Raw genomic sequence first — 72,089 nt, 5'->3', positions numbered from 1 at the left:
AGAAGAAAAAGAAAGATTCAGATGAAGAAGATTTAGAAAGTTTTTTAAATGATGTTCCTTCCCAACCAAGTGGTGATTATGATGAATTGTGATGAATGGTTACACGGTTTTTAAGTGTAGTAAAATTAATTATGTCAATTAAATGAAAGAAGCTTGTTTTGTATATGCTCAAAAGAGAGAATGCTACTACTAGAATAATTTGTGAAGAATATACTATGTATTAACAATCAATTTGGCGGCTACATAAAATTATACATCACATGAGATCTCAATTTTTGAATTCCTTCATTTGTATGCAGATTTTCCTGAAATATCAATTATTAATGTCATGTTTTTGTCATAAATGACGTAAAATAATACATCTAATGAGATCTCATACTTTACATTTTTAAATTCCTTTATTTGAACTTTTAGATTCTTTGGTAACCATGTACTTGCCTATGTTAATGGCTTATCTTATGATAAATCCTGCTTGCCTACTTATTTTAAGATTATTTTAATTTTTTCCTGAGTTTGGTTGTTATTTGAAATTTTTATAATAAGACTTCCATTATATATATATATTACATTTGTACTAGTTAAAATAGTTGTAATAAAAATAGCAATTAGAATTGGGATAAACCACTACACTGCAATAGCTATATTCTAACTATTTTATTACTTTGCTTCTGAATGTTTACCAGAGGGTTTGAGTTAATGGAAAAAAAAAAAAACATGAATGTTTGTTTTTTATGTATACAATTTATTGAGGTCAATCTATAACATGATCATCGCCAATAGACTGGATCAAGACTTAAACCCTTACCATGTTGTTGTTATACTATATTTTATTATACTACGGTGGGTACATTTCACCTACCTTTGTCAATATACATGTATATATTTAGCATATAAATATGTGTATATATATAAAACAGTATCCTTTTTTTTGCCCATACAATAAACAATAATAGTATTGTACTTTTATATGTTCATGACCATGTGACTTATGCACCAAAATGGTTGTTAGATTTCGACTTACCAATAAATGTAATATTGGTTTACTTAATTCCTATGCACTTTAAGTGATATTTTGAATGGAACAAATTGAAATGTTCAAATCTAACCTGCAACCTTGCAATGCTTGGCAAAATCTTCAGACCTGACGTGTCTATCAAAGTCACTTTTAAATTTGTTTTAAAACTACTATTTTATACTTGCTGAAAAGTAACCTGGTAACCTGAGGGTAATTTTGCATGAGATGTTGTGAGATCAAAGAGGTTCTTTTCTGGAGCCCCAAATTTTTATGCAGGATTTCCTGTAATTGCATTTATTATTATTGCCTTATTGTCCAGTGGTCATTATCTCTTTGCATTCTTAAAAGTTAAAAAATGACAGGATGTTAGTGTGAAAACAACAACCGCTCCACCAAAAGTTACAGAATCATACACTTTACACCAACGACAATAAAATTATACTGTTAGAATTACAATTTGTGTGTACAGTTAATTGGTATTATGCAATGTATAATGAAAGAGAGGAATACTTTGTTCTAGTCAGTCCTTATATGCTTAGAATTGGTGGTCAAGGTATCAAAATGTAATGTTTTTCATTAGAAAGAAATTTTTATTTTCATGCTTTAAAATTGAATATCTGTTATATCAAGTTACTGAACAAGACTTGATATTTAGTATATGTGTTAGATATTATGAAATTGATTTTGTTTGTTACCGGTAAATAGTTTTAAATGTTTTAATTTAATGTGATATTGAAATTGTTTGGTATGGTTGTATTTGTTAAGTTTGTTAGAAATGAGTTCACATTTGCAACACATCATTGCAAAAGCAAAAATGTATATTATTTTAATTTTCCTTTGATCATGCCAAAAAATATATTCTCTTATGATTTATGTCAAAAACTTATTTGAAAAAGTATACAACTGTATCCATATCATTGCAAATTTAAAATAAATTTGAAAGATCATGTTTTGTTATACAATGTATAGACTTAATATTCATTAAAGATGGCATGGGTTATCACCTTGTATAAAGAGAGTCCCCCTTAAGTTCTTCATATCCATTAATTGTGGTATTGTATTCACTGCATTATGGATGGTTCTCTACCAAGCACACACCATTTAATAGTTGGAAGAGTAAGGAGTAATCCTCTCTGATTCAGAAAAATGTGCCTGAGTAGATTGATGTCTTTGTGATCTGGCATGTAAAAAATGTGACTCATGCTAAGGGTATGTTGATACTTTATTTACATAGTATAGAGAATACAGTGGCAAGCAGCACGCTTTATAACAGGCGACTACAGAACAAGAGAAGATGGTTGCTAATCATACAACCCCATATAAACATTATCATAAATATAAATAGTTTGCAACCTCGTGCAATTTGACTTTTATAGGTCTGTTAGATTTCATGTTATAGGTTAAACAGATAAGTTAATTAACGTTTTACCTTTCTAAGAATGATTTTTTGAGGATCGGTTCAGTCCACCTTCGTTTCACTTTCAATCATGTTTGACATTCTTTTCCTTTAATGGCTGAACACGAATTATGCATGCATAACTAACCTATAGCTAATGAGTTAAATTAACGGTCACATGAATACGGATTTAATGAGGTCGAATTATGCACTTTAATACAAGGGAATGATCTTCTACGATATTTCTTCTTATTTTGACAAAATTGAACGAAATTGGCTGCTGAAAACGAATTAGTATTTCTTTATTTTCACTTTATTTTAAATGATTGAACCAAACAAAATCACATTCTATTTGTTTTAATATCTCGTAGTTTAAAAAAGTATAAAAGGGTCTAGATGGGGTTAACAGGTCCAAAATGTGTATAATAAAGAGCGAAACGAAATAGAGTGTAGAGAAAAATAAGCAAAAGGAATAGAGAAAAAGATAATAATGGGATGTTAAAATACAAAGAAAAGAGAATAATTGGCAAAATGAATTAGGCAATATAAATAAGGCAATATAAAGAAAATTAAGAAGAAAGAATAAAGGACTCCCACCCATACCATATGTGCTCGGGGACAGTATCATGTTATGACTAACTACGGATATTTCCAAATGGCATTGCCCATTATCTCGTCCTCTTGACATCCAATCATTATGCTATACGCTGTTCAGACGTCATGGTCTTAGTGTCTACTTTTGAGTTTAAAAGACGTTTTTTCCATTTGTCTATCCATCCGACTGATAGATAATAAACTATGTAAGCATGTTTCCGTTTTCTAACTTTTCAGCGAACGACATATGTCTTCCTTTGCCAACCTCTTAGAGAGGAGGTTTGGTCCATCCTTTTATCTTGATTTACTACGTACGGTCTACATAGTGTTCAACCTATTATGTCTAGATCACACACCTGTGCAGCCAGTGGTGGCACCAACACATCGTATTGTCAGGACTGAGGTTTTGCACCAAAGTATAAGTAAACGTTGATAGAAAAATGTGGAAGTTCAAGATTATTGATTCGAAGATATTATCTTTTTGAAATAAGATGTACCGTACTTAATAAAAAAAAAGTTACTGCATGTTAAAACGTACTATACATGTTTAATGTTAATTATTTCAAAGTTTACTCTTTAGTATATATATTCAATGTATGAAAACATCTTCTTGTTCTTCTACTTAAACATACCAGATTTTTATACGACCGCAAACATTTTTTTGGATCGTTTAATGGTATGCGTTGTCGTCCGAAGACACATTTGGTTTTTGGACAATAACTTTAGTTTAAGTGAATGGATCTCTATGAAATTTTTTGTGAAGTTTAAATGCCACAAAATGAAGGTTGGCATTGATTTTGGGGATGATGGTCGCAACTGACCGTTTAGGAATAAGGTCCCAAAACAAGCATTTTTTCTAGTTTCAGGTATAAGTATTATCATTGCTCTGAAATTGTACAACAATGTTTAATACTACAAGTTGAAGGTGGGGATTAATTTTGAGGGTTATGGTGCCAACAGTTTAGAAATTAAGGGTCAAGAAAGGGCCAAAAACAGCCAATAACTTAAGTGAATGAATCTCTCTGAAATCGTACTACAAGGTTCCATACTATAAAGAAAAGCTGGGATTGAGTTTGGGGGTAATTGCTCCAAGGAGAGATTCAAAAAGTTTGGGTCCGATTTTGAAGGGGTACTTTTTTTGCCAAAATTTTTCAAATTTTCAAATTTTTGAAAGTTCCAAGAAGATAGAAGGAACCTTCAGTTGCACAGTATTGCGCAATAGAATTGTAAGATCTTCGACTACATTTATTTTGTGCCAGAAACCTATATTATGTAATTTTTTTTTATCACAGTCCAAAGTCAGACAGTATCAAGCTTGAATATTGTATTCGAATTTCCCCCACCTGTTCAGGGTTCGGCCTCTTCGATCGTATCAGGCTTCGCTCAGCGAAGCATTTTACTTTAAAAAAAAATATTGGATGTATGCTGTTAGATACTATAGTCTGGATGATCATGTTTCATTTAGGCAGTGGCTATTTTGCCGGCTCTGATTAAATATCTTAGTTCAAGCCGGCAAAATAGCCTATTCCTATAGAAATGGCTATTTGACCGGCAGTAGCATTATAGTGAATTTGTTGCTGGTGCTGGAAAAAATAGAAAATATGTTATTTTGCTGGCATTAGGTAAAAAACACATTTATTGATTATCAAAGGAGTGATGATTAGAACTCAAGTACAGAGGTTGGGGAGTGACGAAGGTTAACTTACTAGCTAAAAGAGGGACGAAAGATACTAGAGGGACAGTCAAACTCATAAATCGAAAATAAACTGACAACGCCATGGCTAAAAATGAAAAAAGACAAACAATAGTACACATGACACAACATAGAAAACTAAAGAATAAACAACACGAACCCCAACAAAAACTAGGGATGGTCGCATGTGCTCCGGAAGGGTAAGCAGACCCTGCTCCACATGTGGCACCCGTCGTGTTGCTTAGGTAGCACTCCACAGTTAGGTGTGTAGTTTCGCATTTTGGCCCTTGGATTTTTCAAATATGAGAGCTAGTGTGCAATAAAATTCATTTTTGGATAGCTGAGTATTAAAATAGCCTTTGTATTGTGTTTATATGAACATCAAGATTATGTTATGTATGAGGGGGGATAGGACCTTTATCGGGACTCCGGGATCAGGTGTTTTTAAGCTCGGGATTTCGGGATTGACCCTTTCGGGATTCGGGAATTCTTTTTTTTGGATTTCGGGACGTCGGGATTTACTTTATTTAAATTCGGGACCTCGGGATTTCGTGTTTTTAAGCCCGGGATTTCGGGATCAGGACCCCTCATGTATGTAATATAGGCTGTTTTCTGTATGACAGTCCGTATTTGCATGTCCCTACCATACATTGGTCCGGCAATTATTGTAATGTTTTTTCCAACTTTTTATCGCACGAACTTTGTGATTGGATTTTACGAAAAAATGAGGCGAAAGACACCCATTTTTTATTTGATCATTAGGAAGATTTATGAAAACAGTTTCTAAAAAGGTATCACTCAAAGGCATTGAAATTTAAGTTTGATCCAAATTTTGGGGGGATATGTGACATGTCAACCCCCCTTTTTTGCAATATTTTATGGTAAATAAATGCAGAATGTTGCCATGGATACACATAAAAGAAATAATTTTCACTCTTTTAACTTTTGAAAATCAAATCTATGGAATATACTGATTACATACATATGCACATGTACAACACAAACAGTTAGGTTTATAATGTATTAGAAATCGAGGAATAGGAGATGATAAAACATTTTGTGGCTCATTTTTGATTTTATTTTCTAACTGTGGAGTGCTACCTTATGTAATTACAAATCCGGTAAACAGTCTAATTCGGTAGGTCACATTCATGAAAGGGAAGGGCATTGTAGTTACGACGTAAGGAACATATCCGATATCATTTGTGAAACGGTTATTTCATAACGGTCTTGGAAAAGTGATCTTGTTCATACATCCTATACATGTACATCTGTATTGAGGATTTTTAAATGACAGATAAAACAAACACTCGATTCATATTCTAATTTTTATTAATATATAATTTACCGGGAATCGCTCTAAATAAAAATATTTCTTGTTTAAACTTAAGAAAGGAACAACATTCTAACAGGAAATCGATTAGTCGAGTATCATTTTGTTAACTGGTTAATCGGTACTCGGTATATTACCGATTGATACTAGAGTACTCGTTGACATCCCTACTTGTTACATATACATTCTAAATAGTTATATTTTACTGATAAATGTTTTTAAACGATTATACATGTTATACATGTCTCAACTTGATGTGGCTTAATTTACTTATTTAACTGTCGGTACATCAGTAATTGTTTGATTCTTTTATGTTGACAGTGCACATTTTCATAGTACTTTTCATAAGAAAATATTAAAATTCACTCTTTACATAGAACCTACAAATCAACAAATTCACTATATTGCTGGTGCCGTCAAAATAGCCATTTCTCTGGAAATATGGTATTTTGTCGGTTTGAATAAGGATATTTTAGTCGGAGCCGGCAAAAGTTGAACTATCTTTAAGTAATTGCAAGTAAACTCGCTTGTAAATTGTTTTTTTTTTGTTTTGTTTTTTGTGTGTGTGTGTTTGTTGTGCTTCGTAGAAATCTATTGACATAAACCATTTGCAAGTTAGTGCTGGAAACAACAAACATCTTCCAAAACACATCCTATAAAACGTATCTGCCCAGCTCATCGAATTTCTCATAAATTTTGCAACGAACAAGTAATAACTGTCAAAATGTTTTCAAATCATTAATGTCAGCTTCATTTCCCATTCACGAGTTCGGAAAAACGGTTTTTGGTTGATTGATTGATTGATTGCTTAACGTTCCGTGGCAAATATGTCATGTCGACCCCCGAACAACCACCCCCCCCCCCCCCACCCCACCCCTTTGATCCGCCAATGATGTTCATGGTTATTTTGTTTTTTTAATACAGTTCTTGTGCATTATTGAACTCAAAGCTCAACATTGAAATGATTTGTTATTTTTTTTTTCAAGGATATTTTTAAGAGAAAAAAATCAAGCGACGACGATTTAAGCTGAGCTCCATATCTTAAAAAAGATTTTTGTATTCAAACCGAAAACAATCCGGCGGAATTATAATGAAATACACCTTGTTGGTTCATAACTGTCATCAGTTTTGTTTTTCATTTGTTTTCTTTAAATAGGCATTAATGTATAGCTGATCTATACATCATTGTTTTGGCATGGTTGAAGGTGGCACGGAGGCATACATTTTTGATAATAAAAAAAACATAATAAACTACGATCCCGAAGATCAAGGAAGATCCTACATTTCGAGTCCAACTTAATGCATTACTGAAAATGAGAAAGGAAACTGTCAAACACTGATTGGAATGGCCGTGATTCATAGAGTTTAATGGTATGTAGTCATTCAATACAAAAAATTAAAATGTTTTTATTTAAAATGATTCAAATGTTTGCTTGAATGCTTGATCTGCGATAGTATAACTTTTCCACAATTTTTAGCTGCATCCTACTTTCCGAAATCATATCACCAGTGACGATTTGTATGTTATGATTGTTTTGTTTACTTCCTTGTTGGTTTTTCCCATAAGTCCATTAGTGTTTCAAGTAATACGACAACTTATGTCATCGGAAATAGTAGGTTACTAAGTTGTCCACTATGTTGTGTGGTTTCATAGATCATCTAACGTAAAATGAATCTCTACCTACAGCATGGTAAGAAATTATCTATAATATCTGGCATTCATCTGAAGAATTTCAACACACCAGCAGTCGAGCAAATCGAAATTGACCACACTGTTGAACCAGCCATTTGGTTCAAAACATTGATAATTAACTCCGTTTTAATTGAGTGTGATGTTAGAAACGTATACTGGCGAGAAAAATGTAAACATGGTGAACCCGAAACGGCATTTGACACTGAATCTACTCGGGTTGTTCCCCGTATGACCCGGGCAGTTTATGATGAGGGGGATTGTGAAGACTTTGAACTGTTTGACTCAGTTGTTAAACTTCTGAATAAAATAGAAAGTAAATCGCTTAGTGAAGGACAGCGAGCACAAGAAATCTTGAGAATTTTACACCTATACGTCCTGCCAGAAATTGTATTGAAACTCCAAGATGTAACTCTTCTACAAGATGCTTTAGAAAATGTTGAACATAGTATAGGAATTATTTCTGAAGATATACAAAGAAAAGACCGTGGAATTTGTTTGACGGAAAATTCGCTTCGAACACAACGTGATAAGTTATTTAGTTTAGATAATTTCGAAAGTGAAAAGTATTTAATTACTTGCAATGATAACTTCCTGCGTGAAGTTTTGGTTGATGTTGAAAAAGATATCGAATCCATGAATTATGAACTGGAGTCTCGACAGGCTGAAGTCGAAAGAATTCGGGATGCTGTTACAGATGAAGGAAAGGAAAACCTTAAAAAAATTCGGAATGTGAGAGATGACATTTTCCTTTCTATTCAGAAATATCAAAGTGTCCGAGAGACGATAAAGAACGTGACAGTGCGAGAAAATCGCTCAAAAGACGCAGTAAGGTTAAACCTAATGTCTTTCATGAAATATACTTAGAACTCAAAGGTAGACTTCTGAAAGAAAAAAAGATTGTTAAAAACTGCTGCGATCAAAAGTTGAAGATTGCGTCAGTCCGAGAGGCAATAGCACAGGTCCGTGACGAACTGTTACAAAGAGGTGAAAGCTATGGTTTTGAAACATCACGGGACGGTCCAGGAACTTCAACTGATGTCCTTGAAAGTAGCGACGAAAAGCCATCAAAATGGCAAACAGTTGAAGACAAAGTAAAAGGCATTCTTTTTGATGGATCTTCGGGTCCTGCATTGGCATTCAAAGCTTTCTGTGATTCTGTTACAACTAAAATCACAGCTTTCAGGAAGGAAAACGAATTCTTTCTAAATTCCCGCGATCCCGATGAGACTAGCATTAAGAGTAATGGCGAAGACAATGATGAATTTGTAAACATTTCATACTTAGACAGTATTGCCATCCAACACAGTCAGACTTTAGACAACAGAATCTCGAGCGGATACCGACCATTCACAAATGCTATCAAAGAAGATATACTGAAACATATCGAGGAACAGAGTCAATGGTTGATGACAACGATAGACATAGACTCATACATGGAGAAAGGGAAAATACTCAATGTAGAGCTTCCGCATAAAGTTTGGATTTGTTATGAAGTGCAACTTTACGGTCAAATAATGAATCCTTTGGCAAAGCTTTATTATGACTCTTACAGTGATGTCGCAAATAAACTTTATGAATTCCTGTTGAAAAAGAGTTTACTAGAACTGGGTATAGACGAGTCGTGGTTAAACGAGGAGTGTATTGGAAGCCAAACGGGACAATTTGAATCAATAAGTGAAACATGCAGCAGCGCAGTTGCAAAAAAGGGTGCTTCACTAAAGTCCGGATTAAGCATTACACTTGGACGTATGACTCTTGATGAGTTGTATCAGTCCGCGAAAAATGACTGTCAGGACATTCCTTCGTTTATAGATTGTCCCCTTGATGATGAAAGCAATAGCGATGTGTTTTATGATCAAGAGGAGAGTAAAAGCAACCGATCAAGTTTATCTGAAAATGGACTAGAAAAAAGCTCGGACATTAACGAGAACAATAGGGCAAGTTTGTACGCGAAAGTTTCCGGTGAAGAACCAACTATCAACGAGGTGCTACAGCCAGCAGGTAAAGAGCTTGACCACTGCGTCGAGACAGCTGCAGTCGTGGAAAAACTAAAATGCATGACCAGGGCTTATAGACTGGTCAACAGAAAAGTCACTAAATTGAAGTCTAGAAATCGTCGTTCTTCTATAGAAGGTATGGTTTGCTGTGACGAGATCTTATCAGCTTCCATAGTTTTACTCACATTATTGAGAAAGGAGAACTTTGTCCAGCTCTATTCACACTTAAATCTAATGATAGACTTAATGCCGTCTTTCTTGACCGGAAGTGTTCATGACTGTTCCCTAACAAACTTTTACAGTTCTTTCCAGTACTTAACCGATAAGATGGTGTCTATAAATCGGGTCAGTAGATAAGTGACCGGTATTTATTACGGGAAATTACATACATTCAGTGATTTTAAAGCGTTTTGTTTGATTTTAAGACAATAATAGTTATACGCACGTGTACAATAGAAATCACATTCATGGTTGTAACTATCATGGTTTTAAGTTTTATTTAAAATAAGAAATCGGGTACAAACATTAGCCTGAACCTGAAAAACCAATTGTACGTACATGTACTTGTATATTTAATCTGTGTCTTTTATTTTATTCCTATGTTAATTTTAGTATTACTTGCTTAATAAGATGCTTTTAAATTCCAATCTGATGATGGAAGGATTGTCTGAAATTTTGAGTCTTCATTTTATTCCTAAGTTAATTTTAGTAGTACTTGCTTAAAGATACTTTAAACCTTCCAACCTGCTGTTGGAAGGGTTGTCTGAATTATTGCCGGAGTCTTTCGTTTTATTATTGTTTATTTTAGTATTCAGGGGCGGATCCAGCCATTTTAAAAAGGGCAGGACAAAGGTGGGGTTCCAATTACATGTCCCCATTCGAATGCATTGATCGTCCAAAAAAAAGGGGGGTTCCAAACCCCGGAACCCCCCCCCCCCCCCCCCCCCCCCCCCCCCCCTCTGGATCCGCGCCTTAGTATTGCTTGCATAAAGATACTTTTAACCTTTGAATCTGATGATACTGAGAAGGAAAGTCTGAATTAGTGAGTCTTTCGTTTAATTCCTATGTTAATTTTAGTATTGCTTGCTTTATACTATTCTTTTAACATTCCAATCTGCTGTTGGACAGTGTTGGACGGATTGTCTGAATTACAATTGTTTTTATATATATAGAAAATATATTTATTTTTATAGTATAATTCTTATTTATTCTGTTCAATCGTACACGACACAATTGAACAAAAAGCACACAAAGGGTACAATGTACGTGGGATAAGTATCCCTCTTCCGGTTTGCAACTTCTTGATGGGCAGTCATACTACAAGAAAATTGTATTTGTCGTCGATTTCGTGATTTTATCAGAACATATCCTCATCCTTTTATTAAAAAGTTTTAATGTTTTGCCATTAATTTTTGTGTAGTTAAACAATATAAGGATGCAAATAAACAGTTTAAAAAAAGTCCAATGTGACATTTAGTGGCCCCATACATAGATGGTAAGTTTTAGAATACGGTAACAACGAAGATGTTAAAACCTGAGCTTGCTTAATCTAGGTGTTCATTAAAACACATGCAGATACATACAATTAAATTGCATATCTTTATAAGTAGATGTAATCTATATATTTAACTTCCTTGACTTTATGATACGATTAGTACATTATGTATATTCTTATTTTAAAATAACTCTGATCGCATGTCTGAACCCAGGCCCTGTGGTGCGTGCATTGGTCTACTAAATTTTTTATATTTAAATATCTTGAAACGAAGCTTTCGTGTATACTTCTCGGTTATTTTCTCACGTAGGAAGTACACAGAATATTTTGCCTATACATGTAGCACTTCTAATAATAAATTTAATATTTTGTTGGGTTAGAAACGAAAGATCTTGAAATATTCGTTTACAAAGGACAGAGACATATAATACATGTATTGTATTATATGTCTCTGCAAAGGAGAAGGTCCGGTAAGGGTTAATTTTGACCTAGAATTATCGTATATCGGATGAAAGAGTTTTGACAATTTATAAATACTCTAAGTGTCTACTTAAATCAATTCAATTATTGTATCAATATTTGAAATGAAAATCAATTAAGCTTAGATATAAAACTAGAGGCTCTCAAGAGCCTGTGTCGCTCACCTGGCTCTACTTGGGTTTTTGAAATTATATAAAAAAGATAAAAATCATAACATATACTTGAAACTGATTTAGACCAAATTTTGATTAATATTGCATTTGCATGCATTCTGTGGTTCTCAAAAATAACACATTTGTATGTATTTCTCATTAGGTCATTATTTTAAACTAAATCCCCACTGACAGCCATCTTTGATGATGGATCGGCTACAAAGTAACAACACTTGGTCAGCACCCCATAAGGAACATTCATGCTATGTTTGGTTTCATTCCATTTAGTGATTCTCTATAAGAAGACATCTGTATGCATTTCCATAAGTTCCACGCTGGTGGCCACCTTGGATGATGGATCAGCTACAAATTGAAGGTAACAACACTTGGTCAGCACCTCATAAGGAACATTTATGCTATGTTTTATATCATTTTGATATCATTCCATTCAGTGGTTCTCCATGAGAAGACATTTGTACGCATTTCCCATAGGGTCCTATGGTAAACAAATCCCCCGCTGGTGGCTATCTTGGATGATAGATCGGCTACAAAGTAACAACACTTGTTTAGCACCTCATAAGAAACATTCCTGCTATATTTTGTTTTATTCCATTCAGTGGTTCTCTAAAAGAAGACATTTGTATGTTTTTCCCATAGCGGGTCTTATGGTAAACTAAGTCAACCTGCTGACGGCCATCTTGGACGATCGATCGGCTACAAAGTAACAACACTTGGTCAGCACATCATAAGGAACATTCATGCCATGTTTGGTTCCATTTGATACAGTGGCTCTCTAGGAGAAGTTCAAACTGTAAAAAGTTAACGACGAAAGACGATGGACGCCAAGTAATGAGATGAGAAAAGCTCACTCGGTTCTTCGGCCCAGGTGAACTAAAAATGTATGAAATATGCCATATAACGTCACTTTTAATGTGGTTGTTGTCTAATATGTAAGTGGCCGCATTTGTGTTCCATCACAAACCTTATATATCTCATGTACTATCATTAAAATTAACTTTTACTTAAACATTTGTTAAATAAGACCTGACACAAGTCCCTTCCATTATAGACATAAACCGTTTAAAAATGAGCGAAAATGATAAAATTGTGAAGATTTCAGTATTTTTGCATAGTATCTGATGCTGCATTGTATTGTAAAGAAAACAACCCCTATTTATGTAGGAAAATTATTCTATTTTCAAGTTAATTTAATAGATAACTAATGTTAACATTTTCACAAATTGTATTGCCAAAAGGGGTCTTACCTGGCTTACTCATTTACCATTCTTTTACTTTGCACCTTCGTTTTGTGCAGCTGTATACGTGATAAGTGGCAAAACAAAAACAATGGCGTATTAATGAAGTTATAATAACACTTGCGTAGGAGCTGGATGAGGAGAGTAATTGCCCCCTTTTTGGGTGGCAATTTTTTTAAATGAAAATTAAATCGAGCCGCAGAGGACACGACTAACTCGACGAACACAAGAAAGGTTAGTTGTTTTTTTTTTGCTTTATACTATCAGAAGTGTGTCCCCTTCTCAAAAACACTTCTTATTCCACTCCTACGTACGCAACTGATTAAAAAATATATATATGAATATAAGGAGATTTATTGGTAAACGTCAATATGAGAGTAACCCAACGACACATACAACCAAACTTAGACAAATAGTTTTGGTTTTCCCGTTTGAATGGTTTTACACTATATTAATTATGGGGCCCGGTGCCAGGGGCGTAGCTAGAACGAAACGATGTGGAAGCAAAAAATTTTGGGACCCTATTATGCAGAATTTTTTTTTTTTTTTCGGTTTTCGGTCATAGGACGGTTAAAAGAGGAGCTATATGTAGATAAAAATTTATGAATGTAAAACTATTAATAAATCTTCTGAATATAGTAATACATAAACAACACATATTTGTGATACTGAATTTACTCAAAATTGTCCAAAATCTGCTCTTCGGGTCTGGGCAGAAACAAACTTCTATATTACTTTGTCAACATTCACACTGAAATCCCGATGAATATGCATTAATGCTATGTAACTTTCGTTGTTCATTGTTGATCGTACATTTGTTTTCAATTACATACGTAGTACCGTGGCTGATATATCTCAGGGCCATCATGGCATGGTAGCACTCGCGAGATGTTATAAACCAGCGTACGTGTTCGGCATCGAGCGACCTCCCAATTAAATTCGTCAAAATTACATGCTAGGTCAGTTTCGTATGTTTCAGACAATATTGAGATTTGTTCGTTTGTGATATTTCCTACAACACGATGAAGCAGATACAGCACAAAGAAGCGATTTTCTGATAACTTGACGCGACTCCACTCTCCAGTTGCCTTATCATATGGTCTATGAACGCAAAAAATAATGAGACTTTCCAATACTGTTTTGGCGTGGTTGCAGGGTGATTGGCTCCGGTAGTCTGTCAACCACATCGCCTCGACATATTTTCTGCGATATCGAAGTGATCTGATAATTCTAATGCCGATTGGTACATCTCATTCCAAACTGATGAACTGTACACTGTAAAATGTGCTCCAAAACTACATATCTTAGACTGAGTATTACAAATTCAAAAGTAAAAATCTTGTAAAAGATACAAGTAACCTTCCGATTTTGTCATAATCTCCAAAAAAAAAAATTATTTTGAAACCAAATGTCGTTATTTAATGATATTTCATCAATTTAAAAAAGTGACAACATAGGTGTTTCCTTTAACATTCAATTTATAAATTTTTATTTTGCCATTTCTTTTTTTGCATGCCGAATCAATGTGCACGCAAGTTCGGAGCTACGATCAGTGGCGGATCCAGGGGGGGGGGGGGGGGGGGGGGGGGGGGGTCCGGGGGTGCGCACCCCCTTTATTTTTGCCGATCAATGCATTTGTATCGGGACATATGTTTTGCACCCCCCCCCCCCCCCTTTTTGCCCTGGGTGCCCTGGGTTAGCACCCCCCCGTTTCGAAAATTCCTGCATCCGCCCCTGACGAACTTTTTCTGAATGAACAGCTTCTTCAAGACTTGTAACTAGGTTGTCAAACTAATATCCGGGATAGACGGAAAAGACACCAACAGTCTCCGATTCCGATTGACCATCTCATCTCATCTCTCTCTCTTCTGCTTTTTTTTCTCTTTTTTTTGTGTGAAAACGACGTGGATGCACGTGCATTACGTTTGCGCGCAGCTTTTTATTACATTTGTGCGTATTTTTTTGACATGTAAACTCAGGTAATAATACTTATTCATTTATTAATTTGTTCAATTATTTACAAGTATCAGTACTCCTTCAGTTAGTCTAAGTCTCCTAAGACAGGGGAAAAAAGAGAGAAAGCCGCATGTTTTTTCGATTGTCAGATATTTATTTCAACCTCATTTCAACAAGTAAAAGGTGTATGCAAAATTTTAAGAAAATCTGTGACATAGCCCATTTATTGTAACTTGACCTAAAGCTATAGCGGAGTTTATACCTGGTTTTAGAATTCAATATGACTACATAACTTAAACTAACAAACTATTTTCAAAATTAATAATTGATAGTCATATCCGTTATGAAAATACAAAAAAAATATATAGTCATTTATAATTTAATATAATTTTTATTTATATTTTTACCTGAGATTACCTGTAAAATGAATGCGCGCAAATGTAATCAAAAGCTGCACGCAAACGTAAAACATTTTAATCCCCAAATGCGCGCAAACGTAGTGCGCCCATGGGGCCTTTATAGCTTGTTGTTAGGTGTGATCCAAGGCTCTGTGTTGAATGCCGTACATTGACCTTTAATGGTTTACGTTGATAAATTGTTATTTGGATGGAGAGTTGTCTCATTGGCACTCACACCACATCTTCCTATATCTAAATAGTGATGAGCAACATATAAATTCGTCAACCGTAATAAGTATTTAAACCAAATAACAAACTTGAAATCGCCCGAGTCTAAAAGTTTTTAAACGTTGCGGGTATAAAAAAAAAGGTACATTTAACAAGCATTGTAGAAAAAGAACAGTGATCAACATCATATTCCCGTAAAAAAGGTATAGAGTTGACAAATTCAATAACTGACAATGTTTTTGACGTGACAGATCAGGGGCGGATCCAGCCATTTAAAAAATTGGGGGTTCCCAACCCAGAGTAAAAAGGGGGGGGGGGGGGGGGGGGTTTCCAACTATATGCTCCCATTCAAATGCATAGATCGTTCAAAAAAAAGGGGGGTTCCAACCCCCCGGATCCCCCCCCCTGGATCCGCCAATGACAGATAAATGAAGACAGGAATTTACATGTATTCAACTATAGCAGTCGGACAGCAACTCTGTGGATCATCCAAAATAGGGTAACATCAAAGCGAGAGAGGGATAAAAAACAAGTTCAAGATTTTCTTCCATTTAAACAATTAAAAAATTGTGCATCTAGTACCTCAAATGATTGAGGTCGATCGTCAATGTTCGCCCCCCCTCCCCCAGTCCTGTTATAAAAGTGTCAAGTTTTGTCACTTTTTTTTGCTGAAGAGGATTGAGAATATGACATTCGTGATAAGAATTATTAGTTATATAAGGTGGAACACATGCCGAAAAAAACAAAATGTTCACGTGAGTATACAATAAGTACAATTTGTGTGCATTTATACCATGATCGAGGAGAACAAGATGAATAGCAAGACATACAACCATCAGAATGAAATAAAACAAGCGGTAATGATTTGTTTTGCTTTAAGTGTACTTTAATAACAATTAATAGTCAAAAACCGTATGTCTGGTCAAACTTCTCAAGCCATCTATATGTAACATTGAACATCATGGCAAACCTAAACGACACTAGGTATGCATCTATTCTAAATGTGCGTACCATCTTCTCGCATGATATTCTCCAGCTTCCTAATGCTGCTTCACATTTGATAATACAAGAATTATTTGGTCGGCGTGCCGAGTGGCAGAGTAAATTTATTCTGTATTGCATGGTCTGGTGTTGCTCTTGGGAACATTACAAATTTCCCTGCAAGAAAAGAACAGACAAATATTTAATATAATGAATAAAAATCTGTGTTGACTTTTGGTTCTTTGTGTCATTGCAGGGTTGTATGACTTACTGCATATGAGACCTACATTTATTCTTCATCTACTACTCGTCTAAAAACAAGACTTAACATTGTAAACAACACTTTATAAATATATGCATCCAAGACGTTTTTTTGCAATTTACCTTCATGCGTTTTTCTGGATTAACCTTAATCAGAAACACTGAAATTCAGTTAAATAAACTCATCATAGATATCGGGATTGAAATTTTGTATTTGTGAAAGATGTGCGTTTCGTTTACAAAAGACTCGTCAGTGCCACTCCAATCAAAACAAGTTACAAAAATATCTATGAGAGCAACTTTTTGTCTTTTCCTTAAAAGAATAATAATGTGACACCATAAGACGACAACAACGCCCAGATGCACATCTTGAACTTCGAAAGCTCCAACTCCAACGATATAGACCAATCGGCCAACTGGTGTATTTGATTTGTGCGAGTCAAGTGATGCTTTTCGTCCTCGCCAGGCACCAGTTTTGGTTGTTACTATTTACACGTAGATAGAACACCTTGTCCGCTGTTTCCTAAGTCGTAAAGGATAGAAATAATCTATTATACAATGAATTTTATATGTGTTGTGGGTGTGTTACTTCTTTAAAAGCATTGTATTACCCAAAACCAAAACCAGACATTTCAATATAGAGACTCAGTGGCAATAACAGAAAGAAAATATCAATATTAAAAAAAAAATTGAAAAAAACTCACGTTGAACTGGCGAGGATGATCTACTGCTACTTCTGCTCGACTCCTTTTGTAGAAAGCCTAAATCAACAAAATAAACAGGTTACAAATGGTATATATTATTGTATGCTCGTCGCGCAAGTTCCGAATGTTCTGATTATTAATCAGAATATATAGGCTGTATATTGAACATTGTAGATCAAACAGCTTTATACATATATGCATATAATTAGTTCGACAACAGATGAAATATCAGTAATATATGCAGCAGAACTTATACATGGTACAATGAAAGGTGTACAAAAATAGGATAAGAAAAATACGATGTTGTGTCTTTATTCCCTGCATTTTTGCTTTAAATTACTGACACATTTGATTCTCCCATTTACACCATCTGGAGATTCTAGACCTGCAGAAAATATAACTTAAAGAAAAGAAAATAATTATCTCGTTCGGTATTGATGTTGCATTGACGTATCAATCTTATTCAAAATTGGAATAATGGCGATTAATTGTAAGAACTTTTTCGGCCCTGTGCCATAGTACAAATATATTTCATTATCACGTGCCCTTTTCTCCCATGTATTTTGTCTCAGCTTTTGAAATCATAATGAAAATGAAAAGTAACATGAAAAATGTTCATGCAGCGTGTTGGGGACTTACCATCTCCAGATGACAGTGGTATAGTAAAGTTCTTTGGTACGTCTTTGCCACTATCCCCAGCCTCAAATACTGACGCCGAGACACTTCGTCTTCTCAGGGATTCATAGTTACTCTAAAAAATCAATGTCACTTTTTTTTGACAACTTGTAAAGAGAAAAAATCTTCATTTTTATATACTTTTTTTTTTTTTAATTTCAAGTCTTATTAGGTAAGAAAGATAAGATAAGATATTGTATTGGTTTAAAATCCAAAATTGTAGGATTCTTACCAAAGACAATAAAACATTGGTTTAATATAAAATCAACATACAATCATATCATAAATCTTTATAAACATTGTATATATAAATTTGCATAACCCCTCCATTATTAAATGAAAATATTGTTACATCAATATATGACTTCTATAGAATTAGGTAGATATCAGGGTATTCCCCGAATTAACAGAATATGTAATAAATGTTCTTCCAATACTGTCGAAGATGAGGCTCATTTTCTATTTGATTGTAACAAATTTGAGGATGATAGAAATTGTATGTTAGCTAGTATTGCACAATATAATTCTTATTTTAATCATATGAACAGTCAAAGCAAAATTATCTGGTTAATTAGTGTAGAAAATGTTGAGTTACTTAAAATAATATGTAATTTTATATACAAACATCTTCCTTAGTGAAGATTAGTTAAAGGAAATCTATGTGTGTATATACATTTGATTGGACATAGAAAATTATATTCATCTGAATATCACAAACATACTAGCCGATTAAAAAAAAAATAAATAATTGTTAAGATATATTATTTATTCAAATGTTCTCTTATATCCTTGAGGCATCGTCCCCTGGTATCAACTGCATTCAAGTTACCTATGATGCTTCCTTGTTTGCTTTTGATACAGGTAGGAAAGAGACATTTACACACATTTTACATGCCTATGGCCTATAAGGTATCGTCCCCTGGTGTCAGCTGCCTTTAGGAAACCATAATGCTTTCCTATTTGCTGCTGACACAGGATGAGTCATGGACATGTTTAATTTCTACTTTCTTTTTGGCTAATTATTATATATTTAATTGATCCAACTTTTTGTGTACTATACATATGTGGATATCTATTTTTCTTTTTTTTTTTCTTTTTGGGCTGCTTGTTTGTTATCTATATCAACCACACTTGTAATAAAATGCATTAGTATTAAAAAAACTAGAGGCTCTAAAGAGCCTGTGTCGCTCACCTTGGTCTATGTGAATATTAAACAAAGGAAGCAGATTGAAAATTGACTACAAAGGTCAATAACTCCTACAGGGGTCAATTGACCATTTCGTTCATGTTGACTTATTTGTAGATCTTACTTTGCTGAACATTATTGCTGTTTACAGTTTACCTATATTTATAATAATATTCAATATAATAACCAAAAACAGCAAAATTTCCCTAAAATTACCAATTCAGGGGCCGCAACCCAAAAACAGGTTGTCCAATTCATCTGAAAATTTCAGGGCAGATAGATCTTCACCTGATTAACAATTTTACTTCATGTCAGATTTTCTCTAAATTATTTGGTTTTTGAGTTATAAGCCAAAAACTGCATTTTACCCCTATGTTCTATTTTTAGCCGTGGCAGCCATCTTGGTTTGATGGCCAGGTCACCGGACACATTTTTTAAACAAGAAACCCCAAAGATGATTGTGGCATAGTTTGAATCAATTTGGCACAGCAGTTTCAGAGAAGAAGATTTTAGTAAAAGATATATAAAATTTACGAAAAATGGTTAAAAATTGACTTTAAAGGGCAATAACTCCTAAAGAGGTCAACTGACCATTTTGGTCATGCTGACTTATTTGTAAATCTGACCTTGCTGAACATTATTGCTGTTTACAGTTTACCTATGAGGCCCCTCATGGGGGGGTCCTAGTAATCACATAATCACCATTTTTTTGCCAATATAATCACATAATCAATAAATATTTGCTTATCTTTAGTAATCAAATAATCATAAACTAAAAATACAGTCCTAGGTAATCAAATAATCATGAAATATTTGGCTTAATAATCAAATAATCATTAAAAAAACGGCCAAGTAATCACATAATCAAAAACCCCATGAGGGCCCTCACCTATATCTATAATAATATTCAATATAATAACCAAAAACAGCAAAATTTCCTTAAAATTACCAATTCAGGGGCCGCAACCCAAAAACAGGTTGTCCAGTTCATCTGAAAATTTCAGGGCAGATAGATCTTCACCTGATTAACAATTTTACCCATGTCAGATTTGCTCTAAATGCTTTGGTTTTTGAGTTATAAGCCAAAAACTGCATTTTACCCCTATGTTCTATTTATAGCCATGGCGGTCATCTCGGTTAGTTGGCGGGGTCACCGGACACAATTTTTAAACTAGATACCCCAATGATGATTGTGGCCAAGTTTCAAATAATTTGGCCCAGCAGTTTCAGAGGAGAAGATTTTTCTAAAAGATTACTAAGATTTACGAAAAATGGTTAAAAATTGACTATAAAGGGCAATAACTCCTAAAGTGGTCAACTGATCATTTTGGTCATGTTGACTTATTTGTAGATCTTACTTTGCTGAACATTATTGCCTTTTACAGTTTATCTCTATCTGAAATAATATTCAAGATAATAACCAAAAACAACAAAATTTCCTTAAAATTACCAATTCAGGGGCAGCAACCTAACAACGGAATGTCAGATTCATCTGAAAATTTCAGGGCAGATAGATCTTAACCTGATTAACAATATTACCCCAGACAGATTTGCCCTAAATGCTTTGGTTTTTGAGTTATAAGCCAAAAACTGCATTTTACCCCTATGTTCTATTTATAGCCATGGCGGCCATCTTGGTTAGTTGGCGGGGTCACCGGACACAATTTTTAAACTAGATACCCCAATGATGATTGTGGCCAAGTTTGGTTAAATTTGGCCTAGTAGTTTCAGAGGAGAAGATTTTTGTAAAAGTTAACGCCGGACGCAGGACGACGACGACGGACGACGACGACGACGGACGCCGGACGCCAAGTGATGAGAAAAGCTCACTTGGCCCTTTGGGCCAGGTGAGCTAAAAACCAACATACTATAGATTCTTTATCTACGTATTCTTTAAGAACTTAAATAGTTCTCGTTTAACTTTTTTTTTTTTTTTTTATCTCATTGTTTGTATTGTATTATGAAAAAATTATTGATGTTGTAATGTTTATGCCCTTTGGGGCCCATAATTGGAAATAAAAATATCTTATCTTATAGCAAGACAAAGAACTGATGCTGATGTTATCTTTTAGGTAATCTTTCATGCTATAACAGTACCTACCTGTAACTTCTGATATTGTCTGCTTTTCTGTATGAGCTTCTCGGACACTTCGTGGAATTTCTTGCTTATAGAATCTAAATTTTTCTTTGAATCTAAACAAAATTCAAATAATTGGTTATAGCCTTTTTTTAAATTCAAGTCTCTGCTCCAGATGTATGCCAGGTTTTCATGCATAAGCTTGAAACTTCTGTAATTATATTTAATTTTTGGGCACCATGCACAATGATGTCGTGGTGGAATATAACAGAAACTGGCTACCCTAACTTATATAGATATGTTGTGTGGTGTACTGTTCAGTTAATAGGAGTAGATATGGGTCTCTAGACGGGATTTGTACAAAAACCTGTATATAGCTCAGTCATGTCGATTTTACAGCCGATTGCATTGAGTGTGTACAGGCAAAGTTGATATCTTTGGTTAGCTTGCTTCCTAGCTGAAATGTGAAGTCATTATTAGGTAAGGTATACTATCCTCCTTTCGAAGTAGCCTAGATCTACAGACCGATGTATTGGTTATCTGTCGGACTAGTCTCCTCTAAAAGAATGGTAGTACCTAACCTAATAATGGTTCAGCTAGAAAGCAAGCCAACCAAAGATATACCTTTATCTTTACACTCAATGAAATCGGCTGTAACAAAATTGCTCCTATAACACATCTAAAACAGGGCATCAGGAACATTGTTTTGAAAGACACTGAAAAATCTTGCCGATAAGTTTTTATGTTAATTGATTTGGTAATTGACGTGACCTTGCAGGATTGAAATAAGAACCCCAGTATTCATGGCTAATTTCTATTCAGTTTCTTCATTTTAAACATCTGCATTTTAAAAAAAAAAGTTAATTCTTTGAACTGCTGCTTCCTGTATATACACATATTTACCACTACACATATATTCTTCTTAAATTAATGCTTACCAGAGTATAGCTTCTTTAAGGCTGAGTATTTGTTAAAGAAAATGAAAAAGTTTAATTGAAGATGTAATTTTTTTAATATTAAATTGTTTAATTTTTTAACGGTTTTAGTAGTTACTATTTAGATGTTGACGCAAAAAAGCGATGATATATAAACTTGAGAGAAGCTAATACAGCGAGACATAGACGACAGAGAGCACCGTCATTCTTATTTGATGTATCAATGAAACGTAATAAAAACATATCGCACTAAAACAAAAATGGACATCGACGACAACACCTATAATTATTATTATAAAAATAAGATGCGGTATGTGGTTTCAAACAAGACAACTCTCCACTAAAGACCAAATGAGATGTACAACTATAAAAATAAACTCATCATAGATACCAGGACTAAATTTTATATATACGCCAAACGCGCGTTTCGTCTACAAAAGACTCATCAGTGACGCTCGAATCCAAAAAAGTTTTAAAAAGCCAAATAAAGTACGAAGTTGAAGAGCATTGAGATCCAAAATTCCTAAAAGTGTTGCCAAATACAGCTAAGGTAATCTATGCCTGAGGTAGAAAAGCCTTTAAGCATTTAAAAAAATTCAAAAAACAGTTAATTTATAAATACAAATGTATAACAATATCAATGATAATTCATATCAGCACAAAAAGTCATCGTACGGCCTTCAACAATGAGCAAAACTCATACCGCATAGTGAGCTAACTGTATAGTAAAGACATATACAACAAATCTTTACATGGGCTACTCCTGAGAGAAATGTCTACTTGTCAGTCAAATCGTGTTAAAAAGCCAGTTGAGAAATTCATGACTGGACAACATTGACTGCTAGTTGAGAAAGACAAAACCGCTGAATGAAAAACAGACTCTCAAGTGCACTCGATTAGCTTTCGATCATAGATAGAATTACACGTACCGATGTTTGCAAGATCAAATTTTATGTGCTTACTGCTTCGCTAGCTCAGACAGCACAATACGGCCTTTAATGGCATCGTGTACACATGGTTCTAACATTGCAAAAATAATTACTCGTACATTTTTTTTTATTATTATTTTTCTAGATGAGACCACAAAAAATATCTACCTTCAAAACACTTCTTCGATTATTCGTTCCATAAGACATCATTACCTCAAATTTACGGTTTATATTCTCAACAAAAACAGAGGCGGATTTAGAGGGGGCAGGGGGCTCGGGCCCCCCTTTTTGGGAAAAAATTTGGTTGCTTATATAGGGAATCACTGAAGCGTGTCTGGAGCGGGCCCCCACTTATGAAATTTCTGGATCCGCCACTGAAAAAATTACTATCGAAATCGAGTTGCATTTTAGGTGTTGTGGTATTTTAGGAACAGTTCCATTACACTGTTATTGCGAATCGAATATGAAAATAATGCAGTGGCGGATCCAAAGGGGGGGTCCGGGGGTTGGAACCCCCCTTTTTTTGGCCGTTCAATGCATTTGAATGGGGACATATAGTTGGAACTCCCCCCTCCTTTTTGTCCTATGTTGGAAACTTCCCTTTTTAAAATGGCTGGGTCCGCCACTGTAATGGGAAATCATTTCATGGATCAAAATTTTTTGATTGGATTAGCAGGATTTTACTTGTTGTTCGGATGTCGGGTTTTAAGAAAATAAATAACAACCACTTCAATCTAAACTACCTTGACCAAAAACTTTAACCTGAAGTGACACAGACGGACGAACGAACGGACGTACGCACAGACAAAAAACATAATTCCCCTTAGTATGGCAAAATTAAAACCATTTGCAAAATTTAGCTAACTTTCCCATGGCATACAGCATTGGGAGACACTCTTTGCTATGTAAATTATCGCTAGAAACAGCAGTATTATAGAATGGTCTCATTGGAACTCGAGAACCCATACGGACACTTACCCGGCATGAGCATCTTTTATTCGAGAAAATCACAAAATATGATCAAATATGAATAATTTTTTCAGACTGGCTGCAGTTTATTATTGTCTGAATAGAGTCAGTTTTAATCACAGGCACCTGTCTTAATATATACAAAATACCAATAATTTTGTATAACTTGTTAAAGTATAAAGGTAAACTGAAAAAGTAGAGACAAGTAAGTGCCTGTGTTACCAGAGACATATAATACAATACAATACATGAATATAATTATATCTATGTCTCTGGTGTTACTAGTGCAATCCATGATTCACAGGTTGGAAGGTACAATAACAATCATATTATAAATATCATGTCAGAGACATATAAGTATACAATACACATCTGTATTCTATTTCGATCGCTAGTAGGTTTTATTTTCCACAGTTGATGTAAATCAATACATACTTGTCGTTTAAACAACATTTCGTGTGGTTATGGTTAAACATTAGGCTTAGTGTGTTAAACATTATGTGACAGATCTATTTTTAACATCTGCCAACTTATCACATATCTCTGACAAGACCATGTGACTCAGTAAGGCTCAAAAGAGGGAAACTACAAAACATTATACATGATTACATACATTATGAAGCCACTCAATGAAGTAATCGATTTAAAACCAATAGCATTAAGTGACATAAAAATATTTTGCACAGGCACATAAAATTTTACAACGAAAAAATACCATTCAAACTAACTATTATAGTTTTTTCTGTGGCCATCTCCCCTTCAATACACTTCTTCTTTGTAGCACATAATATCAATTCACTTGTCAACATTGGAAATATGTTTAATTTTTATTAATACTTTGTGTAAATCGACGAAAAGGAATACTTTATAGGTAAGAAAACGTTTTTTCAAAGAAATTCATACTGATTAAAATCTGTTGTCATACCAAACAGAAGTGATTGTTTATCACTTAGGCACGGTGCCAGGTGAAATCAACAAAATATAAATGATGGCTGCTATTTTAGATGTAGAAATCGTGTACACTGAATTAGACTGAACAAAATATTACAATGTACGGGAAACTATAAAATAACCAAATTGTAGAGTAGACATTTGTTTATACTAATATTTAGTGCACTACGTACGTATCAAATGACTCATTAGATTAGTGTGACATAACAGCTGTGCCGACTTTTAAAAGGTAGCCAAAAAAACAACCCAAAATAAACAAACGATGAAAGCAGACAACTGCCATGAGAATTTAACATTTGTACATATCTTTATTTCACTTTTTATTTTTATTTCTTCATTTAACATTGATTAGCTCACATTTTTAAGAGTTATCTCCCATATCATCAAAATGGGACAGAATGGTAAAAAAAAATATTTGAAATATTTTTTTTTAAATGAAATTAACTCTTACCAGGACTAATGCCACGGAAAATAAATATTTAAATTATTTGTGGTATATAAATTTCAGAGGTGGATTTAAGAAAGAGGGTATCAGCCACCCAGGAATTAATGAATTAATTCGCAATATAATTCAGATTTTAAAGAGTTTTCTTGATTTGGAATCTTTAAATAGTACCATCGTTAAGTTTAAATGAAGGAAATGACATTGGGAAGTTGACAAAATGATCAGCCTACCCCTTTCAAAATCCTGGATACATAACTGAATTACAAATAAAAAAAACATTCTTCAACAAAGCAAGAAATTAATTATTCAAGTGGTTTAAATACATGTATTCACTGAATTAAATTGTCTTAAAGTCTTATTCAGAAAAGAATATCTTTACCTTATGTACAAAAATACAGGAAATATGAAGAAGAAAAAAAACACACATTAAACAACATATCTTTTTGAAAAAATGCTTGTGCAGTCTCCTTTACCAATGCATATTATTAGAAAAGAAAAAATACTTTAAAAAAAATTGGTAAAAAATTGTTACCACAAAACCTATTGTAATTGATGGATATAAAATGTTAGTTGATGATGCTAAGCATGCTAAGGATGGTAATTAAACTGGGCCCCAAACCTTTGTACCTAAATGTTAAATGATCTTGGTTATATTTGTTAATGTTTCACTTCCCCGTCTTACCTACTCAATTAAATCCATGAATTATACATAGGTGGGCCCTGTGGGCCTGTCCCCCCCCTTTTGTGGGAAAAATTTTGTTGATTATATAGGGAATCACTGAAGCATGACTGGAGCCCTTAGGTTAGTCAGCCCCCCCCCCCTTTTCCCTTTTCTGGATATGCTACTGATTATATACCACATAATCAGATGATTATATACCACATAATCAGATGAAGACCTTGCAGCAGTAGGCCCGAGAACACAGTTATTTCGTAGTGCATTAGTTTTAGACAATAAATTCAAATTAAAAAAATCGCACCTGCTCTTCACTACCAGTGAAACAAATAATATCAAAATTATAGAAACTTCTACCAGCTCTAACTCAAAATATTCACAATTCTGTGTTAAGGGGTGTAAAATTCAGTTTGACAGCTTCAGACGTGATAAAATTTGACCTTTTTGAATTGGGCCAAATCACTACTTAATATAAAGATTCAGCACCCAAATTTTTTTAACATGTAAATACACCCCCCTACTTAATATTTCATGCATTTAATATCAAGAAATAAATTGGGAAAGTGTATCAAACAAAACATGCAAGTTATACCAGGGGCGTAGCTAGGTATTCATTCAACTGTAGGCACAAATCGGCAGGGGTCTGGGGCCGCTCAAGGGCCCCAGCAGGTCCAGGGCAGAGCCCTGGGTAGGGGGTTCAGGGGGTCGAAGCCCCCCGACGGAAAACGAATTTCAGCGTTTTGGCTGCAAAATTTTATGCACAAAAATATAAAATTTTCTGGTTAGTTTAATCATGATAATTATAATATACATGATGAAATTTCGAAGGATTATGAATAATTTACCATAACATCTGAATGGTGAATTAAATAACACGGTACAATCGTTAAAGAAATTATTAACAATATGTACTGCTCATAATAGATCCGCGTATCCCTTTAATTAAGCAGTACACCCTGTTTGGTGTTTTCAAATCTATTCCGTTATGATCGATATATACGTTTAACTTAATTGATAGTACATATTGACGTCACGATCCTTCATTAAAAAAAACCAGGCACGTGCACGTAAACACTGATATTACTATATAATTACACTATCCTTTTGTCTAGAAAGACATCAACCATCAATCTTTTGATTCTTAAACCTTCACCTTAGCCACACAAACGCATACACACATAGTCGATGCCTAATGCAAAAGTTCTGTTCTGTTCATACTAACGTAACAAAATTCAAGAAATTCGTATTTCTTTATATCCCGCTCTACTGTAAAATCCCTACCTGCTTAGGAATTTGAATAATTGTGGTCATTACACGTAGATCTGAGAGTACTCAAAACTACTGGAAGCGAGTTGATAGATTGATTTTTAAACATCCAGTGTAAAATATGTATGCAAGTTTAGAACAGAAAAAACCAAATTGATTATTTACAATAAACACAACAGGGAGCTTAGTCCTGTAATAGGTGTTGTACAGGACGAAAGTCTGGAAATTTGAAAATGCCATGCATTGGAAAATGAAGGATTATTGCCGATAGGAGCAGAAACTTTGCCTTTCAGTAGACCAACTACGAACTCCTCAAAGAGTGGCATTCTCTCTACAACTAGGCATAAGAATAAATGTCCCCATTCTGACCAGACGTGACTACGTATTTATACATCCTGCACAGCCAAACGGACGACCAACATTGGCAAGTCGGGTTAAGACAAAGTGGAAAGCTAGTTGAAAACTAACAACAACTAATTAAAAATCTCATGTGTCTAAGTTGAGGTTCATTCAAGTTTTTGTTGATAGAATTGAACCAAAGTTCTAGTTTATAGTGTCTATATAAGGTACACACATAAAAAAACATTCAATTCTATCCAATATTCCATTCACTAAGGACGAGAGACTAGTGTACACATGCATGACATTCGATAATTAGAGTTGTGACAACTTCACTGAAGTTCATCTACATATAACGTTGTTTATTAATTTTTTTAACAAAAAAAAAATATTTGTGAAAAAATTATGTGTAGGCACGTGCCTAAAGTGCCTAACGGCAGCTACGCCCCTGTATACACTGTTTACACTAGGGACTATAATTGTAGACAACGAAAACCAAAGGACGATAACTGTGTCCTTGGACCAGTTGTCAAGAAGAAGAACAGAAATATAAATTCTATAATTCTATGATGTTTCGGTTGTTTTCTCTCATTTCAATGATTTTGTAAGCAATTTTAGGTCACTATATCTTTATTAAAGCACAAGTTACCCCCATAAGAGGGCAAAAGGCATGACAATTACATGTAATAACAACAATATATTGATGACATTAAAATTTACATGAAAAATAAAAATAAACCAAAACATTAAACACAACAGATGACCTCAAGTGCCCCCTGTCCTCAGTTCCATAGACTATTTAATAAAGGAGCCTAAAGATTTCACTTGCTAACTAGTGGTTGGATTTAGTATATTTTTCATTTTATTATAAGATATATCTTTGTATTGAGTTTTTAAATCATTAAAAAAGACATGTCTTAAATCATCATTTATTTTACATATTAGAAAGAAATGGGATTCATCATCCAGAACTTTGCACTTGTTACAAAGTCTTTGGGGGCGTGGAATAAATTTATATCTTCCAGTTTCAACTTATCCAGTATCCTTAACCAGCTAAAACTTTCAATTGATTTTTTTATAGGTTGTTTGCCCAACTTCCATTACAATGATAAGGCTACAAACTTTTGGTTAAACTGTTGATTGATTTTGTGAATAAGATTGGAAAAATTGACAGTAATTTAAAAACTGTTCAAGTTCTCATGAACATACTTAATTTTTACATAGTTTTTGACTGGTATGAGCATTTCAATTCCTCCTCCTTCAACTTTGTAGGGAAGTTTTGTTATTTTAAAAAAAATGCATTTAATCTTGATCAATTTCAATTATTCTGCTTATTTCAATTGTATGAATAATATGTAATTATGAAGTCAAAATAAATGTAGCAAATTTAATAAAAGTCAAGATTTGGTTATAACCATGATAACTTCTTTAGCATAAATTTGGTTACAGTGCACAATTTTTTCATATTTTTTTGTATTCATAAAATATTTTGTTTATCATTTTAACAAACACTTTCTTATCATTCCTGGTCCTTTTACACAAACTAAATTCAGGTGCATCAACAAACTTCTACTGTTTAGATTGTGTAGAAATTTGTTTTTTAAACAGAGTTATCTCCCATACACTGTACCCCACTACCAGGTCATTCATTGAATTTTTACTACAATGTATATGTATGATGATGATTGTTGGTGACTTTTGGTCTGAAATTACTTTATCTGTACAGGTGACTGTGTTTAAAACTCTAAATGTATATATTGTTGTGAGTTGTGGCCTATTAAACAATTTAAATAACAGGACAGAAGTATATTTTCACCCACTTGACGACTTGTTCATAAATTAGGAGAACTTATTCAATAGCTCTGTAATTTTAAAAAGTAGAATGCAAGTTTAAGTTCATAGTTTGTTGACATATAAAAACATTAAAATACTATTACTTTTTGTAGTAAGAAGATGAATAAAAATCCAAACTTCACAATAAAACAAGAAGGGAAAGGGCTGTATTCCAACTGTCATGAGAAAGATGAAAACTATGGCTCAATGTCTCAAGAAGAAATGTACATGACAAACACTGGACAGATCTTTTCACCATCGGCAGCATTCTCTATTGGAATGTATCCCCACAAGGACTCAATGGAGGACACAGTTATTAGAAGAACTAGGTCACTGATACCTCATTCTGTCAAATGTCAAATTATACAACTAGCCCAGGACAATCCAAGAATCACACAAGGAGAGATTGCACAAATGTTTGGTATAGACAGAACAACTGTATCCAAAATACTAAAAAGAAGACATGAATTTTTGGAGGAATCAAAAAATACTAGTGACACATGTTCACCGCCGAAAATAAGCAAATCTGACCATGTGGTAAATGACACTTTGTGTAAATTTATAAATCTATGGTATATAGAAGCCAAAAAGAAAAATGAAAGAGTAACACAGTCTATGGTAAAAGATATGGCACAAAGCATAGCAAAGAGTTATGGAGTTTCTCATCTGTCAGCTGATAGCAAATGGTTTGAGGAATTCTTTACAAAGCATAATATCAAAGAATCTGGTGAGTTTTCAATATTAAAAGGCAGTACTTTGTTAGAAAGTTATAAAAGAAAGTCAATAGATAACATAACATTGGCTTATGAAAACACACTGACATTTGTCTTATAACTTTCTGAATACAACTATGTCATGAATGTTCTATATGTGTTTTTCGCATTGATATTTTTTGTTTAGTAATGTTTGTATTTCTAATATTTAGAATTTCTTTTAAAATGAAACATTGAATATTTGAACTATTAGAATAGTTTTGATGTACGACAATAGTATTGACAACAAATGTATTTTAATATATTGAAACATCTGTAGATTATGTGTACTTAAAATGTATTCTGTTTATGTAATTAACACTATTTTTTAAGTGGACATGCTTTTTCTGATAGTGTTTGTAAAACAATCATGTTGTTAAGGGTACAAACTTTTTAGGTTGTATTTGTGAAATAATTAATTTTTGAAGGATACATGCTATTTCTGATTGTGTTTGTGAGACAATCTGTTCGTAATACTGTTCTAGCTGTGCACATTTATCTTTCACTTTTTCTGTCACATGTTCTTGGTACGTCATCTCCTGATGAGCCTTAAAAGTCAAATTTAATAGTCAGGTTTTGAAAAAAAATATTAATAAAGGAGCTCATGGCTTCTGGATTCATTATCTAGGACTTATCATATTTTCATATTGGAAGGATTCATAAAAGCTTTTAAAATGTGCATATGGACTCATTATTTATCAAAACTGAAATCTAACAAGTGCAACAATTTAAAAAAAAAATGATTTTGTACGGTTAACTATTTCAATGTGATTGTATATAGTTATGCCAAAACACTAAAGCCTTGCATCAAACAGGTCTTCAAGCAATATCAAATCTGTGAAAACTTAAACTAACAGTAAATGAAAAAGCTAATACATTTGAAATGATATCAAATTAAGGTACACATGTTTAGCAACTGTTGAGTAAACAAATTAATGAAATAAAAACTGTGGATATACCTGGTAGGTCCAGAAAGAAAGAGCTCGGGTACAAATCTCCATAATAACCTCTGGCTTCTGTCCAGCAAGTACCATCTAAAACAGAGAACATTTGACTTGTCTAATCTACAAAAAAAGTCATTTAATAATGGAGTAATATTTGTTTAAAGTTGGTATAAAATGATTTTTATAATGATTTTTTATTACTTTGGAGTAGACATAGAAGATCTGGTGATAAAGAAAGAAGATCCTAGCTCCAGTGATGAACTTATTCTCATAGAGCCACCATATCAGTCTGTCATTGGTATGTATTCTCTTTGGAATTGGACAACAATAAAATTCAGAATACTTTAGTTATCCTGAAACCCAACTTGTGATAGATGGACGAACTACATGTGTATCAAATATAACTCCCTCTTTAAAGGTGGGGTATAAAAAGGAATTTTTTTTATTGATAAAGAAGGGAGATAATTTAAAAGAATTTCAACAAAGTGTACTTAACACCATTTGTTTTATAACTTGTATAAAGTAAGTCAGTGTGTCAATATATACAATAAACCAAGCTCTATGTTGCCCCTAGTCTAGAAATGTTGAATATTAAAATAGATTTCACAGAAACTACCCAAGAGTCTTGTCTTTAACACTTAATTCTTTAAGGATACATACAGATTTGTACTGCTCTGAAGGCTGCAGGTCAATTCTTATAATATCAAGATTTGTAGCTAATCTAGTTTCACCTGAAACACAAAACAATGATAAACATTTTATGTTTACACTTCTAATCTAATGTTTTAAAGTGTTCGTAATGAAAAATCATCCATATATATTTGTTTCAACTCTAAAGTGTTTGACATTAGAACCTACCACACCAACTACCAACTCCTTTTAAACTCTAAACTTAAATATATGTCAAAACTTAAGGATTGCATATTTGAGTCAAAAGAACTGCAACTCGTAAAATCAGAAATTGAGTTGTGAAAAATAAAAATAGATCCCTAATTTTAGATCCAAATCAGGTGTCACATGAACAAATTGAACAGGTTTAAACATTTAATTACCGGTAGTCAGTTTTCTCAACAACTATTTGTAGACGATAGTTACATGTACATATTGAATTTTTATATGACCGCGCAATTGGTATTACGTTGTCGTCGTTCTAAGACATTTGGTTTCGTGGACAATCACTTAAGTATAAGTCAACAGAAATCATGAAATTTAAACACAAGGTTTATAACCACAAAAGGAAGGTTGGGATTAATTTTGGGGGTTATGGTCCTAACAGATTAGAAATTAGGAGCCAAAATGGGGCCCAAATAAGCATTTTTCTAGTTTCTAGACAATAACTTATGGAACAGTGTATGGATCTCTCTGAAATTACACCACAAGTTTCCATACCACAAAGGGGTGGACTTTGTTTTACATTGTCATATTGGGGCCTTTTATAGCTGACTATGCGGTATGGGCTTTGCTCATTATTGAAGGCCGTACGGTGACCTATAGTTGTTAATGTCTGTGTCATATTGGTCTCTTGTGGACAGTTGTCTCATTGGCAATCATACCACATCTTCTTTTTTATATTTGGGGCGTTATGGCTCAAACCAATTAGGAATGGGGGTCAAAAAAGGAGGAAAAACAAGGGTTTCCTGGTTAATGAACAATTACTTTTAAGTACAATGTTAAGTTTGGATTATCTCCCTTACACAGCTTTTAAATTATTAAATGGATAAATATAGTTGCAAACTGTAGGGGGACAATTTTTTCAGAAATAAAAAGAACATTTCTTCAAATAATTTTTTGGGCAAAAATGGGGGAGGGGATTTTTTTTTTGGGGGGGGGGGGTCAATTCTCAAAAGCAGAAAAACTAGAGGCTCTAAAGAGCCTGTGTCGCTCACCTTGGTATATGTGAATATTAAACAAAAGAAACAAATGGATTCATGACAAAATTGTGTTTTGGTGATGGTGATGTGTTTGTACATTTTACTTCACTGAACATTCTTGCTGCTTACAATTATCTCTATCTATAATGAACTTGGCCCACTAAAAATTATTAAAAATTGACTATAAAGGAAATTAACTTCTTACGGGGTCAATTGACCATTTCAGTCATGTTTGACTTATTTGTAAATCTTACTTTGCTGAACATTATTGCTGTTTACAGGTTATCTCTATCTATAATAGTATTCAAGATAATAACCAAAAAACAGCAAAATTTCCTTAAAATTACCAATTTAGGGGCAGCAACCCAACAACGGGTTGTACGATTCATCTGAAAATTTAAGGCCAGATAGATCTTGACCTAATAAACAATTTTACCCCTGTCAGATTTGCTCTGAATGCTTTGGTTTTTGAGTTATAAGCCAAAAACTGCATTTTACCCCTATGTTCTATTTTAAGCCCTGGTGGCCATCTTGGTTGGTTGACCAGGTCACCGGACACATTTTATAAACTAGATACCCCAATGATGATTGTGGCCAAGTTTGGTAAAAATTTGGCCCAGTTGTTTCAGAGGAGAAGATTTTTGTAAAAGCTAACAACGTACGACGACGAACGACAGACGCCAAGTGATGAGAAAAGCTCACTTGGCCCAATGGGCCAGGTGAGCTAAAAAGGGGGGGGGGGGTAAATTTTTATATATATATATATTTATTATTATTTTTTTTTTTTGGTCAATTCGCAACAGCCTGGTGTATTGCAAAATAGCAAAAATTGAATATAAATTCAAATCATATAACCAATTCTAAGTTCTTTGACTACAGTTATTCTGTGTCAGAAACCTATTATGTGTCAAATATTTAGTTAAAATCCAAATTCCAAAATCCAAAGCGCTAATATTATGTCCATTTTTGCCCCAACTGTTCAGGGTTGGACCTCTGTGGTTGTTTCCAGCTGTGCTCCTCAAAGCAATTTATTTTCATATCAAATCAGTGTATTAAACTTACATGCTGGACATTTGTAGCATTTATTGAACTCTTTTGTTCCATCCTCATCACAAAAAATATCTGTATCACTAATAAGGATTATAATGAGTGAGTGTTTGTTTTAAAAGAATTTAATGATGTCAAAGAAAGAAAATATAAATTATATTATTGGTTTTCACTTTTCACAATACTCAACTCATTGCAGTGCTCATACAACACCAAATAAAGACGATTAACAAAAATCATTTTTTCTACACTCACATATATAAATATTAAACAATTTTGATAAATATAATTCATAACAATTTGCCAAAAATAATTTAAAGGCAAATTTGGCCTTTTATAAAGTTGACTATTTTTGGACAGTCTTTATTTTGTCATATAGCCCATGATGTGAAACTCAAAGGTGTTGTTATTATTATTAAACAGTGCATACCTGCTTTTGATTACTCAGTGGTAAAATATTGTAAAAGGATACGTGAACAGGAAGTCACCTAAAAAAAAGAAAATATTTCTTTAAAACAAAACTACATTATCATGATTATGACACATATATATGGCCACATACAAAACTGATTTTGTTCATCTCGATCAGAATTCATTAGAGAAGTTTCATTTTGAATGTTTGCAGCATTTTCTAACAAATAGAAGATTGGTCATGTCAGCCATTCACTGTGTTTATGCTGGTGTCCATGTGTGTGCTGATGAATGGGTTGGTGCATGCAAGAGGTAGACAAAGACTACAAAAAGAGACAAAAGTTATTTTAGATTTAAAAAAAAAAGAAGATCTTTGGTCAAGTTTTATGAGTCAGCACCCCATTCACTGCTTGAACAGAAAACTAACTATGCCTTATGGGCCTATGAAAATTAATATAACAAATAGGCTTTATATTTCAAGCCAGTTTGATTTTGCCTAATGTGTCAGTTTCTTAGTTTGCTTAAAACAGGATTAAATAACATTCTTAAAACATACTGAATTTTACTGTGCATATTGTTATGCCTGAACTTTTTTACATTGGCTAGAGGTATAGGGAGAGGGTTGAGATCTCAAAAAACATGTTTAACCCCACCTCATTTTTGCGCCTGTCCCAAGTCAGGAACCTCTGGCCTTTGTTAGTCTTGTATGATTTTTAATTTTAGTTTCTTGTGTATAATTTGGAGTTTAGTATGACTTCCATTATTACTGAACTAGTATAGATATTTGTTTAGGGGCCAGCTGAAGGACGCCTCCGGGTGCAGGAGTTTATCGCTACATTGAAGACCTATTGGTGACCTTCTGCTGTTGTCTTTTCTATGGTCGGGTTTTTGTCTCTTTGACACATTCCCCATTTTCATTCTCAATTGTATTTAGTGGGAGTTAGTATGATTTTGATTCTGTATGACTATCAATCATTTTTCTATTGTATACTGTAGTCTAGTCCCAATATTTAAGACTATTTTAATTTATTTCTGTGACGTCTTATAATCATAAATATTTGGACTAACTGCAAATAAGGCTATTGCCTTTTTGCGCTAATAATAGATGTTAAAATACTAGCATATCTAACACCTATATGTTGTTTATAGTAAAACTAATCAAATGAGGCAATTGTCTTTTTAACCACATAACAGACGTTAAAATGAAAAGAACATGCAGTCTAAGCCCAAGACTTACCCATGCAAATGTATTTAATCTTTTTCTACATTTCTTAAAATTGCAAATCAAATCAGTATCCATAATATCTCAATCTAAAATTTAAAAAAAATATCATTAAATTAATATTCTAATATGAAGTCACAGCTTCTTTCACTTTATGAATAAACCCTTGCTCTAAATTCAATAAAATTTGTTTGCACATGCATATATAGACTACTGCAGAATTATGAATTTTATTAAATTGGCATGCATTTAATATATTTCATTAACTTAAAACACTTCAAAACTCTCAAATTCTGCACATGTTGTTACAATTTCATTTATCATAAATAATGTGTTGTAATTCGAAATTGACATATATTTGACCAAGATATGACAACTGTTCATGCTGGCTGTTCAAAACTCCTCCCCCTGGAAAAATAGCGTGCAAGTCGTTTGCATGTTACAAATAAAAAAGGAAGTTTCAGGGAAGAGCCTACACAAACACTCTACACTTATGTACACATCGGACATAGAAATTACTTAAATTGTCCTAATCAGAATCGAAATAATTGATGCAAGCTATACTTTATTGTAGTTTTAACATGGGTAGGCATTATAGTCGTGTTATTTTAGCCCTCACTATCGCTCGGGCAAAAATAATTTCTTAAATGAAGTTTTATGATTGTCAGCCTCAATATATTTCTGAAACAAATTTCCCATTATAAAAAAAAAAAAAATGTCATATATTTTTCTTTTATGTCTTTATAGTCACAAGGACATCAGTAATAATTAATAATTAGTCTTAAAAATGTATGCTATGCATATTCATGTACATGAAAAAAAGAGTATTCCATGTCTTATTCAAGTTATTGGTTACTTTTATGATCTTTTATAGGTCGAGACAAAATTCAGCTTAATAATTGGATTAAATTTCGTATCCAGATGACAGCTTAACCTGCTAATTTGCAACATTAATTTTTGATTATGTCAACCTTGGATTCCAAATGTAATGATTTCAGCTTTAAATCTTAAGATAATAAAGAAATCACTTTTATGGGCATTTATAAAATCGTCTGCTTTATACTTGATCTGTGTTTGTGGAGGTCTTGTAAGAAAGAAGCATTTAACCCAGTGTTAAAGCGTTCGTATGATTTCTGGAAACAATATTTATTAAGGTCAAGGTTAGCAAATATGTCAGGTTGGGCTGGCTTCACGGATGAGGATTTGAAACGTGTCAGAACGTTAAAAGTTGAAAAAAGTGATGAAAACAATTCAAACAGAAGTAGGTTATCAATATTTTCATCAAATTTTGCCACACGCGTAACAGCAAAACGAATATATGTGTTCACTTACATGCTTGCATTCCTCCAATAACGCATGAAATATTTGCCACTGGACGTTAATCTACAAACGACAAATCAATCAATGTTATCCTGGATATTAAATTTATTTTACTCTCAGAGCGAAAAATGTATATAATGGTATAATATATGAGGGAGGGTAGGAGGGGTCCTGATCCCAAAATCCCGGGCTTAAAAACACGACATCCCAAAATCCCGGGCTTAAAAAATACGAAATCCCGAGGTCCCGAAATTCGAAGAAAGAATTCCCGGATCCCGAAAGGGTCAATCCCGAAATCCCGAGCTTAAAAACACCCGATCCCGGAGTCCCGATAAAGGTCCTATCCCCCCTCATATATGTTACGTTGAAAATCAGTCAACAACCGTACTACAGTCTAAACACTTCTCAAATTTTATATTCTAAGAATGCATTATGTCTTTATGAGGTCACAATTTCCAACACATGCATAGTACAAATTCTTTATGACTACAAAAAATATGATCTTACCATACACACACATCAGGAGCTCTTTGAAATTTGAGTTCAGGGTCTTTTTTCTGATTTGGCCCACTGATCCCTTTGGGATTCTGTGACTGTGTCTGTAGATTTTCTGATTTTAGCTGCTCTCAGAATCCCTGATCAAGTCCTACTATTTTATTCTGGAAATTTTGTTTGCAAACACCTTACCTTGAATCAGTAGTGCCTTTCACACCTACAAATCTATTCCCTTCACCCTGGCCAAATCAGATAATCATAAAAAAAAAAAGCCAGACTGAGAGAATTACAAAGTCAAAGGAGGGTTATTCCAGGTCGGCATATCCAAAAGTAGGGGATTCCATTCTCCCACATTGGAGCAGACCTGCAAGTGGAAGATTTCCTGAATTTCATTTATTGCTCAAAACAGAAGGGTTGAGTCATGCAGTCATGCTAATGTCTTTTAATACAATAATATTCTTTTTTATCAACAGATTTCCGAGAATCACCACCAAGAGTTGCCAATTTTGGTAAAAGACCAGGAAACCGAGCTTCTCACACTGCAACATCACATTCACAACATGGCCAAAACAGACAGGCTCTCTCAACAAGTCCTACATCTACTGTTACAAGTTCAGCCTCACGATTGGGAACAGGAAATAAAATACCCAGGGTTCAAACAGAGACTGCAGATACTACAAGAGAGGATTTATTATTAGATACCAGGAAGGAAATAGAGGAACTGGAAACAAATGAAGCTCTAAAGTAAATTTACCTTTGCCTATTTGTCTTAACTCAATGTGAGCTTGCAAGTTAAAATCCAGCTATGCATATAGGTGTAGTGATTAGAAGGGTTCATGTTCATCTATATCTATAATACTAAAATTACGAGGTCCAATTTGTCAGCCGTCATCGGGTAAAAACGACAAATCAAAGAATTCAACTCTATATATAACTAATATAGGACAATGGTGTAGATTAAAAATTACACCACTCCAGACCCTTTTGTTTTCCACATAATTAATATTGCCAATAATTAACAAGTTCCGGGCCTAATCCGATACCGATACCAATAGTATATTCCCCTGTTAGCTATTACCTTATCTGTACGTTCCGCATTTGACAGGCGCACCACCAAACGGTGTATTTAGGATTTTGCTATATACACGGGTCATAATCAAAGGGCTAACACTACTAAATTCAATCATTGTCAAATTGTTCCCTATTGTAGCTTTATTCAGCAATCAGCAAGACTTTCTAAGATAACTAATATAGAACAATGCTGTTGATTAAAAAATACCCCATTCCTGGATAGCCTGGACCTTTTGTTTTCCAAATAATTAATATTTCCAATAATTGATAAGTTCCAGGTCGACGGGTTCAAACAGAAAGATTTGAAAGCAGAGAAAACTGTGTATCTTATAATCGACATGACTTTATCAGATGACAATACATGTACCAATTACTAAAATAAGGCTTAGGCATAGTTATATACTTTAATTCAGTCACGGACCCGCGATATCACGGGTGTGTACTTGTATGAATATATTGTAATGCTATGTTCTTGCCACTGGATGCTAAACAGCTGTCAACATGTTACATGTTCAATCATCATCCTAATTTAACACATGTTATGATTCAGATATTAAGAACCAAGTGTACAATATAGGAGAACTACAAATAATTGGTAAAAGTTACTGTAAAAATGTTCAGAATTTGAAAAAAAATACAATTTATGATTTGAATTTAATGTAATCTTTTCTTGCAGAAGAGAAATGGGAAATCTAGACAAATTCAGAGAACAACAGAAGGTAATGGAGGAAGTTAACAAGCAAAGAAAAGCACTGTTATCTAAAACTTTGTCTGAAAGGTAAATTATTTGTTCAGGTAACTTATTAATCATTCATATATACATGTAATGATGTATAACCCTTTTAAAAAAAGATTGATTTCACTCAAGGACTGATTAGAGGCATGATATTGATAGTACAAATAAGCATAATGGAAATACATTTATAAAAGTAAACGGCTATAATTCTAAATTTATTTTTGAGTTATCTCCCATACACCATGAAGCTGAAATCTATACATGGACACACAAATCCATCATTAATGGCAAAGAGTACAACAAATATCATTTAAGGTCATATATCTATGTATATTTAATGTTAACATATTGGTTAAAAATTGTAAATAAGGCTAAGGAACCCCTTATATATTATAAAGTACAACATAACACTCAACAATAATTGGACATCAGTGTTACCCATACCTAAAATATAAAAGTAGTCCACTATTTTTGTTATGCCTGTAGATTTAAAGCTCTGTTTTGCATTTGTGAGTGTATGATTGTGAGTTACATATTAAGTTTTTATTTTATGCTTTTCATTAGAAATACAGCTCTTGGACTAAGGGAATTGTACATTTTTTGTTTGGATTTGTGATTTTTGGGTCACAAATGTAAGGACTACATTCACTGCAACATATTTTTCATCGAATATGTAACAACTCAGGCAGATGCATATCATATTTAAATGTTAGACTTTCGAAAAAGACAAAATTATTTTTGTGTTACTATTTTTAGGCAGAAAAAAGCGCAAGAGGAAGCTCGAAAATTGGCACATATACAGCGAGAATTGATGATCTTAGATAACCTTTTGACAGCAGATGTTAATGTGATACGAAGTCGTATTGAAATTGCCAGCAGAGAGTTTCTAGATGCTCAGTTAGTATTTATACAAAAAATATATTTTAACGTTTGGATAAGCCAGCCTTCTGCTATGTTTCGCTTAACATTGACCTAAATTGGTATATTAATAAGATATGGTTGGTTGAATTTTCCTTAAATTTTAAAAGAATATTATAAAAGTAAAATAAAATTTTTATATTAGTGGTCAGGTCTTTGTATTTTGCCTCAAATCCCCCATGCATTTAATTCTAGAACAGCTCTTACTGCAATTTATTCCACTCCTGATAAAAAACTTGTAGGACATATCCTTAGATTGTTATTAGTTATATTTACTTTTACATTACTTTGAACATATTACATACAGGGGAGGGTCAAGCCATTTCAAAAAGTGGGGGTCCCAACCGAGGACAAAGGGGGGTTCCAACTATATGTCCCCATTCAAATGCATTGATCTCCCAAAAGAAGGGGGTTCCATCCCCCCGAAACCCGCCCCCTGCATCCGCCACTGACATATTTGCAGACAAAAACATCACAATTGACATATTTTATTTTACAGAAAAAGATATGAAAGAGCAGAAAAAGAGTTTGTGGAATCTAAAGTTGATCTTCAGAAGAAATCAGAACAGAAAGAATCATTGACAGAACATCTTTACACAATTATACATCAAAATGAACTAAGAAAGTCTAATAAATTATCAGAACTGATGAAGGAACTTGAAATGGAACAAAACAATGAATCTCAGGCTCTCCCCACTTTACCCCCTCTATCATCATTCAATACAATGTCATCTGGAGATACCATACACTCTCCAAAGTCACCTTCAACAACTACAACAAACCAACCATTGGAAAATGTGAATCCAGAGCCAGTAGGTTCAACAAATCTTTCTAAACAAAATGTGAATCTGTCTGCAGCAGCTGAAAATGTGAATACATCAAAAGATGTGAAGGAAGTTGAAAATGTACAGTCTAGTCAGAGTGACAAAAAAACTGTTTCAATAAACAATGAAAATGTGAATGAAGAACATACTACACATTGCTTACCTACAAATGATCTGTTGGGAAAAGAACCTGAGAAAGACAAAAGTGCAATATTGACAACCAATGAAAAAGTTCAGACTAGTGACACAACAATAAACCTTACCGATTCCTCTACGATATCAGATAAACATACTAAACAGAATCTCATATCCATATCACCTATAAATATAGGTGATGTAACTGACAGTCAGAACAGTGAAGACTTACCCGGTACCTGGTCATTAGATGTGGTACAAAAAGACAATGGGCATTGAAACATGGTACCAGGTCATTAGATGTTGTACAAAGAGGGCATTGAAACGCATCTTTATTTAGGTTGTTACACTTTTTGTTCTTTGTAAAACAAATAGAGGGTTTGATAACTTTTGAGTATATTCATGATTTTTATAGAGTGGGTACTGTGAATTCATTATTCGTTGGATACCAATTTTCGTGGTTTTCCTGGGTACAGGTGAACCAAGAATTTAAATGTTCAACAAATAACAAATTTTGTATTAGGATGTATGCAGACTTGGGCAAAACAACGAAATTCAAATATCCACGAAAAGACAAGTTTTCAGCAATCCACGAAAATTGGTATCCACGAAAATAAATGAATTCACAGTACTTTATAACAATTATACAAATTAATTCTTAAAACTCTTTTCTCAGATCATGCAGATAAAAGATTCATTTTCTATGCATGTATTTCAAACTTTTTTTCAGTACCCAACTGGTACAGGTAGTCCTCTGATTTAAGCCAATTGCCTTCATTAATAACAAATCTACTTTTCTTAAACACTAGACAAGTTCCCTCCCAATCCAAAGTAAAAAAGAGAATTTTTACGTATGTTTTATTTCAGTATACTTATATTGAACCTTTTAAAGGTACAAATGTATATTGAGTGAATGTGCACAGTTTATAGTGTGTTCACTACAATTATCTATAATACTAAAATAACGAGGTCCAATTTGTTAGCCATCATGGGGTAAAAACAACAAATCAAAGAATTAAACTTTATATATAGCCAATATAGGACAATGGTGTTGATTAAAAATTACACCACTCCAGACCCTTTTGTTTTCCACATAATTGATATTGCCAATAATTAACAAGTAAAATCTGATACCGATACCAATGGTATATTCACCTGTTACCTATACCGTACCTGTATGTTCCGCATCTAACAGGCGCACCACCAAACGGTGTATTTAGGATTTGCTATATACACGGGTCATAATCACAGGGTTGACACTACTAAATTCTATCATTGTCACATTGTTTCCTATTGTAGTATTTTAATCAGTATGATTTTAAAAGATGACAATACAAATACTAAAAATCTAGACTTAAAATAAGGCGTATAGGTACAGTTTCCAATTTGTTAGCCATCATGACACGAAACAGTGAAACAAAGAATTCAACTAATACTGGACAATGCCGTTGATAAAAAATTACTCCATTCCAGGCCCTTTTGTTTTTTAAATAATTGATATTACCAATAATTGATAAGTTCCAGGTTGACGGTTTCAAACAGAAAGATTTTGAAAGTAGAGAAACTGTGCATCTTATAATCAGCATGATTTTATCAGATGACAATATCAATACTAAATATCAAGGCTCAAATAAGGCTTACACATATTTATATGCTTTAATTCAGTCACGGACCAGCGATTTCACGGGTGTGTTCTAGTATATATTATCCTTCACAAGGTGGTGTAACTTGTTTTAAAATGGTCTTTGCATTTCTTTGGACATTTTATATTTTAAATAAAGAACTTGCTATACATAAAGTATTTTAGAACTTCTTTAGATAAGTGAGTTTACCTAATAAATAAAAAAATAACTGTTCACCATATTGGCATGAAGAAAAATTTTGCAAATATTTAGATATTAGTGATTGATAAATTTGGGTCTTCTCTCATATAAAAGCATCAAGCAAATTAGAAAATCATGAAAAATATGTTGCCACTATGTAGGCTGGAGAGGACATAACACTAAATAAAGTATTGGGAAAATAAGTAGGTTATAGTATTATAAACTATTTCTCAAAAATTTGTCATCTTACATGATAAAATATTCCTGGAAGGACAAGCATCACTGGTGAGTCTTTTGTAGACGAAACGTGTCTGGTGCAAATACAAAATTTCAATCCTGGTATCTATGATGAGTTTATATACATATTCTTTCAGGAATCAGAAGAACATAATTATGTAGTTTCAAGCAGATGGCCAATAACTTACAAATGGATAAACCTTGTGCTCAGATTATCTTACATACTCATAAAAGTAAAATTTATAAGCTGTTATTCACATGAACTGACAATTAAATTTAGGTCCTGAATTTTATATAAAGCAATATCCATGAAATGCTTGGACATATTTTTTCATTGTTTCTGTCTGTCAAATATATGTATGACTAATTTTAGGTCATATTGATATAAAAATGAAAAAAACCATCATGGCCATAATCAAATTTGACAGTGCTATGTCTATGAGGGTTATTGATACATTTTATATTAAACTTTATGTATTATGTATTATATGATTGTTTGGAGTTATTTATTCTATATTTGACTTTAGTCGTATATCTACATTACTAGTATATAATTAACTTTACTGTATGAGGTACTAGAAAAATAAAAAATTAATATTTTAAAAAAATGATTAAAAATTTAGTTGTTATTTATAAGTTCCACAACGTTTTTATAGTATTCATGTATAATAGACAAAGAGAAATTTGAGAAGTCATGAATAGTAAACATAAGATGTACAAATAAGTCAGCATCGGCGAAATTATTAATTGAACCCCTGCAGGAGTCATTGTCATTGAAAGATGTTGTTTACCCATTTTTGCAGAAACCATAATAGATATAGAGAAAATGTGAATATGAAAACTGTTCATCAAGATAAGATCTAAAAGATTCACACTGCTGTAATTGTCAAATGATACCTTATAAGAGTTATTGCTCTTGAAAGATGTTTTTTTTTAGCTAAAATCCATCACAGAGTTGAAGTTATCAGCAGACAAAGATAACGCTGTACATGTACAAGATCAGGCAACTTAGTCCAAATTGTCAACTGACTCTTTGTTAGAAATAATACCCCTGCATGACCTTTATCACCCTTGTAATTGTATTTATCAGAAACTTAAATTGATAATGAGCAACAATTCACCACAAAATATTCACCAAAAAAAGATCTTCAAATAAGACATCATGGTTAAAATTGCCAAGTGACTTCTTAAAGGAGTTAAGTGTCCTTGAAAGATGATTATTAGTCCCCTACAAATGAATTAGAGTCAACGAGATCTTACGGTTTTCACTTTGTCAGTCCATCCGTCAGTCCTTCAAATCAGCTTTCCACCTTTTTCTTTGTGCTTAAAGTATTGACTTTTTGATATTTGGTGTATTATTTTATCATGACAGTTACAGATACAGATCACATTTTTGTTTTGGTCTGTGATTTTGGACAGAGTTGTGTCCCTTTGACTCAGAAAATTCACGCAAACAATTAGTTTTTGGCACATTTTTTATTCTTGCTTGAAGATATTGATTTAATAATTGGTACATAGTTATATCATGACAAGTAACAGATCAAATTCAAATTTTGTTCTAGTCTAATGATTTTGTGCAGAGTTAGGGTCCTTGGACTTTGAAAATTCACTAATATAATCAGCTTTCAACACTTTTTTCGTTATGCTTTTTATGCCCCAGCTGATACGGCGGGGGCATTAAGTTTTACCCTTGTCCGTCCGCCCCAAAGTTGGTTCCGTTCTCTAACTTTAGTTTGCCTCGACCAAATGTTATGAAACTTATACACAATGCTTTATATTACCACTAAACACAGATACAGCAGGGGCATTAAATTTTACCCTTGTCCATCTGTCCGAACATCTGTCCTTCCCAAATTTGGTTCCGTTCTCTAACTTTAGTTTGCCTCGACCAAATGTTATGAAACTTATGCACAATGCTTATTATTACTGAATACAGATCAGGTTTGAATTTTGGTGGCATAATTTTTACTGTTCTAAAGTTATGCCCCTTTACAAATGGAAAAATTGCTAAATTTTTCGTTTCTGTTCTCTAACTTAAGTTTGCCTCAACCAAATGTTATGAAACTTATACACAATGCTTATTACTACAATATACAGATCAAGTTTGAATTTTGTATATTTTTTTATTAATTGGAGTTATCTTCCTTTGTCCATGATTATAGTTGAATCAACTACAATCATTGCTTTTTGAAATCTTCTTTGAAAATAGGAGTTATCTTTCTTTGTCCAGATTGGTAGTTGAATCAACTAAAACACATGCTTTATACGATGCAATATTCAATTTTACTACCAACTGATAAATTAAAGCAATCTTTACCATTTAGTGCTTTCGAGCACTTTTATTACCATTCTAGGGTTATGCCCCATTACAAATGGAAAAACAAAAACTGAATTTCTTCGTTTCTGTTCTCAAGTTTGTCTCAAGTAAATTTAATGAGATGTATTTATAATGCTTATTGCCACTAAACTCCGTTTAAGTTCAAATCAGTTTTGCAGCTTCACTTTTATAGTTCTTGAGTTATGTCCCTTTATAATGTTATATGCTAGCGGGGGCATCATCTGTGTCCCTATGGACACATTTCCTATTTATATTTTCTGTTTTTTTCATATTTTGTGGAAACTTTGGTAGAGAGGACCAACAGACTCTATAGGAGCTATTTTACTCATTTTTTTCATTTTTGCCAAAAACTATACAGTATTGTGGTCAGCGGGAAACTTTAAATGCATTTTAAAAAAAAACATAGGAAAGGAATACGTTTTAAGTCAGCGATTCGGGCTAGAAGGAACCTCAAAGCTCAATTTAGGTTAGACTTAACTTAAAGTCAGTTTTGTGGTTACATTGGCTTCTTTTGTAAGTAAATGAATATGGTAACCAGCATTGACAAAACGCTTCAAATGAAGAGTTGACCTATGTAAATGTTCCAAGGTCACATGTTAGAAAAATTGAGACATAGGCACTAAATTTGCTGTCAATTTTTATATTTTATGCTATTTTTCCAATGGCTAGAGGAGATTAAAGTCCGGATATTTTATAGTTGTGAGAAAAAATTTGTGACTAGATCTTGTTTTAACATCTCAGTAAGGACTTTTTTCTCGTGATCAGATAAACCTTGGTTAATATCATATAATGTCCTTGGTCAAAAGTGAAGGTGTCTTCGTAAGGTAATGGGGAAACGGTCATTAGATTTGTATTATTGTTGAAACATGTTCTTGACATCCTAATAGATAATCTATCAACTCTTCCACTGGTTAGAAATTCAAGATGACTGTCAGAATTGGTATCATATGTTTATGGTTAGGCAACAACCATTTTCTTATCGGGGGGCTGGGATTTTTATTGTGTTCATAATTTTTTTTTCCGAACCTTCCTCCGATCATGGAAGTATTATAATATAATACTTCCATGCTCCGATAAAAAAAAAAAATCTTATGAGAAGGAAAGCAAATTATTTTTCCCTATAATGTGGAACAGAAATACATTTTTTTTCTCAAAACCATAAAATTTACATAAAATTCATTTTAATTTTTTAATTGATGTAAAATGTAAAGTGCATGGCTCTGTCTATATATATATCCTGGCATTGGCTGTTGTCTCTGGGTTTTTTTTTTAGCCCACTTTCTACATTATGATATTCTCTGAGTCCGTCATACAGGTACCACAGTCCTTGAATTTTAATACTGCAATTGAAGTGGCCACCATTGCCGTATGTAATGGCAAAGAGTGAGTAGCTCCAAGTTATAAACATCCACTGTTTTCAACTATGATAATTGAAATTCCATTGAAAAAGAGGTATAAAGAATGATACAGAATGATACAAAGGAAAATACTACCGGTATACAAGTCTGTATCATACACAATCAGGGCTTCTTTAAAAGACTGTTTATGATACCATATCTATCCCTGTTATAAAATGACCATTTCATGTTTAAAATGATTTGATTTGATTTGATTTGATTTGATTGTTTATAATAGTTGCAGTTTTAAGTATGTCTTAATGTAGTAGCATATATGCAGGAGATTTGGAATGCTTTTAAATATTTCAGGATCAAACACTATTACAGGAAAATACAAAAAGTAATAAGGTATAAATAAAAATCTTAGCGTAATCTGTAGACTGGACAGATGTTTATAATCTGCTGTTTCACTGTCTCAACTGTTGTTATTTTCACTATTCCGAGTCAAATTCAGCAGTGCAAAAAAAATGTTCAAGCAGGTGACAGCATAATTTTTTTTCCAGCTACAGTGCAAAACATAATTTTTTTTTCTGTCAGCTAGGCCATCAAAATATTTTTTTCAAAAAAATGCCTTATATTGAAGATGTCTTTCACAATACGCGTGTTCTCGTGTCTCAAATAAATCATGATGTGCTGACAAATATGATCAAGCAGGAGAAGCCGTTGAGTAAATAAGACCCAGAATTTGAGAAAAAAAAGTATCAACTATGAAGGGAGAACGGATCTTGGAGTGAATAAACAAATATGAAATGACATCGACTGAAATTATATAAAAAATTCGAGTAAAGACACTAAGGTAACTATCTGTTATAATTTTCAAATACAGAACACCAACGTCCACTATACGTTACGCTAACACCAATCAATCAATATGTTGTATTCATCAATACCAAAAGTAAGGATAATGCTACGCGACATAAATCCATCGGCAGAGTTGTTTTGCGGACCATACATCCTGACTTCTCTAATAGTTGATATACAACAGGACTTTTTAATGTTACACAACCCCTGAACTCAATTACAGAGGCCAGGAGAAAGGACCTTAAACCATAAAAGAAAATAAGTCGTCAGATGTATATATTAATTCCCAGATAATAAATTCTATTAAAAATATGAAATGAGAGATATATAATATGCATTACATGTCTCTGGTGAAGTGTCGTATACACAACCATATCGCATGCTTTGGTGAGAACTATGAAGATGGTTATAGTATTGGTAAGAAAAATGTAATTCCGGGCGATTATTCCCTTCAAGGAATTTTCCAAAATATTGGAATATATATTTACTTGAAATTAAGTTGAGGCAGCTTTTCCGTATATCGTCAAGCTATCGGTATTTTAATGGGGACTTACTATATGCCCCACTTATTACGGACCTGTTTCTGTCTTGTTATGAGTTACGAATTATGACTAAAATCAGCAAATACCAATCGAAACAACACCTGATACAAAAATTTATTAATACTTTTAGATATTTGGATGGTATATTGGCTCTCAATAACTAGAGGCTCTAAAGAGCCTGTGTCGCTCAACTTGGTCTATGTGAATATTAAAGGAATCAGATGGATTCATGACAAAATTGAGTTTTGGTGATGGTGATGTGTTTGTACATCTTACTTTACTGAACATTCTTGCTGCTTACAATTATCTCTATCTATAATGAACTTGGCCCAGTAGTTTCAGTTGAAAATGTTAGTAAAAATTTACAAATTTTATGAAAATTGTTAAAAATTGACTATAAAGGACAATACCTCCTTAGGGGGTCAATTGACCATTTTGGTCATGTTGACTTATCTTTAGGTCTTACTTTGCTGTACATTATTGCTGTTTACAGTTTATCTCTATCTATAATAATATTCAAGATAATAACAAAAAACGGCAAAATTTCCTTAAAATTACCAATTCAGGGACAGCAACCCAACAACCGGTTGTCCAATCCATCTGAAAATTTCAGGGCAGATAGATCTTGACCTGATAAACAATTTAATCCCATCAGATTTGCTCTAAATGCTTTGGTTTTTGAGTTATAAGCCAAAAACTGCATTTTACCCCCTATGTTCTATTTTTAGCCATGGCGGCCATCTTGGTCGGTTGGCTGGGTCACGCCACACATTTTTTAAACTAAATACCCCAATGATGATTGTGGCCAAGTATGGTTAAATTTGGCCCAGTAGTTTCAGAGGAGAAGATTTTTGTAAAAGATTACTAAGATTTACGAAAAATGGTTAAAAATTGACTATAAAGGGCAATAACTCCTAAAGTGGTCAACTGACCATTTTGGTCATGTTGACTTATTTGTAAATCTTACTTTGCTGAACATTATTGCTGCATACAGTTTATCTCTATCTATAATAATATTCAAGATAATAACCAAAAACAGCAAAATTTCCTTAAAATTACCAATTCAGGGGCAGCAACCTAACAACGGGTTGTCCGATTCATCTGAAAATTTCAGGGCAGATAGATCTAGACCTGATAAACAATTTTACCCCATGTCAGATTTGCTCTAAATGCTTTGGTTTTTGAGTTATAAGCCAAAAACTTCATTTTACCCCTATGTTCTATTTTTAGCCATGGCGGTCATCTTGGTCGGTTGGCTGGGTCACGCCACATATTTTTTAAACTAGATACCCCAATAATGATTGTGGCCAAGTTTGGTTAAATTTGGCCCAGTAGTTTCAGAGAAGATTTTTGTAAAAGTTAACGACGACGGACGACGGACGCCAAGTGATGAGAAAAGCTCACTTGGCCCTTCGGGCCAGGTGAGCTAAAAACGACATCATATCAGTATGTACACTAAAGAGATTTATTCTGTTGAACTGACTTTAAAAAAAAGCTAATACTAACAATGAACAGTCTGATATCGTAATCATTACTGGGAAGCTTAATACCAAAATTTATGATAAAAGTGATGATTTTATTATTCTCCTCTCTTTTTATTACGAAATGTGTGTCCTCTTCAATTTCATACTTATAGATTATTGCATAATTCTTCTTTGAAGCAAGTAGTGTACATGTTGTTGCATACTAATATACTTTTAACCAAGGATGTGTATACTAGTACAATTCCTTGATTTAACTAAAAGTAAATAAAATTCCCACATTTGAAAGTTTATAGCCGTCAACATTTGCATAGGTAATCGCCGATCTACCGACAAGACCCTCAACTAGGATGAAACTATTTGATGTACCTATAAATACTGATTATAGGTGTTGTACACAAACTAATGATAAAAGTGAAATATTTGTCTAAATGTAAACATAAATTGAAATTCACAGTATAGAGCATCATAAATAAATAACGAACAATAGACAATTTTCATCGTTACACTAAAGCAATAATTGTACAAGTGGCTGTAGTTTTTTGTTACCATGGTAACGGAATTTTACTAGTATCATAAACATTCTGTGCTCAATTATGGAGGATATATTTACACATCATTTTGTACTCGGATGCGGATTATATTTTTCAAGGCTCTTCGATGGGTAAGGATTTCGAGTTTTATATTTGGGATAGTATATTGTTTTATGTAGATAAACCTAATTTTAATGATGTAATGCTGTTGAGATTTTTGAATCAGCATGATCCATTCCTTTGATGTGTGAAGTTTATCAAGTTGATGATAGCGTGTACATTATCTTCACATTTTAATATAACTTGGCACATTAGATTGAGGTAATGGACACGTTGTACGTCCTTGTCTATCCTATACTGTTTACTGATGAAATGTTCTTATTGTTTTCAATGATTTTACTTGGCCTTTTCTACATCGATGAAAAATGTAAGGTTGAATAAAAGGAAACTTAGGTTGAGCATCAAATAGGCAGCAATCCAATGACTATTTCTGGCGTTTTCAATTGATCGTGATCACAGGCACTTGTTTCTATCCATTGGAAGACCCACTATCAACGTACATTGACTCGTAAATGTACGTTGATAGTGGGTCTTCCAATGGATAGAAACAAGTGCCTGTGATCCATTGGAAGACCCACTATCAACGTACATTGACTCGTAAATGTACGTTGATAGTGGGTCTTCCAATGGATAGAAACAAGTGCCTGTGATCGTGATCATGCAATCTTGATATGGGCACCAGTCATATAACTGAATTGTCCATTGTTACCAAAAAGTTTCATACTATATGGAACCAAAAACTAAAACATGGATTTTAGATGTTGTCACTGATCCTTAAAACCTTTCGATGTTTGTGTATATAACGTAGAAATACGAATATATAATAGAGTGGCATATTTATTTTAATATGTTTCAATTTCTAATCACGGTTTGTCACTTCATATTATTTCAACAATACGTTTTGCACAACAGTTTAATGTCTGAGTTTATTATTTTGGCTGCACTATTTACAGAGACTATTTATCGTCTATAAGACTTGTAAATGACTACGGAAAATATGAAGGATTAATTAGTGAAATCACTTTATTTATGTTTTAGAAGGGTCAGTACAACCACGGAATTGTATATTTAAAATTTAAATATACAATTCCTTGGTCCAACTTTAAAATTTCTATTTCCCAGCTGTTTGTTCTGATCGAGGTTTCTTGATTAGTGGGAAAGATGTATCTTTTTTATGCAGAATTTTTAGTTCTGTTAAGAACACCATTTAATCCAAGTAAAACCTGTCGTAAATTGCATTTTTTCATCCCATTCGTGTATTTTCATATTTACATCCCCCTTTTTCCCGCCTGAATGGCAAAGTAATGGTTACCATATGGCTGGTTTTGAAATTGATTTACCAGTTATGACAGTGATTAGCTGTATGTTAATCAGCTGACCCAGGATGATGTGTTGACTGTTTATCTTCGGTAATCATTAATCAAGCAGACAAATGTAAACATTATGTTCGGATTATGCAATTAATATAAACAAAGTTGATGATGCTAAATTCATTCTTAAGTGTGTCATAATTAATACGAAGAGCCTGGAGAGAGATAGGAATGGTATTTACACAGCTAGACATTCCATATACCATCAATACACGTTTCATTTTACATCCAACTAAATTTGTTTGTGTACTTAGATTCAATCCATAAGTTGGAAATACTATTGAATCTTAGAAGTTACGCAAAATTCTTACACAACTCTTCAATCAGGATTTTGTACCAGGTCTCCATAGGCATATTCCTTAGAACACCCTTAAATTGCAGTGGCGGATCCAGAAATTTTCATAAGTGGGGCCCACTGACTGACCTAAGAGGGGGGCCGCTTCAGTCACGCTTCAGTGATTCCCTATATAAGCAACCAATTTTTTTCCCAAAAATCCGCCTCTGTATTGTATTGACTGTTCCTATATATCTAAATAGATATTTTTTTTCAAAAAGATTAACAATTATGTGTCATTACTTTTCAGATCTCTCAAATTAGACAACATTTGCTTAGTTATTTACTAATGAAAATGTCTCTGTCCTAAAGTATTGAAGGAATTATATTTTGTTTTATGTTCGACAAAACGTGGGTTAACACTCTCAATGACGATGATTATTGTAATAAGTTTAAGATTCTGGTCCTGCTTAGGGTAAATTGTGCATGGTTTATATACGACGAAGAAACATATGTAGGTTTATAACTATATGAACATTTAATAATTCATTTAAATGTTTTGTTTTTTCTCACAAAATCATAGTGTATTGGTTGTGTGTATAAATGTCATCCTGCCCCTCAATGACCCTTTGTTGGAACAATAAAAATGCTAATTCTTATTCTATGTGGCATGCTACCAAATAGTATTAAAATCTCTTTAATGTTTTGCGTTATTGAAAAAAAAACTTAATGAGATATCTTCTTTTTATTTCAGACTACAGAAAGAATGTTTGAGGGTCACCTGTACTTTTACTTTGAACTAAGTATGTATGATAAAAACATGTATACATGTATTCATAGGCCACTGACAAGGAAAAGGGTCCCTTCATTTAACCTTCGGGTTAAGTCGGTGAAAAAGTATAGATGCCATGTATTTGCCGTTAATTCAATTAATTATTTTGAAATTCAGACATTGTTTCTGCATCCCCCTTTTCCCCAACTAAAGCCCTTCTAAACACAAATTCTACCCCCTATGCGAACGTTTATTTTCCGTTTTTTTAGTGAGAAATCAAGGTCATCATAATGATAAAAATGTTATTCAATATAATATATGAAAATAACCAACATATCGCTTACTGCTGTTTGAAGTTAAAACCCTTCTTTTTGTATGTACGAAACTAGTTTTCCCGAAATTGTTGACATTTTCTACGCAATCAATGTACCAGTTACTTTGGTCTTTAGATCACAGCTTAAATTAACATATATTTTCCATTTTAATTAAGTATTAATAAGATTTAGTTCTGGTTCGTGGCTGTACATTCCAATGACACATTTAGCCTTAATTTAGTAGCCGGACGTTCGTATTATAAAATGATTGAACAAAATGAGACAAGACCTCGTCGAGTGAATAATCTAATCTTCTTTTCAAACTAAATACATTTTTGATCACATTTATCTGCTGAAAAGTAAATAAACCTGTTTACTTATATTATCTAGTGGTGCATATTAACAATACACAAGTAAACAAGTTTATCTGTGTCCGTGTATCCAACTTTGTGTGAGGCTATAAGATTTAATCTGGTGTCAAATTCAAATGACATTTTGAATGTTACACATATCTGAAGGGTAAATAATACAGCCAATAATATAGCCTTTGGATGGACTTAAATTAGAAAAAATGTCCTTGCAAATGTAAATCTCCCACCGTTTACAAAAGTTGTATTACTTTTGTCAAATAAACGTTAGTATTAGATTCCTTAATATTTTCGTACGTTTGCAACATATTACAGTTGTTATCTACTCGTTTGATATGTTTTGATTGGGGACTTTCCGTTTATAATGTTTCTCGGAGTTCGGTATTTTTGTTATTTTACTTTTTGTCAGGAAAAATTGTCTCTGTCTATCCATCCTTAGTGACGGCTGCATATATATAGAGAGAAATGTTATGACGGTTTTCTTTTTTGAATTAGAATTTATTTTCATCATTTGAGTTGTGTGAAGATTACTTAAATGATTCCTTTCACAATGATATCATTTGTACATAGCGTTTAAGTTTGCAATTTTATTGATTTATTTTTTTAGAGAGCTTTAACATATAAAAATCAGCAAGCATGAATACAAATATGTGGTTGCACAGGGGGAAATGTCATTCCCAATTACAGCAATCTATCTTCTTTATAAAATTACTAAAACTAGCATCTGCTAAATCTGCCATTTGTTACAGTCCTACATGCTATTTTTCTGCGAAACATATAAATCAAGTACTTGAATATACAGAATAACGAATTTAAGGGAAAAACTTTAAAGTGACTTATTCCGTGAAAGATCTAAATGACCATCATAGATATAACCCCGAAATCATCCACTTTAAATATTTCATTTGATATAGTTCGATCAAAATATCTTTACTGTACCCGTTTTCTGTTATCGAAAATTTGTTTTCATTTAATTAAGTGAATGTTATCAGTCTTGTAAACCTTCCTTGCTACCATCATCGTTTCTTATCGCCTTTTAATGTAAATCATGTTAACAATCAGATTCTCGTCATCCCCTGGGATCTCCATAGATATTAACGATGTTAAAACCATTATCTTGGCGGACGTCGTAGAAGAACACAAGTGTTGAGTTGATCAGGACGTGAGCGTAACACCTTCTTATAGTGTGTGTCTGCAGATGTATATTCTTCTCATATCGGAGGGACGTCAGGCCCGACTGAGATATGAGAGGGCAAATTTTATTCACACAGAAGTATAAATACCTAAATATTTTAATTGTTCTTTTGTTTTAAAAAGAGCAATAAAAGGGAATGGTGTCATAATCTTTCCAAATGCAGTTACACTTTCAGAATGTATTTTAGTTACGGATTATGAATGAAATCTTTATTTGGTCTGTTTTCTGTCAACAAATTGATACCTCATCAATGCTTTTATGTGGCATTATGAATCACCTATCTTTTCTTTTTTACTGGTTTAATAGGCAAAACCTGAAATATTTTGCTGATAAATGATAACACTTCTGAACTTTTGCTGATAAATGATAACACTTCTGAACTTTTTGCTGATAAATGATAACACTTCTATGTAATGTAATGGGGACTTACGTCACTTCGGTGTTGGGTGATTCGTGCATAACAGGGGATGCTTACCCGGTATCGTTCCTATTACAGTTCAAGTGATCCCCTCAGAGGTGATCCCCTCCGTTTCTGTTTGCTACCTTGATTTAAATGTTCTTGACCAATTTGTCATATTTGAACATCGGTATACTTTTGTTGTCTCGCTTTATTTACCTATTATGAAGCATTCCTATGTAACTGCGCTTCTTGTGATTTGACCTCATAAGTTGATGAAATATCAGAGAATGGTGTAAAATCTAATTCATTGTTTGTAAACTTGACCATTCTTTCTAAATATTTTTCTACAGTGCATCAGTCCATGGAAGTACTATATAAATATAATATAATCCTTCCATGGTCAGTCCTCGGAAGTTTCAATGCTGCTTTACAAATAAGACCAAGGGACAATAAATACTAACACTCGCTGTGTAGGTCAACCATTCATCTTTTTTTCATTTCAAGCCCCCATAAAAAGACTCGGGGGAGAGCGCATCAGCCTGGTATTGGGAGTCAATAGTTCAATGCATTTTTTTACGCAATATAAAATACCCAAAGTTCACGTTTATTGACATTGGATGTAGACTGTCTCGCTATTTCTCTTCATCCAAGATGATGTGTCACATATTGACTTCTACAGTAAAACCCTGTGATATATCGTTGTCTTTTGTTATCCGATTATACAGTAAGTATATATATATACCTATAAATCGATGAATTAACAGGTGTTGCATTGCATTGGGTTTCCTTGGTAAAATCGATTTAAATGTAGATTTTTTTTTCATTGAGTAATATATAATGTATAGATGTAGTAAGTTGACAGAGAAGTAACAGATCCATATCAAGCTCATTAAGCACAACAGCTTTTGTCATGTAATGGACGATCGTTAATTGTACCATTATAGTTGCTTATAGCTCAATTAGAACATGCTTTGCCTGTGAAACGTTCGAAATGGCAAACGACTCGGACAGTCAGTATGAAGCAATGAAACAAACAATCCTGTATGACACACCTGAATAATATTGACTTCGGATTAGTTAAATTGTTTTGTTTAATAAGAGAGTTGTTCAATGCTTATTTCATCTATGAAAAGCTCCAGTAAGAATCAATAGAAGGCACAACCGAAATACGAAACTTGACGGAATACTATTGATTCGGATAACTTGAATTATTTTGTTTATAAGAGAGATCTTCAATGCTTATTTCATCAATGAGAACGTGAAGGATGAACCGAAATAGGGAACTTGAGTCATCTTGACTGAATACTGTTGACTTCGGATAACTTGAATTATATTGTTTATAAGAGAGATATTCAATGTTATTTCATCGATGAAAACTATAAGAATGAATCCGTAGAAGGCACAACCGAAATACGAAACTTCACTGAATACTATTGATTCGGATAACTTAAATTATTTTGTTTCACATGAGATTAAGCCAATACTTACTTTGTCAAGGAAAAACTAGGGATGAATCAGTAGAAGGCCTAATCTAAATACGAAATTTGAATACTGACATGAATTAATTTTTTATGCATATCCGATTCTTCGCACGTGTTATGCATGTGAGGTGCACCTATAGATAACAAAAGAACTAGAATAGAAGTGACAAGTACTGATATACTTTTTCATTAACATTATCATATTATATGAGTCATAAATATAAGTTATGCGAAACATTAACATTTCGATAGGGTAACAGGGCGACACTGGCATACAACTATTCTGTTTGATAACGGATATAAATATTTTCAAATCACTAAAATAAAAAAATAAAAATACAATTTAAACTTCAAGAAAATATGCAACTGATTTAAGCTACAAGTTCGTGAGGATTAACACAAGGAAAGCATATACAGAGAGAAAATGGAAACTTTAATATGTATCTTCTATATTTCGAATTTCGATACCAACAAGTGCCCATAATTATCTAATTTCGTGTCCTTGCAACTGCAAGTACTTTAGGGAGCTACCATTTGACTTTTATGGGGGGGCTAGGATGAAATTTGAAAAAAATAGGCAGGACAGGAGTTTTGAGTAAAAAAAAAGGCAGGATGAGACACTTTGCAAAAAAAAAAGGCAGGATGACAACTTAGGTAAAAAAAAGTCAGGATAAACTAATAAAAAAAAAAGGCAGGACCGAATAGAGTGAAAAATAAAAAGGCAGGACAGAGATTACAACTAAAAAAAAATGCAGGACAAATTTTTTCATCCTAGCCCCCCCATAAAAATCAAATGGTAGCTCCCTTACGGACTATTAACTGATACCGCCTCCTCCCAACTGCAATTATGGATAGTCGATCAATCAACTGCGACTTCTCTTCAATTTCGGACACCCTGTGGTCAAATCAACATGTGGCAGTTCACATTTGTTGCTGAAAAATACTGACCGTTTTTGTGAAGAGGAAATATAATATAGACAATCATATTTATTAGATGAATTGGACTATGCGGCCACCAGACGTAAGAATTGACTGTTAATTGGATACCGCTAATGTTATTATAGTGACAAAAGACATTAAATGAAATTACGGTTAGGTCAGTGAGGTGACAAATTGACCAATGTAAACAAATTACTGTAATTGTATACCAAACGTTAATATTTCTATACAGAATGTTTATGTGTTAATTACACGGGAGATTTAAAGTCCAAAAATACTCGACATGCGACACGCCCAATGATCCGTAGAAGATTACGCCACATGACTGCAGTACACCTTTATGATTGGTCATTTATTGATTTAGGAATTTCACCGTGAGCTAAATTTGTCGTCTATACAGTTGTGTGGGATTTACCTGTGTGTTTTTGTTTACCTGTAAAAAGTAAAAATGGCGACACATCAAAAGTAACCTTCAGATTTATGAATTATGCTCAAAATATGGATTATGTATGAATGTGAAAAATAATGGAATAATTTTTAATGGATTTTAATTTATGAAAGGTATAGTAAACAATACACCTGTTCGACATCACCGCTAACATCAGGTAGCCGTTATCATCTATGGAAGGCTCTGGATCGCTTCCTGACGGGGCCTTTGAAAGATTTGTTACCTCAGCCCTCGCAGCTATAATAACTATCGTGTTCTCCTGGCGACTTCTTGCAGAAGGTCAGGAATTAACTGATGGAGATACTCGTCTAAGATTCCCCAGAGCTATAGAAGGGGTACGATCACCCAATACGGACGATACAGAAAAACAAGAAACTGCCGAAATACCCATTGATGAAAATATAAGTTCAGTAGAAAACAGCGAATTGACCTGTTCTCAAAAATATGCTTCTCTAGACAGTGAACCAAAGAAAGATGACGATTCAACTCCCACATGGGGAGACTATAGCTGGGAGGAGGATATGTATGATACAGTCCACACCCGACGGAATGTTAAAGATTTTACATTAAAAAGAACTTCAGACTCCTCGTCGTCTGACGAAATGGATCCCGATATTCAGTTAAGTCCGATACCCGCATCCCACGAAATGTTAGAAAAACTGTATATGAATCAAGAATACCAAAGTATAGTCGACGACGGACAAACCGATAGTAGTAGTAGTTCCGACGAAGATGAAATGATTGAAGGTATTTACGAGCCTCCTAATATAGAAGATGATATGTTTTATGCAGGTGGTGGTTTAGAACCTATTATGGAGGAGGATTCGGACGATTTTAGTGACGACGAAAACGATGAAATTGTTGTAAATGTAGAGGTTCCTACCGACAATGAGCCTGAAGGAACAAGACAAGATCTTGTCAAACATCAAAGTGATAAAAATTTAACTTGTACTAGTGACATATTATGTCAAGCTGATTTAACAGACGATCATCAAACTTTATTAGATAGTTACATAGATGAATGTTTCGATCAGTGTGACGAGGAAAACGTCGACGGATATGATTCGGATAAAAGTTCCGATAGTACTGACAGTTTGCCACCATCGCCGATAATTCGAACTCGTGCCATTGATGAGGAATATGCTAATTTATCCGACGAATCTTGTAGTAGTGGGTCTGTTATCACCGTTGTAAGCGTAAAATCTTATTCGAGCGACACCCCTGAAATTCAGGTGGTCGAGGAATCAAACAAGCCGACGTCTTTCATTTATACCGACAACGAATCGAGTATATCCGACAATCTAAATGGAAAAGATATCATCGCTTTTATTCACGGAAGTGATGAAAACCCAACAAATAATTACGATCTTAACAAAACGCCGGAAAATGACGTATTGGAAAAGGAAATTGCAAGTTCGAAAACACCAACAAATTTGAATTACGAGGATTTTATAAAAGACATAAAAGCTGTGAGCGAAACTAACAATGAAAACGGTCACGAGACACATTCGGATGAGGGAAATAATGAAACAGACGCAATCATTTCAGAACAAATACCAAATCATGTTGTTGAAGAATTAATTTGTCAAACCACATTTGCAAATCAAAAAACAGAATTGCACATTTCTGATAACAGTCAGTTTGATGAAATACCAGACAAACAATTCGAAGATAGATTCGATGATGACGTCGGACCTCGTGAATACAATCCATACGAAGATGATTTCGCCGAATTTGACTACTGTGATTCTGATGACGATTCATTTTATCTTGTTGTTGGTGAATCAAACAATTTGCCTGATTTCGCGACATTCAACAAAGCAGATAACGGTAATTTGCGTAATTTCGATACTTTTGAAAATCTTGACTCAATTGGATTAGCTTCTCCTTCACTCCAAAGTCCGTGTGAATCTGGCTTATCAGATGACGGAAGATTCATATTTACACGTACAGAAGAAATAGGCACCGAATTCAGAACGCGAGTATTCGTGAAAGAAAGAGAACCTGGGCCGATTACTAGTAACATTACGTCACATGATGTGGAGGCGAATATTAAAGAAGTGCAAGTTGTAGATTCTGAAGTTGAAAATAAAAACTCATATAACGAAAGCAAATTACGAAATCACGAAGACTTTACTGACGGAGATCCTATAATTTCAGATTTAGAGAATATTGAACTCTTCATAGACGAGAATAATTTTAAGGAAAATTGCAGCTTAGAGAAAAATGAACAGAAACTTATTGATTCTAAAGAGGATTTACAAACAAATGAAACTTTACCTTCTGATCCAAGTTCTGACATTAATAATTCACCGTCTCATTTACTGAATGAAGCCTGTGGAATCGATTTATCAATAAATTTGGGTCTCAAATTAAATAATGTTTCATTACAGAACGAGGAAATAGATATAAACGGAAATAGTAGAACGGAAAATGAACAAAACTTTACCAAGGCCATCAAAAGCGAAATCTCTGAGCTAATGGCTGTAAGTCAGAATGCAGAAACGAACACTACACCAGAACAAAACGTCATAGTAAATGATTTAGCAATTAATAAATTAGAAAATGACAAATTGCAAGAAAAAGAGGAATTTGAAAAATCTTTAGAGCCTTGTATAGACATTTTATCCAGAGCACACGATTCAGGAATAGATTTAGACTCAGAACAAAGTAAATCTAATAGCACAGAAGAATGTAACAAAAGTCCTCAACAAAATAGCAAACTTCAAATTTTTGACCTTTTACATTCAGTTAAAGGTCAAATTGATAGATCATCGGCTGCTAAACCGTCATTTTTCAAAGGAGGAACCAAAGCTAGAATTCAACAACAACAAAAGCAACGTAGCAAATCGTATGTGTCTGTTTTACAGCAACCAATGTCTCCGGAAGATACTCGAAGCGTAGCGGTTGTGCTTCCGGAAAAAGCGTTAAAATTGCCGAGGTCAAGACAGCAAATTATAGCTTCAAGACAGAAATTTCTAAGTGAACAGAATCTGTTTTCCGATAAAATGCAAGAACAATTTCAGCAACATAAAACTTCATTTAAGGAAGTTGCACAACGGAAACCGCGATACGTAAGAAGGGGAAATAGCCTGCCAAGGTCTTCAAGAACCCATAAAAGCTACGACAAACTAGACTTTAACTCATTAAATTCTTCTGGGAGTTCTGTAGAAAAACCGGATATTTGTGCGTTACATGAAAATTGCATGTTCACTCCCCAAAAACATCAAGAAATTATGGATCGAACACTCTCTATTGATAATTTAGAAACAAGTTCAATGCGCTATGGATCTGTTACTTCTCTCGTTGAAACTGATATTGATTCGGGTGAAACAACTGAATATCAAATTTTTACTGATTTTGAAAATGATTTTGAATTTCAGTTCCCGTTGCAGAGAACAGCAAGCATGAGTGAGATAGGATCATTATCAAAGGCAAAGACCAAGAAAGAAATTAAAAGTCGTTTTAGTGATCGTAATGTTCCGAAATCAAAAAGTTTATGTACTTTAGAAACTAATATTGACGATGATAACGACGAAGCCCCGCGACCGGGAACACTTGGACGCGTTCCGTCAGTACACGAATTACGAGTTACAAAATCTTTGCAAAAGCTTAATATCCCCGATTGGTACAAAAAATCAAGCGTCTCAAGAAGCGGAAGTACATGGAGTTTGTATAGTTCGCCGCGCAAAGATTCGATTTCGTCATCATCATATGCATACCCGCCCAGTATTACCTCGTCACCCTGCCCGTCAGTAAGCTTTGGTTCAAATTCTGTCGTAATCAGAACTCGCGTTACGCCTTCAAGCGCTAGATTATTTCGAGCGCCAAAATTACAAACCACTCCAGAAAAATCGCCAACACCGATAAGTGTTCAACTGCCAAGTGATAAACTGAGACAAAAAGACAAGGCTAAGGAACTCATGCCAATACCGATTGTGCCTTTTTCAAAACTGCGTCTTATGTTTGAGGAAAGTTCACGAAAAAGATTGCCTACAGCGCTAGCAAGTTCGCCAACTAGCCCGTCGTCCCCAACATCCACTACTGCAAAAAGTATCGAGTCTCCGACAACTCCTATATCTCCGACAACTCCTTTATCTCCTATATCTGTCACTCCGATTACTTCGCAAATAAAACCTACAACAGCGCCGGAATTATCAGCTTCGAAACCAAGTATTCCCGCGAAACCAATACTGAAGAAGACGACAGAAAATAAAAATGTCGGACGTGTCGAACCCGAACTACGCCAAACAGCACCAGTAAGTGTTCAGCCGATGTCGACGTCACCTCGCAGTGGACGACGCGTGCAGACAACTTTCAATGGAACTGTCGGACAAGCAGAGGTACGTAAACCGAAAGAAACGACTTTTGAAGGGGACAAACCAGTCCAAGTCGTAAGACCGGAAGTACAGGATCAAAAAGTAACCCCTCAAATATCAAATACTGCAGAAAATCAAACTGAGCATAATTCAAAATCTGGCAGGTATAGTAGTCTGTCGAAGAGCCTAAAATCAGCATTTCGACGACCTCAGAAACCCTCAACTGTAGACTCTGGTGGAAGCAAAGTCGGTAAGACCTTTAAAATCTAATATTAAAATTAGCCCACGACTACCATCATAACATGTCTGTATGGTGTAATATTGGTAATACTAACACTGTGGATAACATAGCATGCCAACATATTTTCAACATATATAGGTTCAGTCTCGCAATGGTAAAACATATTTAGACATCAACAATTTTGTCAAATAGGACGTATCGAGGGCAAAATCGCCAACATTGTTAAAAAAGAAGCTGAAGATAAGGGTATTTTTCCTACGACAATGCAGCTAAATGTACATACAATATGTTAACTTATTTTTTTAACTTTGATTCTTGCTATTTCTCTCATCTTATTGCTGTCAGACTAAAATCGGATAACTCTTGAACTTTTTTCATTCTATTCCATGTGTTCGTAACTTTATTTTTTCAAGGACTAGTCTAAAGTAAAACATTATACAAAAAATATACTTTAAATGGATTCAAGTCCTGGGATCTGTGCCAGGGTAATTTATTACGTTAGATTTGATAATCATTAAGGGACAAATCTAAAATAACAGTTTTCTGTTTAAAGAGAGGAAAATTGATACTTCTTTACACGGAGGCCATTCGAAAATATTTTTTTTTATAGATTATAAAGTCATAGATACTGATGATTTTCCAGTTGACTAATGTCGTTTAAAGTTTAAGTTTGATGCGTCACAAAAATCCCGTTTTAAAGAGCAGGATAAAAAAGTTAGATTTTGTACAATAAATTATACACAATCCTCAACAATGGGCCATGTTACTATACATCTATAAAGAATTAAAGATAAATGTTCTAAAGTTACAGAAATAACTATAAATGAACTTTAAATGGGATAAATATGTTTAATGTGTTTGTACTTAGAAGACTAATGTGCCAATGTAAACTGTATGAAGAAAGGACGAAATCAATGATATAAAGACATCGACACGTACTTTTATTAAAACGATTTTGCCAAACCTATACCTAAGGCCAGTTTATATTAAAGTCATTGCATGCTAGTTTTATATCTGAAACATCTCAATTAATATATATAAGTTACGTCTGAAAAGTATCACCACTTATTCAAAATATCACATTTAAGTTTTTAAGAGACGTCACCATGGCACTTTTCATAAATGTTCAAGTTAAATTTTTATAAGGAGTGTTAAACTGCATGGATTGAATGTTGGTTGCTATACGTCCAGTGGCAAATATTTTATAATGTTGTGAACAATAACTGCATGGATTGAATGTTGGTTGCTATACGTCCAGTGGCAAATATTTTATAATGTTGTGGACAATAACTGCATGGATTGAATGTTGGTTGCTATACATCCAGTGGCAAATATTTCATAATGTGGACAATAACTGCATGGATTGAATGTTGGTTGCTATACATCCAGTGGCAAATATTTCATAATGTGGACAATAACTGCATGGATTGAATGTTGGTTGCTATACATCCAGTGGCAAATATTTCATAATGTGGACAATAACTGCATGGATTGAATGTTGGTTGCTATACGTCCAGTGGCAAATATTACATAAGGTTGTGGACAATAACTGCATGGATTGAATGTTGGTTGCTATACGTCCAGTGGCAAATATTTCATAATGTTGTGGACAATAACTGCATGGATTGAATGTTGGTTGCTATACGTCCAGTGGCAAATAGTTTATAATGTTGTGGACAATAACTGCATGGATGCATACTAACATGTTAAGAATTGTTTAGTATGTCGCTCCTATTCTACCCTTTGTCTTGAATTCGTTTATACGACTTGAATATGTTTCACTATATGTTCCCACAACCGAATTCACATTAAAATAGACTCGTCAACTATGTCAAAACAAGAACTTCAATTTTTTTAAAACAACCGAATGGAGCCCGAAAGGCGTCTGTTTGGCTACGTGGGTTGTATACATATAAGCCGATTCTAAAATAATGCATCGTAATGACGGGCATGCTCCTCTCATCGAAAAAAAAACACCCAATAAAATAACTCGAAGGATTCCTGCCAGATCATGATTGCTACCAAACATGACTGTCATCCAAATTTATCCCAGTAGCAGTCGATTCTTTGATCATCCTAAGAAATTTATGAAATATTTGCCACTGGGCGTTCGGCAAACTACAACTTCTTCTCCAAGTTAATCAGTCACATCTTGAAAATTTTGATTGGAAAATCGAAGTCGATTAGTGTTATATTCTTACTATTGGTCGAAGAATAATTTATTTGGTATTTTAAAAAGTAGGATAATCGAAGGAAAAACTCAAGTTAATCAGAGAAACTAAACAATTTAGACAACTCTCCCAAACGATAGATATTTCACATGCACGTTTGACGACTACAATCTAGCCGAAATAGATGCTAGTTAGCTAGTAATACACAGGTATTTCTCCCTGCTATCATTTAACTTTATTATAAGATACACATGTAAATAGTCAAAAAATTATCAGAGTAGAGTGCATGCATGTAATAATACATCCTACTGAACCATGCAGTTGAAGAGCAGATGTTAAGAATTATAAATGTTTACCTAAATTTTAATACATTTTTTTATTTTTTTCAGAAACCACAGTATAACAGGAGTTTTGATGATGCTGTAAGTGAAATAGTGAAAGAATGTCCCATTTACACCGTTAGTTCTCAACATTCCGATATGGTAGAAAACCTGCTTACAGTGGACACGCCCAATACACAATGTCATAAAACATTTACTGGAATACACAATGAAGGAGAAAGTTTACATAAGAAATGTAAATCATTAGAGGATGTTATAGATGGATTATTAGCCATAGAGAAGAGGTCTTGCTCCTCCGACGATATATTATCTAGACGGAAAAGTGTCCCGTATTCACGAGAACTGGACTGTGATTTAGAAATATACAAGAAACATAATACATTTAGTTCAAACTCTCATCACGAAATCAAACATTTGGTTATTAATAATGATAATTTTAACACTGACGGACAAACAGTATTTTGTGAAAACTGCCGGGAAGCTACTTATCTTCAAAATGCTATAGACTATTTCATAACTTGTCATTTTTGTTTAACATACTACTGTAGTCATGTTTGTCGAGCGGAGGATTGGCATAGTCACAAGATTTCATGTATATACGGAAGAATATCAGATTTGTGTAAGCGAGTGATTAAATTTTGTAACAAAAATCCAGATATGCAGTTTCGCCTCTCTCAAATAGCGCGGATAGGATTCTCGGAAAATGGAAAAGGTTGTGTAAAATTGACGTTCCGTGAAAGTTGGTCTGGTGAAAGTTTTTGTAATTTTGGACATCCATTCTTACAAGAACAACCGACTTATGTCGCTCAGAAATGTTTTAAAGACGACGAACATGTTAGTCAGTCTTTCGCAGAATTGAATACAGCCGTGGAAAACTATAATCCTAATCTAAAGTATATCTTACTGATTTCAGTTTCCAATCCGACACAAAGTTCGTTTAATAAAAGTGGAAATTATTCCTCCATTCAAAGATGTGCCAAATTGAGACTTTGTGGACCAACTAATTTTCATCTTAAGTCGGGAACGGATATGCATTCTGTTTTAATCTTACATTTTGTAACGGAAGTCAATGCATTTTCATCTGCTAGTCAAATGGCTGATCGACACGCACGTGAGACATGCTTCATTAACATTCAAAGAATATTGCGCGAGAGAGGGGTCATTTTGCGACATTGCTTTCCGAAAATTTATAGAAAACTGATTGATTTTATCGCAAACGGTAAACGGTTTTCTCCTATAACATTTTATCCTTATGATACAAAGAAGAAAAAACATTATTTATGTATTATAATACCGGAATCGGATCCTGAAATAGAGTTGGTTCCGGATCAATATTTATGCGGTGAAAATGGTATGATGGAAACGTTATACGAAGATTTTATTTATAATAGAAATGATACTTAGAAAGTTATATCCATTCAACTGTTTACCTCCTTGTTGAGTATACTTATTATAGTGCCAATATAAGTTTTGTAAAAGGTGCAATTTTTCCACCATATTGTATGTTTAATTTCATTTGTCTTCTCATGAAATATTGGGACGAAATGTTAACTTTTTTCAAACATATTTTTCTACATTGACACAAATATATATAGATTCCAAAATATAAAAATATTTCCAATGAGATAAATGGCAACTGTTTGATTACATTTTTAATATGAACAAAATCTTGAAAAATTAAATACTTCTTTTTTAATCCAGATTATTTTAATATTAATAAATTCCTAAAAGGGAGATGGAGAATCCACAGCTAGTTAGAGTAACTACCCCCACCCCCTTTTTTCCCTGAAGAAAAATGTCAGAGAGGATTTGTGACGTCCCCTGCGACCAATCATTATTGGTTTAAAAAAATATAGCATTATTAGCATCATAATCTGTTATATTTTATTTGGATTATCATCTCATAATTTTAATTCATCTTTGAAAAGAGTCCAATTTTCTTCTCCGCTATTTTGTGCTGCAGTGTCGTCCATTTTACCAAGGAATTGTATATTTTTTTTAAATATACAATTCCTTGATTTTACAGCTTTTCTTGTTGTCTTCCCTTTAAGTGCAATCAAAATGCCACCTTTAAAAAGCATTAGGATTTTATGAAATTTACATTGAACTTTTGTCTGTTCGTGTACATTGTACTATATTTTATAAAAACGTGAGAAAGAAACTGTTTTTTTTTTAAATGTTGAAACTCTGTTGCTCATTATTTTGTTTATATACACTTGGTAACGTTGGTTATACAATGTTTCTCCTTTACTTGACCATTATTTTGATAAATGGAGACCATTTATTACATTTATTGAATAATAGATACAGACATGTTCCTTCTATACTTTATTCATTACAAACATACCATATGCTTTTGATATTGCTTTTAAACTTTGGCAACGACGTACCACGTATATCTAAGATAAACTATTGTGTTCAATAAGAATGTCTGGTTTTACTTTATGAATACAGTTTCAAGAACCAGTAATGGCTTTCTTCAAGATTTTAAGATTTATTGATGCAATTTTATTGCTTATTTTCCCAAATATTGTTCGTAACAGGGATTTTATAACAAAGCTTCAAATTAAGATTTTTTATTGCTAAGAAAAACCACACGAAGGAGTATTTAATAGACTTTATATATAGTTTTATTTAGTATGCTGTTCTAACAGCAAGAGTTGCTAGTTTGTGATTACCAGTGTGGGGCCTTATCATAAGTGAAATGTACATTATTATAAATGCAAGGGACAGGATATATAAATATAAATAAGTAAAACTGGAGGGGGGAACTAGTTAATCAAAATCAATTATTCACTTATTCTGTATAATTATTTCTGGCACAAATATAAAAAAAATATTTTGCTTCTTTTTGATTAAATCTGATTAATATATATTGAATCTGATAAAACAAAATCAGATGATTACTACACACGTGTTCAGTTTTTAAATTTCAGGTAAACATTGTTAATTTGTGTTTGTACTTTTTTGCATATTGTGCTTGTGTTGTTTAAACTCTCTCTCAAAGAGACACCTACGTTAGTATTAATTACCCCTTAAATATGCAAGGTCAGCATTTTGCTCAGTTGTGAAAGAAATAGGCTAAATGGTATATTTGTATCATGTATGTATATATTTCAAGTAAACAATATTTATTTTCTGTAATGAATACATTTTATATGTTCCATTGTTTAAAGAGAAATATCGTAAAATTGATCATATTCTGAATAAATTGTTACATACATACAAAAACTGTTGTTTGCATTAACAACCTTTGAATTAACATACATACAAAAACTGTTGTTTGCATTAACAACCTTTGAATTAACATCAGTGAGCGACAACCCAAGTGGAAAGAACAAAAAATCATCTTAATTCTCTTAGAGCAAAACATAATCTGCCTCAAAAGAAAGTTTATAGATATAAGTCAAGAAGATGGGGTATGAGTGCCAATGAGACAACTCTCCATCCAAATAAATATTTGTAAAAGTTACATCCATTATACTAGTAGGTCTTTTACACGGAACCTTGTCTCACACCGAAAAGCAAGCTATAAAGGGCCCCAAAAATGACTAGTGTAAAGCCATTCAAACGGGAAAACCAACGGTTTAATCTATGTAAAAAACACTTATGAACCTTATCAACAAACGACAACTACTGAACATCAGATGTATGTCTGGAGTATAAATAAGTTGTTAATGCGTCTTTGTGAATAGAACTTTAAACCCTGCCTAGTATATCTTTACACGATCTGGTGAAGAAGAAAACTAAGTATTCTATTCCAAGAAACGTTACCAAATGGCGAAAACTTTCGACAGTGACATCAATAGTTTGAATTAAAAACATATAACATGACATAAGATTCAGCTGACGAGATATGATATTTTGATACTGAGTTAAACCTCGACTATCATGTTGGTGTGGTGTCCGAATCTGTCTTTCAGCTCTGCTAACACCAATAATAGACTTGCATGAAACTTTACAATCTGTCGGTTCTCGACAAAAGCGGAGCAGTTCATCGTTTCTCTGTGCAGCTAGCGATGATCGAAGGTTCAGTCTTTGTGTGACTAACGAAGCAGGTAAACAATTTTCAGTCTCCGTGTAACTAGAAAAGCAGGTAGAACGTTCAGTCTCTGTATAATTGGCGGAGCAGGTAAAAAACGTTAATTCTCTATAAAAAGCGGAGAAAGAAGCGTTCAGTCGGACAGTGTACTTTAGTAACTATCGGATCAGGTAAAAAGCATTCAGTCTGTGTAGGTAGTAGGGCAGGTCAGTGTCCAGTGTATATTATAAACGGACTCGATATAACTAGCGGAGCAGGTTAGCATTCAGTTTTTGTTTAACAAGCGGAGAAGGTATAAGCGTTCAGTGTATGATAACTTGTTAAGAAGGTATAATCGTTCAGTATCTGTTTAACAAGCGGAGCATGCATAAGCGTTCAGTATCTATAACAAGCGGAGCAGGTATAAGTGTTCATAATTTGTATATATATAACAAGCGGAGCAGGTATAAGCGTTCATTATCTGTATAACAAGCGGAGCAGGTATAAGCGTTCATTATCTGTATAACAAGCGGTACAGGTGTAAGCGTTCAGTATCTATTCTATAAAAAGCGGAGCAGATACAAACGTTCAGTATCTATATAACAAGCGGAGCGGGTACAATCGCTCAGTCTTAGAATAACAAGCGGAGTAGGGATAAGCGTTCAGTATCTGTATAACAAGCGGTACAGGGATAAGCGTTCAGTATCTGTAATAGTATAACTAGCGGATCAGGTAAATGCGACCAGTATCTGTATATCAAGCGGAGCAAGAATAAGTGTTCATAATCTGCATAGCAAGCGGAGCAGGTTTAGACGTTCTATATCTATAACTATCGGAGCAAGTATATGTGTTAAGTATCTGTATAACTAGCGGAACATGTATATGCGCTCAGTATCTGTATATCAAGCGGAGCAGGAAAAAGTGTTCATAATCTGTATAGCAAGCGAAGCAGGTTTAAGCATTCTTGATCTATAACTTTTGGAGCAAGTATAAGCGTTTAGTATTTGTATAACTAGCGGAACAGGTCTAAGCGTTCAGTATCTGTATAAAAGCGGAGCAGGTATAAGCGTTAAGTATCTGTATATCAAGCGGAGCAGGTATAAGTGTTAATAATCTGTAGTTAAAAAACGGAGCAGGTATAAGCGTTCTGTATCTATAACTAGCAGAGCAAGTATAAGCGTTCAGTATCTATAACAAGCGGAGCAGGTATAAGCGTTCAGTATCTGTATAACTAGCGGAGTAGGTATAAGCGTTCAAAATCTGTACAACAAGCGGATCAGGTATAAGCGTTTTAAAAAGTATCTGTATAACAAGCGGAGCAGGTATAAGCGTTTTAAAAAAGTTTCTGTATAACAAGCGGAGCAGGTATAAGCGTTCAGTGTCTGTATAACAAGCCGAGTAGTATACTGCGCTTTCGTTACGAACTGACATCTAAATCATACTTATACAGTGGTAAATACAGAAAAAAATACTCAAAAGGCGAAAATAAATCATAAAATAAAATGAAGAAGAAGACAGAAATATCTGGCCTTGCGGTCATAAAACTTTCGAGACAGTTTTTTGTACTCGTACTCGAAAATCAACCAATCAAAATGTTGTGGATTTCATGTTTCGAGCATGATTTTTGTGCTCCGAGAACTGAGCAAAGTTTTATGACTTCAACCCCTGGACGCAACAACAATTTTCTTCAACATAAGAGGAGGTAACCCTTCAAGTCCAACATGCCGGCTATTTTGTATACTAAGTATTATGAACAATGTTTGCTTTATTTGATTGGTGTATTGTTTATCGTTTAATGTCCAGCGACAAATAGTGCATTAATATTTAGGAGAAAATCAAATGAAGCCGTACACGAAATTTAATGGTTTTGCCAAGCGAGTGGACATGGACGACTGTCACTTGAAATAGAAGGTATTTTGGACAGGTTTAGGAATTCAGCATTGCGATTGACCATCTAATGTCAATGCAATCGTTGTTGTAAGTAAGGCCAGTAAGAGGTTCTTGAAATGTAGAGAACGTGGAACTCTAGATAACATAAGGCATTGGAATTAAAGAATTTATGAATTTACAAAAAAGGCTTTATTGTTTAGTAATTTTTAGGGTTCTCGTTTTAGTGCAAGAGTTATATCAACAGTAATTTGCTTATGATGTGTTCTTTCCGGAGTAAATCCGGTTATAACCATGGATTAAGGGTATACTAAGGTGATCCCAGGTGAAATTAAATAAATCAAGAATTTGAAATTGATACTATAAGCTTGAAGAGTATTAGTTCAGGATGAAAATAAGCTAAAAATATTGATAGGTCATAGAGCTCCTAGCTTTTCGAGATACAAGTACTTGAATAATAAAATATGGTGGGAAAAGGCTGACTCCGTCTTTTACCCTATATTTGAGTTGGTATTATTTGGGTCTCAATCAAAAAGAAAGAAATCAAGAATCAGCTTAAATTGTTCTTATATTTAAGAATTGAATGCTTCTTTTTGTAACTTTATTTGGGTGTAAAAGCGTTGACCGAAGTACATTTTGTATTCTAAAAGTGTGCGCACGGTCAACATTTTACAACC

General features: G+C 33.7%; 4 protein-coding genes and 1 pseudogene across 8 annotated transcripts in view; 4 read left to right on the top strand and 1 right to left on the bottom strand.

The window, feature by feature from the left end:
* LOC139510073 (rab-like protein 6) overlaps nt 1-228 on the top strand; it is a 24,304-nt gene extending 24,076 nt beyond the window's left edge. Inside the window, exon 15 of the mRNA XM_071296304.1 lies at nt 1-228. This exon is cut by the window's left edge and continues 61 nt beyond it. Within this exon, the coding sequence (XP_071152405.1) occupies nt 1-92 (92 nt within the window). The 3' untranslated portion in view covers nt 93-228.
* A 7,358-nt stretch (nt 229-7,586) lies between these two features.
* On the top strand, nt 7,587-10,394 carry LOC139510072 (uncharacterized; annotated as a pseudogene).
* Nucleotides 10,395-16,550: 6,156 nt separating this feature from the next.
* LOC139510071 (E3 ubiquitin-protein ligase CCNB1IP1-like) lies at nt 16,551-37,248 on the bottom strand. 3 transcript variants are annotated; one of them, XM_071296301.1, is made up of 12 exons: nt 37,189-37,248; nt 36,176-36,249; nt 35,000-35,015; nt 34,543-34,602; nt 32,270-32,340; nt 31,625-31,699; nt 31,099-31,213; nt 22,509-22,529; nt 21,595-21,686; nt 18,272-18,383; nt 17,633-17,689; nt 16,551-16,844 (listed from the first exon to the last, which is right to left on the bottom strand). In XM_071296301.1, exons 2-12 carry the CDS (start codon nt 36,236-36,238, stop codon nt 16,759-16,761), a joined length of 768 nt encoding a protein of 255 aa, XP_071152402.1. In that variant the 5' UTR covers nt 36,239-36,249; nt 37,189-37,248; the 3' UTR covers nt 16,551-16,758. The 3 variants fall into 3 exon arrangements, with proteins under 3 accessions (XP_071152402.1, XP_071152401.1, XP_071152403.1); XM_071296300.1 differs by having other exon boundaries at nt 37,132-37,239; XM_071296302.1 differs by lacking the exon at nt 37,189-37,248 and adding an exon at nt 37,095-37,129.
* Nucleotides 25,165-44,341, top strand: LOC139510069 (uro-adherence factor A-like). Of its 2 annotated transcripts, none has more exons than XM_071296298.1 (7): nt 25,165-25,274; nt 30,027-30,640; nt 31,821-31,907; nt 38,449-38,719; nt 39,723-39,824; nt 40,539-40,679; nt 41,200-44,341. In XM_071296298.1, exons 2-7 carry the CDS (start codon nt 30,034-30,036, stop codon nt 41,936-41,938), a joined length of 1,947 nt encoding a protein of 648 aa, XP_071152399.1. In that variant the 5' UTR covers nt 25,165-25,274; nt 30,027-30,033; the 3' UTR covers nt 41,939-44,341. The 2 variants fall into 2 exon arrangements, with proteins under 2 accessions (XP_071152399.1, XP_071152400.1); XM_071296299.1 differs by lacking the exon at nt 25,165-25,274 and adding an exon at nt 25,336-25,454.
* A 13,515-nt stretch (nt 44,342-57,856) lies between these two features.
* On the top strand, nt 57,857-68,735 carry LOC139511249 (putative leucine-rich repeat-containing protein DDB_G0290503). Of its 2 annotated transcripts, none has more exons than XM_071297847.1 (2): nt 57,857-62,775; nt 65,553-68,735. In XM_071297847.1, the coding sequence occupies exons 1-2, from the start codon at nt 58,606-58,608 to the stop codon at nt 66,906-66,908; spliced, it is 5,526 nt and encodes a 1,841-aa protein (XP_071153948.1). In that variant the 5' UTR covers nt 57,857-58,605; the 3' UTR covers nt 66,909-68,735. The 2 variants fall into 2 exon arrangements, with proteins under 2 accessions (XP_071153948.1, XP_071153950.1); XM_071297849.1 differs by having other exon boundaries at nt 57,857-63,001.
* The last annotated feature ends 3,354 nt before the right edge of the window (nt 68,736-72,089 follow it).

This window comes from Mytilus edulis, chromosome 2 (genome assembly GCF_963676685.1).
Source record: "Mytilus edulis chromosome 2, xbMytEdul2.2, whole genome shotgun sequence".
In the NCBI taxonomy this organism is placed as follows: Eukaryota; Metazoa; Mollusca; class Bivalvia; order Mytilida; family Mytilidae; genus Mytilus; species Mytilus edulis.
Note: the sequence above shows the minus strand (reverse complement) of the source record. Positions and strands in the feature narration are given on the sequence as shown.

Excerpts from the sequence above, each read along its gene's own strand:
- LOC139510069 (XM_071296298.1), top strand. The coding sequence starts at position 30,034 with ATGAATAAAAATCCAAACTTCACAATAAAACAAGAAGGGAAAGGGCTG. Across the intron at positions 30,641-31,820 it reads GCATAATATCAAAGAATCTG|ACATAGAAGATCTGGTGATA; the intron begins GTGAGTTTTCAA and ends ACTTTGGAGTAG. Across the intron at positions 39,825-40,538 it reads TCTAAAACTTTGTCTGAAAG|GCAGAAAAAAGCGCAAGAGG; the intron begins GTAAATTATTTG and ends TACTATTTTTAG.
- LOC139510071 (XM_071296301.1), bottom strand. The coding sequence starts at position 36,238 with ATGGATACTGATTTGATTTGCAATTTTAAGAAATGTAGAAAAAGATTA. Across the intron at positions 32,341-34,542 it reads ATGCTACAAATGTCCAGCAT|GTGAAACTAGATTAGCTACA; the intron begins GTAAGTTTAATA and ends TTTGTGTTTCAG. Across the intron at positions 18,384-21,594 it reads GACAATATCAGAAGTTACAG|AGTAACTATGAATCCCTGAG; the intron begins GTAGGTACTGTT and ends TTGATTTTTTAG.
- LOC139511249 (XM_071297847.1), top strand. The coding sequence starts at position 58,606 with ATGGAAGGCTCTGGATCGCTTCCTGACGGGGCCTTTGAAAGATTTGTT. Across the intron at positions 62,776-65,552 it reads GAACTGTCGGACAAGCAGAG|AAACCACAGTATAACAGGAG; the intron begins GTACGTAAACCG and ends TATTTTTTTCAG.